Source organism: Triticum urartu, chromosome 7A (assembly GCF_056163025.1).
Source record: "Triticum urartu cultivar PI428250 chromosome 7A, HENAU_Tu73, whole genome shotgun sequence".
Lineage (NCBI taxonomy): Eukaryota > Viridiplantae > Streptophyta > Magnoliopsida > Poales > Poaceae > Triticum > Triticum urartu.
This window is the reverse complement of record NC_141879.1, coordinates 83,372,999-83,444,309: the sequence shown is the minus strand read 5'-3', so window position 1 is coordinate 83,444,309 and position 71,311 is coordinate 83,372,999. Positions and strand designations below refer to the sequence as shown.

Genomic DNA, 71,311 nt, shown 5'->3' with positions numbered 1-71,311 from the left:
GGGAAGGGAACCAGCCCTTGGTGGGCTGGTGTGCCCCCCTTGGGCCTCCCCCTGCGCCTAGGGTTGGAAACCCTAGGGGTGGGGGGCGCCCCACTTGGCTTGGGGGGCAAGCCACCCCCCTTGGCCGCCGCCCTCCTTGGAGATTGGATCTCCTAGGGCCGGCGCCCCCCTAGGGGTCCTATATATAGTGGGGGGGAGGGAGGGCATCCGCACCCTAGCCCCTGGCGCCTCCCTCTCCCTCCCGTCACACCTCTCCCTCTCGCTGAGCTTGGCGAAGCCCTGCCGAGATCGCCGTTACTTCCACCACCACGCCGTCGTGCTGCTGGATCTCCATCAACCTCTCCTTCCCCCTTGCTGGATAAAGAAGGAGGAGACGTCTTCCCAACCGTACGTGTGTTGAACGCGGAGGTACCGTCCGTTCGGCGCTCGGTCATCGGTGATTTGGATCACGACGAGTACGACTCCATCAACCCCATTCTCTTGAACGCTTCCGCTCGCGATCTACAAGGGTATGTAGATGCTCCCCTTTCCCTCGTTGCTAGATAACTCCATAGATTGATCTTGGTGATGCGTAGAAAATTTTAAATTCTGCTACGTTCCCCAACAGTGGTATCAGAGCTAGGTCTATGCGTAGTTTCTATGCATGAGTAGAAAACAAAGCAGTTGTGGGCGTCGATATTGTCAATTTACTTGCCGTTACTAGTCTTATCTTGATTCGGTGGCATCGTTGGATGAAGCGGCCCGGACCGTCCTTACACGTACGCTTACGTGAGACTAGTTCCACCGACTGACATGCACTAGTTGCATAAGGTGGCTAGCGGGTGTCTGTCTCTCCCACTTAAGTCGGATCAGATTCGATGAAAAGGGTCCTTATGAAGGGTAAATAGAAATTGGCATATCACGTTGTGGTTTTGGCGTAGGTAAGAAACGTTCTTGCTAGAAACCTATAGCAGCCATGTAAAAACTTGTAACAACAATTAGAGGACGTCTAACTTGTTTTTGCAGCATATGCCATGTGATGTGATATGGCCAAAAGGATGTGATGAATGATATATGTGATGTATGAGATTGGTCATGTTCTTGTAATAGGAATCACGACTTGCATGTCGATGAGTATGACAACCGGCAGGAGCCATAGGAGTTATCTTAATTTATTTATGACCTACGTGTCGACATAAACGTCATGTAATTACTTTACTTTATTGCTAAACCGTTAGCCATAGTAGTAGAAGTAATAGATGACGAGACAACTTCATGAAGACACGATGATGGAGATCATGATGATGGAGATCATGGTGTCATGCCGGTGACGAAGATGATCATGGCGCCCCGAAGATGGAGATCAAAAGGAGCAAATGATATTGGCCATATCATGTCACTATTTGATTGCATTTGATGTTTATCATGTTTTACATCTTATTTGCTTAGAATGACGGTAGCTTAAATAAGATGATCCCTCGTAATAATTTCAAGAAAGTGTTCCCCCTAACTGTGCACCGTTGCGAAGGTTCGTTGTTTCGAAGCACCACGTGATGATCGGGTGTGATAGATTCTAACATTCGAATACAACGGGTGTAAGCCAGATTTACACACGCAATACACTTAGGTTGACTTGACGAGCCTAGCATGTACAGACATGGCCTCGGAACACGAAAGACCGAAAGGTCGAGCATGAGTCGTATAGAAGATACGATCAACATGAAGATGTTCACCGATGTTGACTAGTCCGTCTCACGTGATGATCGGACATGGCCTAGTTGACTCGGATCATGTTTCACTTAGATGACTAGAGGGATGTCTATCTGAGTGGGAGTTCATTGAATAATTTTATTAGATGAACTTAATTATCATGAACTTAGTCTAAAATCTTTACAATATGTCTTGTAGATCAAATGGCCCACGCTAATGTTGCCCTCAACTTCAACGCGTTCCTAGAGAAAACCAAGCTGAAAGATGATGGCAGTAACTATACGGACTGGGTCCGGAACCTGAGGATCATCCTCATAGCTGCCAGGAAAGATTATGTCCTAGAAGCACCGCTAGGTGACGCACCCATCCCAGAGAACCAAGACGTTATGAACGCTTGGCAGTCACGTGCTGATGATTACTCCCTCGTTCAGTACGGCATGCTTTACAGCTTAGAACCGGGGCTCCAAAAGCGTTTTGAGCAACACGGAGCATATGAGATGTTCGAAGAGCTGAAAATGGTTTTGCAAGCTCATGCCCGGGTCGAGAGATATGAAGTCTCTGACAAGTTCTTCAGTTGTAAGATGGAGGAAAATAGTTCTGTCAGTGAGCACATACTCAAAATGTCTGGGTTGCACAACCGCTTGACTCAGCTGGGAGTTAATCTCTCGAATGACGCGGTCATTGACAGAATCCTTCAGTCGCTTCCACCGAGCTACAAGAGCTTTGTGATGAACTTCAATATGCAGGGGATGGAAAAGACCATTCCTAAGGTATATTCAATGCTGAAATCAGCGGAGGTGGAGATCAAAAAGGAACATCAAGTGTTGATGGTGAATAAAACCACTAAGTTTAAGAAAGGCAAGGGTAAGAAGAACTTCAAGAAGGACGGCAAGGGAGTTGCCGCGCCCGGTAAGCAAGCTGCGGGGAAGAAGCCAAAGAATGGACCCAAGCCCAAGACTGAGTGTTTTTATTGCAAGGGAAGTGGTCACTGGAAGCGGAACTGCCCCAAATACTTAGCAGGCAAGAAGGCCGGCAACACTAAAGGTATATGTTATATACATGTAATTGATGTGTACCTTACCAGTACTCGTAGTAGCTCCTGGGTATTTGATACCGGTGCGGTTGCTCACATTTGTAACTCAAAGCAGGAGCTGCGGAATAAGCGGAGACTGGCGAAGGACGAGGTGACGATGCGCGTCGGGAATGGTTCCAAGGTCGATGTGATCGCCATCGGCACGCTACCTCTACATTTACCTACGGGATTAGTTTTAAACCTCAATAATTGTTATTTAGTGCCAGCTTTGAGCATGAACATTGTATCAGGATCTCGTTTAATTTGAGGTGGCTACTCATTTAAATCTGAGAATAATGGTTGTTCTATTTATATGAGAGATATGTTTTATGGTCATGCTCCGCTGGTGAATGGTTTATTCTTAATGAATCTCGAGCGTAATGTTACACATATTCATAGTGTGAATACCAAAAGATGTAAGGTTGATAATGATAGTCCCACATACTTGTGGCACTGCCGCCTTGGTCACATAGGTGACAAACGCATGAAGAAGCTCCATGCAGATGGACTTTTCGAGTCTCTTGATTACGAATCATTTGACACGTGCAAACCATGCCTCATGGGTAAAATGACCAAGACTCAGTTCTCAGGAACAATGGAGCGAGCAACCAACTTATTGAAAATCATACATACTGATGTGTGCGGCCCAATGAGTGTTGAGGCTCGCGGTGGCTATCGTTATGTTCTCACTCTCACTGATGACTTGAGTAGATATGGGTATGTCTACTTAATGAAACACAAGTCTGAGACCTTTGAAAGGTTCAAGGAATTTCAGAGTGAGGTTGAAAATCAACGTGACAGAAAAATCAAGTTCTTGCGATCAGATCATGGGGGAGAATACTTGAGTCACGAATTTGGCACGCACTTAAGGAAATGTGGAATAGTTTCACAACTCATGCCGCCTGGAATACCTCAGCGTAATGGTGTGTCCGAACGTCGTAATCGCACTCTATTGGATATGGTGCGATCTATGATGTCTCTTACCGATCTACCCCTGTCATTTTGGGGCTATGCTTTAGAGACTGCCGCATTCACTTTAAATAGGGCTCCATCGAAATCCGTTGAGACGACACCGTATGAATTATGGTTTGGGAAGAAACCTAAGCTATCGTTTCTAAAAGTTTGGGGATGCAATGCTTATGTCAAGAAACTTCAACCTGAAAAGCTCGAGCCCAAATCGGAAAAATGCGTCTTCATAGGATACCCTAAAGAAATTATTGGGTATACCTTCTACCTCAGATCCGAAGGCAAGATCTTTGTTGCCAAGAATGGATCCTTTCTAGAGAAAGAGTTTCTCTCGAAAGAAGTAAGTGGGAGGAAAGTAGAACTTGATGAAGTATTACCTCTTGAACCAGAAAGTGGCGCAACTCAAGAAAATGTTCCTGAGGTGCCTGCACCGACTAGAGAGGAAGCTAATGATGATGATCATGAAACTTCAGATCAAGTTGCTACTGAACTTCGTAGGTCCACAAGGACACGCTCCGCACCAGAGTGGTATGGCAACCCTGTCTTGGAAATCATGTTGTTAGACAACGGTGAACCTTCGAACTATGAGGAAGCGATGGCGGGCCCAGATTCCGACAAATGGCTGGAAGCCATGAAATCCGAGATAGGATCCATGTATGAAAACGAAGTATGGACTTTGACTGACTTGCCCGTTGATCGGCGAGCCATAGAAAATAAATGGATCTTTAAGAAGAAGACAGACGTGGATGGTAATGTAACCATCTATAAAGCTCAGCTTGTCGCTGAGGGTTATCGACAAGTTCAAGGGGTTGACTATGATGAGACTTTCTCACCCGTAGCGAAGCTGAAGTCCGTCCGAATCATGTTAGCAATTGCCACATTCTATGATTATGAGATATGGAAAATGGATGTCAAAACGGCATTCCTTAATGGTTTCCTTAAGGAAGAATTGTATATGATGCAGCCGGAAGGTTTTGTCGATCCTAAGAATGCTGGCAAGGTGTGCAAGCTCCAACGCTCGATCTATGGGCTGGTGCAAGCATCTCGGAGTTGGAACATTCGTTTTGATGAGATGATCAAAGCGTTTGGGGTTTACGCAGACTTATGGAGAAGCCTGCATTTACAAGAAAGTGAGTGGGAGCTCTGTAGCATTTCTCATATTATATGTGGATGACATACTGTTGATGGGAAATGATATAGAATTCTTGGAAAGCATAAAGGCCTACTTGAACAAGTGTTTTTCAATGAAGGATCTTGGAGAAGCTGCTTACATATTAGGTATCAAGATCTATAGAGATAGATCGAGACGCCTCATTGGTCTTTCACAGAGTACGTACCTTGACAAGATATTGAAGAAGTTCAATATGGATCAGTCAAAGAAGGGGATCTTGCCTGTGTTGCAAGGTACGAGATTGAGCACGGCTCAATGCCCGACCACCACAGAAGATAGAGAAAAGATGAGTGTTGTCCCCTATGCCTTGGCCATAGGGTCTATCATGTATGCTATGCTGTGTACCAGACCTGATGTAAACCTTGCCGTAAGTTTGGTAGGAAGGTACCAAAGTAATCCCAGCATGGAACACTGGACAGCGGTCAAGAATATCCTGAAGTACCTGAAGAGGACTAAGGATATGTTTCTCGTTTATGGAGGTGACGAAGAGCTCGTCGTAAAGGGTTACGTTGATGCTAGCTTCGACACATATCTGGATGACTCTAAGTTACAAACCGGATATGTGTATATTTTGAATGGTGGGGCAGTAAGCTGGTGCAGTTGCAAGCAAAGCGTTGTGGCGGGATCTACATGTGAAGCGGAGTACATGGCAGCCTCGGAGGCAGCACAAGAAGCAATCCGGGTGAAGGAATTCATTACCGACCTAGGAGTCATTCCCAATGCGTCGGGCCCGATGACTTCTGTGACAACACTGGAGCTATTGCCCTTGCCAAGGAGCCCAGGTTTCACAGGAAGACCAGGCATATCAAGCGTCGCTTTAACTCCATTCATGAAAGTGTTCAAAATGGAGACATAGATATTTGTAAAGTACATACGGACTTGAATGTAGCAGATCCGTTGACTAAACCTCTCCCTAGAGCAAAACATGATCAACACCAGAACTCTATGGGTGTTCGATTCATCACAATGTAAATAGATTATTGACTCTAGTGCAAGTGGGAGACTGTTGGAAATATGCCCTGGAGGCAATAATAAAATGGTTATTATTATATTCCCTTGTTCATGATAATTTTCTATTGTTCATGCTATAATTGTGTTATCTGGAAATCGTTGACTAGCTCGTTGATCAATAGATGGTTACAGTTTCCTGACCATGGACATTGGATGTCGTTGATAACGGGATCACATCATTAGGAGAATGATGTGATGGACAAGACCAAATCCTAAGCCTAGCACAAGATCGTGTAGTTCGTTTGCTAAATCTTTTCTAATGTCAAGTATCATTTCCTTAGACCATGAGATTGTGCAACTCCCGGATACCGTAGGAGTTCTTTGGGTGTGCCAAACGTCACAACGTTACTGGGTGATTATAAATGTGCACTACGGGCATCTCCGAAAGTGTCTGTTGGGTTGGCACGAATCGAGACTGGGATTTGTCACTCCGTATGACGGAGAGGTATCTCTGAGCCCACTCGGTAATGCATCATCATAATGAGCTCAACGTGACCAAGTGGTTGATCACGGGATCATGCATTGCGGTACGAGTAAAGTGACTTGTCGGTAACGAGATTGAACGAGGTATTGGGATACCGACGATCGAGTCTCGGGCGAGTAACGTACCGATTGACAAAGGGAATTGTATACGGGATTGATTGAATCCTCGACATCATGGTTCATCCGATGAGATCATCGAGGAGCATGTGGGAGCCAACATGGGTATCCAGATCCCGCTGTTGGTTATTGACCGGAGAGTCGTCTCGGTCATGTCTGCGTGTCTCCCGAACCCGTAGGGTCTACACACCTAAGGTTCGGTGACGCTAGGGTTGTTGAGATATTAGTATGCGGTAACTCGAAAGTTGTTCGGAGTCCCGGATGAGATCCCGGACGTCATGAGGAGTTCCGGAATGGTCTGGAGGTGAAGAATTGTATATAGGAAGTCCAGTTTCGGTCACCGGGAAAGTTTTGGGGGTCACCGGTATTGTACCGGGACCACTGGAAGGGTCCCGGGGGTCCACCGGGTGGGGCCACCTATCCCGGAGGACCCCATGGGCTGAAATGGGGAAGGGAACCAGCCCCTGGTGGGCTGGTGTTCCCCCCTTGGGCCTCCCCCCTGCGCCTAGGATTGGAAACCCTAGGGGTGGGGGGCGCCCCACTTGGCTTGGGGGGCAAGCCACCCCCCTTGGCCGCCGCCCTCCTTGGAGATTGGATCTCCTAGGGCCGGCGCCCCCCTTGTAGATCCCATCTAGGGAGGGGGGCGGCAGCCCTAGGGGTGGCTTGGCCTCCAAGCCAAGTGGAGGCGCCCCCACCCCTTAGGGTTTCCAACCCTAGGCGCATGGGAGGCCCAAGGGGGGCACACCAGCCCACCAGGGGCTGGTTCCCATGCCCCTTCAGCCCATGGGGCCCTCCGGGATAGGTGGCCCCACCCGGTGGACCCCCAGGACCCTTCCGGTGGTCCCGGTACAATACCAATGACTTCCGTAACTCTCCCGGTGGCCGAAACTGGACTTCCTATATATAAATCTTTACCTCCGGACCATTCCGGAACTCCTCGTGACGTCCGAGATCTCATCCGGGACTCCGAACAACTTTCGGTTAAACGCATACTAATATCTCTACAACTCTAGCGTCACCGAACCTTAAGTGTGTAGACCCTACGGGTTCGGGAGACAAGTAGACATGACCGAGACAACTCTCCGGTCAATAACCAACAGCGGGATCTGGATACCCATGTTGGCTCCGACATGCTCCATGATGATCTCATTGGATGAACAACAATGTCGAGGATTCAATCAATCCCGTATTCAATTCCCTTTGTCTATCGGTACGATACTTGCCCGAGATTCGATCGTCGGTATCCCGATACCTCGTTCAATCTCGTTACCGGCAAGTCTCTTTACTCGTTTCGTAACACATCATCCCGTGATCAACTCCTTGGTCACATTGTGCACATTATGATGATGTCCTACCGAGTGGGCCCAGAGATACCTCTTCGTTTACACGGAGTGACAAATCCCAGTCTCGATTCGTGCCAACCCAACAGACACTTTCGGAGATACCCGTAGTGCACCTTTATAGCCACCCAGTTACGTTGTGACGTTTGGTACACCCAAAGCACTTCTATGGTATCCGGGAGTTGCACAATCTCATGGTCTAAGGAAATGATACTTGACATTAGAAAAGCTTTTAGCATACGAACTACACGATCTTGTGCTAGGCTTAGGATTGGGTCTTGTCCATCACATCATTCTCCTAATGATGTGATCCCGTTATCAACGACATCCAATGTCCGTGGTCAGGAAACCGTAACCATCTATTGATCAACGAGCTAGTCAACTAGAGGCTTACTAGGGACATGGTGTTGTCTATGTATCCACACATGTATCTGAGTTTCCTATCAATACAATTCTAGAATGGATAATAAACGATTATCATGAACAAGGAAATATAATAATAATAACTAATTTATCATTGCCTCTAGGGCATATTTCCAACAGTCTCCCACTTGCACTAGAGTCAATAATCCAGTTCACATCACTATGTGATTAACACTCAGGGTCACATCCCCATGTGACTAACACCCAAAGAGTTTACTAGAGTCAATAATCTAGTTCACATTACCATGTGATTAACACTCAATGAGTTCTGGGTTTGATCATGTTATGCTTGTGAGAGATGTTATAGTCAGCGGGTCTGAACCTTTCAGATCCGTGTGTGCTTTACAAATCTCTATGTAATTTTGTAGATGCAGCTATCACGCTATATTTGGAGCTATTCCAAATAACTGTTCTACTATACGAATCCGGTTTACTACTCAGTATCATCCAGATTAGTGTCAAAAATTGCATCGGTGTAACCCTTTACGATGAACTCTTTTACCACCTCCATAATCGAGAAAATTCCTTAGTCCACTAGTTACTAAGGATAACCTTGACCGTTGTCCTGTGATCCATTCCGAGATCACACTTGTACCCCTTGACTGACTCATGGCTTGGCACACTTCAGGTGCGGTACACAACACAACATACTGTCGAGCCCACGTCTAAAGCATAGGGGACGACCTTCGTCCTTTCTCTCTCTTCTGCCATGGGCAGGTCTTGAGTCTTACTCAATACTCACACCTTGTAACACAGCCAAGAACTCCTTCTTTGCTGATCTATTTTGAACTCCATCAAAATCTTGTCACGGTATGTATTTATTTGAAAGTACCATTAAGCGTTTTTGATCTATCCTTATAGATCTTGATGCTCAATGTTCAAGTAGCTTAATCCAGGTTTTCCACTGAAAAACACTTTTCAAATAACCCTACATGCTTTCCAGAAATTCTACATCATTTTTGATCAACAATATGTTAACAACATATACTCATCAAAAATTCTATAGTGCTCCCACTCACTCCTTTGGAAATACAAGTTTCTCATAAACTTTGTAGAAACCCAAAATCTTTGATAATCTCATCAAAGCGTACATTCCAATTCCGAGATGCTTACTCCAGTCCTTAGAAGGATTGCTGGAGCTTTGCATACTTGTTAGAATCTTTCAGGATTGACAAAACCTTCTGGTTGTATCACATACAACCTTTCCTCAAGAAAAACATCGAGGAAACAATGTTTTGACATCCTATCTGCAAGACTTCATAAATAATGCAGTAACTGCTAACATAATTCCAACAGACTCTTAGCATCGCTACGAGTGAGAAAGTCTCATTGTAGTCGACTCCTTGAACTTGTCGGAAAACATCTTAATGACAAGTCGAGCTTTCTTAATGGTGACACTTACCATCATTGTCCGTCTTCCTTTTAAAATCCATATGTACCCAACAGCCTTACGACCATCAAGTAGTTCTTCCAAAGTCTACACTTTGTTTTCATACATGGATCCTCTCTCGGATTTTATGGCCTCGAGCCATTTTTCGGAATCCGGGCCCACCATCGCTTCTCCATAGCTCGTAGGTTCATTGTTGTCTAGCAACATGACTTCCAAGACAGGATTACGTACCTCTCTGAAGTAGTACGCATCTTTGTCGACCTATGAGGTTTGGTAGTGACTTGATCCGAAGTTTCATGATCACTATCATAAGCTTCCACTTCAATTGGTGTAGGTGCCACAGGAACAACTTCCCGTGCCCTGCTACACACTAGTTGAAGTGACGGTTCAATAACCTCATCAAGTCTCCACCATACTCCCACTCAATTCTTTCGAGAGAAACTTTTTCTCGAGAAAGGACCCGTTTCTAGAAACAATCACTTTTGCTTCTGGATCTGAAATAGGAGGTATACCCAACTATTTTTGGGTATTCTATGAAGATGCATTTATACGCTTTGTGTTCGAGCTTATCAGCCTGAAACTTTTTCACATATGCATCGCAGCCCCAAACTTTTGAGAAATGACAGCTTAGGTTTCTCTAAACCATAGTTCATACGGTGTCGTCTCAACGGAATTGTGTGGTGCCCTATTTAAAGTGAGTGCGGTTGTCTCTAATGCCTAACCCATAAACGATAGTGGTAATTCGATAAGAGACATCATGGTATGCACCATATCCAATAGGGTGCAGTTGTGATGTTCGGACACACCATCACACTATGGTGGTCCAGGCGGTATTAGTCATGAAACAATTTCCATAATGTCTTAATTGTGTGCCAAACTCGTAACTCGGATATTCATCTCTATGATCATATCATAGACATTTTATCCTCTTGTCACGACGATCTTCAACTTCACTCTGAAATTACTTGAACCTTTCAATAATTCAGACTTGTGTTTCATCAAGTAAATATACTCAGCATCTACTCGAATCATCTGTGAAGTAAGAACATAACGATGTCCACTGCATGCCTCAGCACTCATTGGACTGCACACATCAAAATGTAATACTTCCAACAAGTTGCTTTCTTGTTCCATCTTACTGAAAACGAGGCCTTTCAGTCATCTTGCCCATGTGGTATGATTTGCATGTCTTAAGTGATTCAAAATCAAGTGAGTCCAAACGATCCATCTGCATGGAGTTTCTTCATGCATATCTACCAATAGACACGGTCCGCATGTCTCAATCTTTTCAAAACGAGTGAGACCAAAGATCCATCAACATGGAGCTTCTTCATGTGTTTTATACCAACATGACTCAAATGGCAATGCCACAAGTACATGGTACTATCATTACTATCTTATATCTTTTGGCATGAACATGTGTATCACTACGATCGAGATTCAATGAACCATTCATTTTAGGTGCAAGACCATTGAAGGTATTATTCAAATAAACAGAGTAACCATTATTCTCCTTAAATGAATAACCGTATTGCGATAAACATAATCCAATCATGTCTATGCTCAACGCAAACACCAAATAACAATTATTTAGGTTTAACACCAATCTCGATGGTAGAGGGAGCATGCGATGCTTGATCATATCAACCTTGGAAACACTTCCAACACATATTGTCATCTCACCTTCAGCTAGTCTCCGTTTTATTCCGTAGCCTTTTATTTCGAGTTACTAACACTTAGCAACTGAACCGGTATTTTAATACCCTGGTGCTACTTGGAGTACTAGTAAAGTACACATTAATATAACGTATATCCAAAATACTTCTGTCGACCTTGCCAGCCTTCTCATCTACCAAGTATCTAGGGTAGTTCTGCTTCAGTGACCGTTCCCCTTATTATAGAAGCACTTAGTCTCGGGTTTGGTTCAACCTTGGGTTTCTTCACTAGAGCAGCAACTGATTTGTCGTCTCATGAAGTATCCCTTCTTTCCCTTGCCCTTCTTGAAACTAGTGGTTTAACCATCAACAATTGATGCTCCTACTTGATTTCTACTTGCGCGGTGTCAAACATCGCGAGTTGCTCAAGGATCATCATGTCTATCCATGATATGTTATAGTTCATCACGAAGCTCCAATAGCTTGGTGGCAGTGACTATGGAGAATCATCACTATCTCATCTGGAAGATTAACTCCCACTCGATTCAAGCGATTGTAGTACTCAGACAATCTGAGCACATGCTCAATGATTGAGCTTTTCTCCCTTAGTTTGCAGGCTTAAGAAACTTGTCAGAGGTCTCATACCTCTTGACATGGGCACTAGTTTGAAATCCCAATTTCAGTATTTGGAACATCTCATATGTTCTCGACGTTTCAAAAACCGTCTTTGGTGCCACAATTCTAAACCGTTAGCATTACGCACTGAACTATCACGTAGTCATGAAAACGTGTATGTCAGATGTTTCCCAACATCTACAGACAATGCTCGAGGATCAGCACACTGAGCGGTGCATTAAGGACATAATCCTTCTGTGCAGCAATGAGGACAATCCTCAGTTTACGGACCCAGTCCGCATAGTTGCTACTGTCAACTCTCAACTAAATTTTCTCTAGGAACATATCTAAAATAGTAGAACTATAGCGCAAGCTACGACATAATTTGCAAAGACCTTTTGACTATGTTCATGATAATTAAGTTCATCTAATCAAATTATTTAATGAAATCCCACTTAGATAGACATCCCTCTAGTCATCTAATTGATACATGATCCGAGTCAACTAGGCTGTGTCCGATCATCACGTGAGACGGACTAGTCATCATCGGTGAACATCTTCATGTTGATCGTATCCACTATACGACTCATGTTCGACCTTTCGGTCTTCCGAGGCCATGTCTGTACATGCTAGGCTCGTCAAGTTAACCTAAGTGTATTGCGTGTGTAAATCTGGCTTACACCCGTTGTATGTGAACGTTAGAACCTATCACACCCGATCATCACGTGGTGCTTCGGAACAACAGACCTTAGCAATGGTGCACGGTTAGGGGGAACACTTTCTTGAAATTATTGCGAGGGATCATCTTATTTATGCTACCGTCATTCTAAGCAAATAAGATGTAAACATGACAAACATCACATGCAAATCATAAAGTGACATGATATGGCCAATATCATCTTGCGCCTTTGATCTCCATCTTCGAGGCGCGGCATGAACACCATCGTCACCGGCATGACACCATGATCTCCATTATCATGATCTCCTTCATCGTGTCTTCATGAAGTTGCCTCGCCAACTATTACTTCTACTACTATGGCTAACGGTTAGCAATAAAGTAAAGTAATTACATGGCGTTTTCATTGACACGCAGGTCATAAATAAATTAAGACAACTCCTATGGCTCCTGCCGGTTGTCATACTCATCGACATGCAAGTCGTGAATCCTATTACAAGAACATGATCAATCTCATACATCACATATATCATTCATCACATCCTTTTGTCCATATCACATCACATAGCATACCCTGCAAAAACAAGTTAGATGTCCTCTAATTGTTGTTGCATGTTTTACGTGGCTGCTATGGGTTTCTAGCAAGAACGTTTCTTACCTACGCAAAACCACAACGGTGATATGCCAATTGCTATTTACCCTTCATAAGGACCCTTTTCATAGAAATCGATCCAACTAAAGTGGGAGAGACAGGCACCCGCTAGCCACCTTATGCAACTAGTGCATGTCAGTCGGTGGAACCTGTCGCACGTAAGAGTACGTGTAAGGTCGGTCCGGGCCGCTTCATCCCACAATGCCTCCGAATCAAGATAAGACTAGTAACGGCAAGCAAATTGAACAAATCATCACCCACAACTACTTTGTGTTCTACTCGTGCATAGAATCTACGGATAAACCTGGCTCATGATGCCACTGTTGGAGAACGTAGCAATAATTCAAAATTTTCCTACGTGTCACCAAGATCAATCTATGGAATAATCTAGCAACGAGGGGAAGGGGAGTGCATCTACATACCCTTGTAGATCGCTAAGCGGAAGCGTTCAAGAGAACGGGTTGATGGAGTCGTACTCGTCGTGATCCAAATCACCGATGATCCTAGCGCCGAACGGACGGCACCTCCGTGTTCAACACAAGTACGGAGCGGAGACGTCTCCTCCTTCTTGATCCAGCAAGGGGGGAGGAGAAGTTGATGGAGATCCAACAGCACGATGGCGTGGTGGTGGAAGTAGCGGGATCCTGGCAGGGCTTGCCAAGCACAAGCGGGGAGGAAGAGGTGTCACGCGAGGAAGGGAGGCGCCAGGGCTTCAGGTGTGGCTGCTCTCCCTCCCCTCCACTATATATAGGGGCCTAGGGGGCTCCGGCCCCTTTTCGATCCCATCTAGGGAGGGGGCGGCAGCCCTAGGGGTGGCTTGGCCTCCAAGCCAAGTGGAGGCGCCCCCACCCCTTAGGGTTTCCAACCCTAGGCACATGGGAGGCCTAAGGAGGGCGCACCAGCCCACCAGGGGCTGGTTCCGACGCCCCTTCAGCCCATGGGGCCCTCCGGGATAGGTGGCCCCACCCGATGGACCCCCGGGACCCTTCCGGTGGTCCCGGTACAATACCGATGACTTCCGTAACTCTCCCGGTGGCCGAAACTGGACTTCCTATATATAAATCTTTACCTCCGTACCATTCCGGAACTCCTGGTGATGTCCGAGATCTCATCCGGGACTCCGAAAAACTTTTGGTTAACCACATACTAATATCTCTACAACTCTAGCGTCACCGAACCTTAAGTGTGTAGACCCTACGGGTTCGGGAGACAAGTAGACATGACCGAGACAACTCTCCGGTCAATAACCAACAGCGGGATCTGGATACCCATGTTGGCTCCCACATGCTCCACGATGATCTCATCGGATGAACCACAATGTCGAGGATTCAATCAATCCCGTATTCAATTCCCTTTGTCTCTCGGTACGATACTTGCCCGAGATTCGATCGTCGGTATCCCGATACCTCGTTCAATCTCGTTACCGGCAAGTCTCTTTACTCGTTCCGTAACACATCATCCCGTGATAAACTCCTTGGTCACATTGTGCACATTATGATGATGTCCTACCGAGTGGGCCCAGAGATACCTCTTCGTTTACACGGAGTGACAAATCCCAGTCTCGATTCGTGCCAACCCAACAGACACTTTCGGAGATACCCGTAGTGCACCTTTATAGCCACCCAGTTACGTTGTGACGTTTGGTACACCCAAAGCATTCCTACGGTATCCGGGAGTTGCACAATCTCATGGTCTAAGGAAATGATACTTGACATTAGAAAAGCTTTTAGCATACGAACTACACGATCTTGTGCTAGGCTTAGAATTGGGTCTTGTCCATCACATCATTCTCCTAATTATGTGATCCCGTTATCAACGACATCCAATGTCCATGGTCAGGAACCGTAACCATCTATTGATCAACGAGCTAGTCAACTAGAGGCTTACTAGGGACATGGTGTTGTCTATGTATCCACACATGTATCTGAGTTTCCTATCAATACAATTCTAGCATGGATAATAAACGATTATCATGAACAAGGAAATATAATAATAATAACTAATTTATTATTTCCTCTAGGGCATATTTCCAACAAAAACTACCATCATTAATCATCCTTCTCCGACGGATAGCATTAATGAACTTGAGGGAGCTAATGTGGAGGCAAATGAGTTTGAGGCCTTTATGGGCAAACTTAAGGGAAAATCCAAGAAGCACTTTGTTGCTCTCTTAGAACAACTTGGTGAAGCCAATGACATGATCGAGGCTCACGAAGACACCATCACTAAGATGGAAGGGCATAGTCGTGACTATGCCGATGAGATTTCGGATCTTTCCAATGCTCTTGAGGAAGAGTGTGGTCTTCATTTAGCTCTTGAGGAGTCACACAACGTTGATCATGCTAAGTTAAGGAAAGATTATGATCATGTCCTCATTGTTTCTCATGTGCTAAACTCCGAGAAGGCCGAACTTGAGGTTGATCTTGCTAGACTCAAAGAGGAGTTTGATCTACTTGACAAGGCTCACAAGGTCTTGAAGGGTGCTCATGCTAGCCTCAAAGAGTCTCATGATCAACTTCAAGTAAAGCTAACCAAGGAAAAAATCCACTTTTCCTCATATGATGTTAATTGATAATGCAAATGCTACTAACCCGTGTTGTGAGCATGTGCATCTCATTGAGGAGAACGCTAAGCTAAAGGGGCAACTTGAGAAAGGTCTTGCGACTTGCATACAAGGCAAGAAGAACCTCAACGACCTCTTGATCAACCAAAAGGGAGTTGTGGCCAAGGAAGGGGTTGGGTACGTGCCCGAGTCCAAGAACAAGAAGAAGAATGACAAGACCAAACGACCTCCTCCTCTCATGCAAACCTTTGTGAAGGAGGGAGAGAGTGCCTCCGAGGAGAAGAATAAGAACAACGCGAAGGGTGGCGTTGTCAAAAAGGGCAATGCCACTCCTCGCACCAAAGCCGGCGACTTTAATCCTTCTTATGTGTTATGTCGTGCTAGTGATGGGCATGTCTATGCCAAATTCGTTGGTTCTCCTCATGAATACATTGAATGGTCTATTTGGGTTCCAAAGACCCTTGTTACTAACATCAAAGGACCCATTACAAAATGGGTACCTAAAACCAAGAATTAATCTCTTGTAGGTGTTTGCTTCCGGTGGGGGGTCATGGTTGCTCGATAGCGGAGCTACAAATCATATGACCGGAAGCAAGGACTTGGTGGTGGACGTGCACAAGATTCCATCTATGCCCACCAATGTCGAGTGGGGTGACACCTCATCCTCTAAGGTATTGGGACTTGGCAAGGTGGTCATCTCTCATGATCTCACGATCGAGAAGGTCATGCTTGTTGAGTCCCTTGCATACAATTTACTTTCCGTTCATCAACTTGCAATCATGGGCTTTGCCACTTTCTTTGATATCGATACCGTGGCCCTCTTGTGGAGCAAGACTCTTAAAGTAGCCTTTGTTGGGCATGTCAAGAATGGTCTATATGTGATTAACTTTTCGGAGCGACCCACTAAAACCGCGACATGCCTAATGGCTAAAGTTGATGTGGGATGGCTTTGGCATCGCCGTCTAGCCCCATGTCAATATGAGATCTTTGCAAAGTCTTCTCAAGGGGGACCATGTCCGTGGACTAACGAATGTTAGTTTTGCTAAAGATCGTGCTTGCAGTGCTTGTATCGAAGGAAAGCTACATGAGAAGGCTCACCCTCCCACGACTATCATTTACTCAAAGAGGCCTTTGGAGCTCCTTCACATGGATCTCTTTGGGCCTCCATCCTTCGATAGTCTTGGGGGTAGGAAGTATTGCTTGGTGATTGTGGATGACTACTCAAGATACACTTGGGTGTATTTCTTCAAGAGGAAGAGCGAGACCCAACAAACCGTCATTGACTTTGCAAATGAAGCACAACGTCAACACAATGCAAAGATCTTGACAATAAGAAGTGACAACGGCACCGAGTTCAAGAACTACACCTTGGATGAGTTTCTCAGTGATGAGGGGATCAAGCATCAATATTCCGCACCTTACACCCCTCAACAAAACGGTGTTGCGGAGAGGAAGAACCAAACATTGATGGATGCGGCAAGGACCATGATGGCAGAGTTCAAGTCTCCGTACAACTTTTGGGCCGAAGCCATCAACATCGCGTGTCATGCATCCAATCAGCTCTACCTCCGCAAGGGCTTGAACAAGACTCCATATGAGATACTCACCGGTAACAAGCCCAACCTCAAGTACTTTCGGGTGTTCGGGTGTAAGTGTTTCATTCTCAAGAAAGGTGTTCGGTTGTCTAAATTTGAGGCTAGAGCTTATGAGGGAATATTTGTTGGTTATGCTACAAACTCTCATGCTTACCGTGTCCTCAATAAATCCATGGGACTTATTGAGGAGACATGTAACGTGGAGTTTGATGAGAATAATGGCTCCCAAGTGGAGCAAAGTGGCACTTGTGATGTAGGTGATGAAATTCCTCCTCAAGCCATAAGAAGAATGGGTGTTGGCTTTATCCTACCCATTGAGGAACCCCTTGTGGCCGAAGAAGAAGGACAATGCTCCACTCAAGTGGAGCCATCACCAACCCAAGGACCACACGCTTCCGAAGAACAACATGAAGGCCCTCATCCTCAAGAACATGACCAAGGGCAAGATCATTCTCAAGACGATGTTGACACATCAAGTGATGCCCAAGGTCAAGTTCTCTCCTCCAAGCAAGTTCAAGACCAAGAACAAGCTCAAGACGACGCTCAAGATGATCAAGTGACCACTCCTCGTCTCACCCCCGAGGAGGAATTGGAGCGTCGTGCCGCCAAGGTTGCTTCCAAGCTCTCCATCAAGGATCATCTCATGACGAATGTGCTTGGAAGCTTAAGAAAGGGGGTAAGCACTCGTAGACAATTAGCAAACTATTGTGAGCATCACGCGTTTGTCTCTTGTGTCGAACCCCACAAGGTCTATGAGGCGCTAGAAGATCCGGATTGGCTCAATGCCATGCATGAAGAATTCAACAACTTCGAGCGCAACAAAGTGTGGAGATTGGTGCCAAGACCGACGGGGAACCACAATGTAATTGGAACCAAGTGGATATTTAAGAACAAGCAAGATGCCCATGGGATTATCATTCGCAACAAGGCTCGTTTGGTAGCACAAGGCTACTCCCAAGTCGAGGGTATCGACTACGGTGAAACCTTTGATCCCATTGCTCTTCTTGAATCTATTCGCATGTTGATTGCTTATGCTTCTCATCATAACTTTAAGTTACAACAAATGGATGTGAAGAGTGCTTTTCTTAATGGTCCCATTAATGAATTGGTTTATGTCAAGCAACCCCCTGGGTTCGAGGATCCCTACTTTCCCGATCATGTGTATCAACTCGATAAGGCACTCTATGGCCTTAAACAAGCCCCACGTGCGTGGTATGACCACCTTACCGAGTTGTTACAAGATCGTGGTTTTGAAGTTGGGCTAATCGACCCCACTCTTTTTACTTAGAAGGTCAAAGGGGAGTTGGTTGTGTGCCAATTATATGTTGATGATATTATCTTTGGTTCCCCTAACAAAGCTTTTAATAAGGAATTTGCCGCTCTCATGACCTCAAAGTTCGAGATGTATTCCATGGGAGAGTTGAAGTTCTTTCTAGGGTTCGAAGTGAAGCAAAGAAGAGAATGGACCTTCATCAACCAAGCCAAATATACTCAAGACATGCTCAAGAGATTCAAGCTAAGTGATGTCAAGCCGGCTTCCACTCCAATGCCCACCAAGTGCCAACTTGACATAGATCCCAATGGTAAAGCGGTGGATCAAAAGGTATATCGCTTCATGATAGGCTCCTTGCTCTACCTTTGTGCATCTAGACCGGATATCATGTTGAGTGTGGGAATTTGTGCGCAGTTTCAAGCCGCACCTAAGGAAAGTCACTATGTGGCGGTCAAACGAATCTTTCGATATTTGGCTCATACCCCAAACTTTGGCTTATGGTATCCAAGAGGAGCAAACTTCAAGCTTGTAGGATATTCGAATTCCGATGGGGCGGGAGACAAAGTGGATAGGAAGTCCACTTCCGGAGGGTGCCAATTCCTTGGTTGCTCTTTGGTAAGTTGGTCTTCCAAAAAGCAAAGTTGTGTGTCTCTCTCGTCCACCGAAGCAGAGTATGTGGCGGCCGGTAGTTGTTGTGCACAACTCTTATGGATGAGGCAAACTTTAAAGGATTACGGTGTCATTAGTGACAAAGTGCCTCTTTGGTGTGACAATGAAAGTGCCATCAAGATCTCTCTCAACCCGGTGCAACACTTCAAGACGAAGCATATTGAGATCCGGTATCACTTCATCCGGGATCACATTAGGCGAGGAGAGATCGAGCTCAACTATGTCAACACTCATGATAACCTTGCAGATATTTTCACGAAGCCCTTGGATGAAGCAAGATTTCGCGAGTTAATGCATGAGCTAAATATCATTGATTCGAGCAATGTTGCTTGAACCCTTGCACACCTCACCATACTCATCGTGTTGTCTTGTTTAGATGTAGGCATGGACATAGGGGGGGTGTTGTTCTCTCAATGAACTCTCCTTCCCCCCATTATGCATAAATTGATCAAGTCTTTCACTTTAGCCATGTTTGATGGTACTTGTGCTTCAAAGACGAGTTTTGGTCATGGAACCAAGGATAATTCTTCGCGGTGCCATACCAATTGACTCAAACATAGGTGGCTACGGCCACCGCCCTCTCTTTGGAGAGGTGGTGTCTCGTGGTTGTTTCATTTTGTCGTTTGCCTTTTGCCTGTGTGTGTAGCGTGGTCTTGTGGTGTCGTGTTGCCTTGGAGTGTTCATGTAAAGACCTCGTTTTTCGTGTGCTTGAAACGTGCATCTTCTTGAGCCCACGGTACTACCGCGGCTTGCCGCGGTACTACCGCTTTGAGAGGCACAGTACTACCGCGCCATAGCGCGGTACTACTGCGATGTGGCACGGTACTACCGCGCCGTCGAGGGAGCGTGGGGGTTATGACTCGGGCAGGGGAGTTCCAACTCCCCATACTCATTCACTTGTCTCTCTCCCCATGTCTCTCTCTCTCTCTTGCTCAAGAACGGCACCGGAGGTCCTCGCCGGATCTCCATCTCCGGCCACTCTCCTCGGATTTCGACCGGTGGGATCGATCCCCACCACTTCCTCTTGCCATGGACCAAGGTTTTTCCCCAAATCCCTCTTTTTCTTGGCTGTTCTCTCCCTTCTAGGTTTTTGGGGAGATGCTTATTGTTCTTGAGATTTTAGGCCAAATCTATGCAAGAGTAGGATGTAGGAGAGTCGTGTTGCGTAGGAATCATACTTGATATGTTGTCTTGTGGTAGATTTGTCCAACCGTAGTACCGACGCGGTTTCGCGGGCTTTTCTTAGATTTGAACTTGTTCGGATCTGACGCGGTGCGGTACTACCGCCCATCAGGTGCGGTACTACCGCGTGAGCTCGTGCGGTACTACCGCTCATCAGACATAGTACTACCACGCTAGCTGAGGCACTAAGCTCGTACTACCGCTCCTAGACCCGGTACTACCGTGACCTTGCACGGTACTACCGCGTCTAAGAGCGGTACTACTATCTTAGTTCCGCAGCACTTGGCAGTACTACCGTAGGGGTCAAATCTCTCTCTAGGCAATTATCTTGTGTGCTTTCTGCATGTTTCTTTTGCTTTATTGTGGTCTTTGCATTGATCCCTCTTGTTTGTCGTGGGTGTTTTGCATTTTGTGTCTCGGGTGGTGGCTCTCGCCGTTCCAATCCCAGTCGTGACACTGGCTCCAAGCGTCTGCGCAACCCCCAAGATGAAGCCCCAGAGGGCTCCAATGCCCCCAAGTGCAATGTCAAGACCACTGCCAGCAAGCAAAAGGAACCTGCTAAGGGCATGGACGAGATTTCAGTCTCTGAGTATGTCGAACGCCGGAGGATCAATCCCTATGTGAATCCTCGGGCTATCCTCAGAGGCACCGAGTTGTTCTGGACCAAGCAACAGGCTCTCATCTATCTAGATGTGATCAAGAGCAAGCAGAATACCTTCGTGGATGTCAAGTGGATAGACATGCATCAAATGCGGAAGGACAAGTTTCGTGACTATTTTGGAGAGGCTCTGGACTTGGTGGAGCAGTTTGCTATTGAGCCGGTGATCTCCTTTCACCTTGACCACGACCCTGAGCTTATCTGCCAGTTCTTTGCCTCCGTTTACTTTCATCCCGGGGAAGAGCGGAGGATGACATGGATGACCAACGGCCGTCAGCTGTCTGCTACTTGGAAGGAGTTCATGTGGATCTGCTTCACATTCCTGATGACGGGCTTCACACCCCCGTTGGTGTTCGCCCCCACGCCAACTCTGAGTCTGCCAACAAGAACCTACTTCAGCCATTCCTTGTTGAGAAGGTGCTCCCCAATGGCAAGTCAACTTGGGTGCTGAACTCCTTTCTGGATATCATGCATCGCATCTTCCGGAACACTTTGTTCCCACGCATTGGCGACAAGGACAAGGTTCATTCTTTTCTAGTGGACATGTTGCTCCTGTGTGCAGAGGCACGTTCATCTCAGACTCAACCACTTGATGTCTCACACATCATGTGGTGTGAGCTTCGGTTTGCGGTGTTCACTCGCAAGGTACCCATCTATGGACCGTACCTGTTTCTGCTGCTCTCCACCACTTGGGAGAAGATGTACCCTGGTGATGAGTTCCTTGCTCCAGACTTGATTCGCCATGAGTCCATCAGCCTCCGCATCAAGCCCAACTGGGCCAACACCACTACCCGTGCTGAGGCCTCTTCTGCTAGGAGGGCTGTTGGTGAGGAGGAGGCTGCTGCTTAGAATATTGCTGAGGACCGTGCTGCTAAGTCCACCACACCTTCCTCTGAGCCGTCGTGGGCCAAGAAGTTAAAGGACAAGATGAAGACTCTCTTCTACATGCAGGCAAAGGGATAGTACAGGGCGCACGTGGCAGACAAGGAGAGTCGCCGTCGTGACAAGAAGTTTATGAGGCTCTATGGAGAGGATGTGTCTGGCGGGTCTGAGGACATCATCACGCCTGAGGCTGCCTGGATGTCGAAGCAGGGATACAAGTGGACCAGTTCAGAGGAAGACATCAAGGAGACCATCCCCGCCGCTGAGTCTGACGAGGAGCACGAGGTGCAGTGGGACGACTTCTCTGCCTGAGCCACCCCGTGTGTGTAGGTGTCCTCTCTGCCTCTTTGGCCTCTCGATGCCAAAGGGGGAGAGAGTGTAGGGATTTGCGTTGTGTCATGCTTGGTGTGTTTGTTTGCTTTGTCGTTTGGACCTCATTTGCCTCGTTTGCTTTTGTTTGGTTTGTGCCTTCGAGACCTTTCCTACATATGGTGTAAGACATATGCACTCTATCTATCTTAGTTAACTTATGTTTGTGCTATCTTGTCTAGTGATAGATATGCCTTGTCTCTATAATATAGGGGGAGCTTTGATCCTAGTATGTGTGTTGTGCAGTCCAAAGCACTCATCTAGGTGGCACACATCTAGGGGGAGCCCGTCTATATTCTAGAAAGGAGGGGTTTGCGGTTACTTAATATTATTTCCCTTGTGTAAATCCCGTATTGTCATCAATCCACCAAAAAGGGGGAGATTGTAAGGGCATATTTATCCCTAAGGTGCTTTGGTGATTGATGACAACGCGTTTGCGGACTAATCGTGTGCCTTGAGTATCCCAGACATTTCATCGCTAGGCACAAGACGGTTGGGTGCCCCTCGAAGACTGTTGAAGACGGCGTCTTTTCTACGTTTCTTTTTGGTGGATTTGAGTCGTAGGAAAGCCGTACTATTAAGAGAGGGTCCGTGTTGGAAAGGTTTGGGTGGAATCATCACGTACACGTCTCCTTCTTGTCCCCTCCTTTTTCCCTTGGAGCTTCCTCCGCTTTCTCGCCTCCCTGGTTCTGGCTGCTGAGTTGGGTCGCGGTAGTACTGCTCTCAGGAAAGCGGTAGTACCGTAGGCATCAGCGGTAGTACCGTGCGGTGGCGCGGTAGTACCGCAGGTGCCCACGGCAGTACCGCTCCCCTGGAGCTGCACTACTGCTGCCCACCAGGCTAGTACCGCTCCTTCGCGGTAGTAGGGGCGGATGTAATTTTTTACATCCGCACCTACCGCGGTAGTACCGCTTTCACTCCGCGGTAGTACCGTGCTATGCTGTCAGGCAGTAGTACCACCCCTTGGCAGTACTACTGTGTCGGGTTTTTGCTTCTTTCGTTTCTTTGCGGAAGTAGGCACAGATGTTTCCTCCCCCTGGTTAGGGGATTTCTGCCTTGCCCTAGTACCGCATGGAGGCGCGGTAGTACCGCGCTCGCAGAAGTACCGCCCTTAGATCCTGCCGTCAGATCTGACCTTGCTGTCGCTGGGGTTGCAGTAGTACCGCGAGCCTGTACGGTAGTACCACATGGCCGTGCGGTAGTATCGCTTGGTAGCAAGCGGTAGTACCGCGCAGCCCTGCGGTAGTACCGCTGGCTTGGCGCGGTAGTACCGCTGGCCGTGGGCTGGTTGGTGGGTAACGGTTGGATCTTTGTCCTGCCTATATAAGGAGTCCCCTTCTTCCCCGTTGACTCAACTCCTCCAACCCTAAGCTCCATTATTGCTCTAAGCTCCATTTTCGCCCGATCTCACTCCCTAGCCAATCAAACTTGTTGATTTGTTCGGGAGTGGTTGAGAAGGCCTCGATCCACACTTCCACCAAGAGAAATTTGATTCCCCCCACTAATCCCTTGCGGATCTTGTTGCTCTTGGGTGTTTGAGCATCCTAGACGGTTGAGGTCACCTCCGCTCGCCTCCGCAACACCCCTCACACCCGCCTGAGCAGTCGGTGCCATGTTCTTGGCAACAAGCGACATCAACAGGGCCAACTCCTCTTCGCCATCATCCTTGTCGTCGTCCGCAGAGGAGACACGCAAGACCGCAAGCGCGAGGGCAACCGTCGGTCGTGGGAAAGCGTGTCTCTCCCAATATGGACTTGGCAAAGCGGAGGGCCGGGGATGACCACATGGACATTTTTAGCGGGAGGGGATGCCGAAGCCAGAGTGGCATCTGCTGAAGCTGCCTTGGAGGTTTGCATCAATGCCGGGGAGACCGGGGAGACGGGATGACGCTGAGGATGATGGGGGAGAAGTCGTGGAGGGGAGCTCTGATCCTGCCTGGCTGACGACAACGAAGGATGGAGGGCGGAGAGTTGATCAGCCGTGCACCTTCGAGTTTGCGAGAGCCCCATGCTCACCCGCATGAGATCATCCTCCAACTGGTCGCTTGAGGAACTGTCAGGCACCTCACCGGTTGTGGGAGGCCGAGATGACCACACAGGAACTCGGCGTGGCGGCGGAGGAGCACGATGCAAGGGGCCCGCTTGGGAGCGAGGGAGAGAGGGTGGAGCGGGGCTTCCAGATCTAGGTCAGCCAGAGGCATGGGAAGCCATAGCAGGGAGATCAGGACGCAATAGTGCGTCGCCCTCACGCATGCGTGTGGGCTGTGGCGACCCATGTGGACTCTCCCTTCAAAATTCATGGATGGGATGAAAGTCCTCTTCTGCTCACAAGCTTAAGTTAGGTTGTGATGGATAGTACAATTTGAAAATTATTTAAAACAATTCAAAAAATGCGGATTGTTTTGTGGCAAACTATAGGCGAATGCTTCGAGTACTTGCAAAGTTTCATTATGGAATGTCATTCGTGGAAGTTGTGGCAAAACAAAATTAGCAATAAAAAATACTTTCAAAAATAGCATTTTTGAAGGACCGGTTTTGTTTTTCTATTCGACTTCCACAAATGTCATTCCGTGGTGAAAGTTTGCCAGCACTCAAAACATTTGTCAATATTTACCAAAACAACATAAAAATTAATTGGTTTTCAATTTCCTTTTTGGATTTCTCTATTCACCAAGCTCATTTGAACTCGAGCTAAGAGACATCACGTTCGTCATAGAATTTGTTTATGACTATGTATGTAGTCAGTCATGCTTACCTACATTACTATATATGTTGACTTCTGTTAGGGGTAGTATATGGGAGAGGACCGTTGGAATCAGACTACAACGGAACCCACCTTATAAAACTTAGAAATAAATGTACATATATTTATTTATTTTTGCAAAGGATTTTTTTGTCTATTCATAATCAATCATCACAGTACAATGAATATTAGAGATGCTAAAAATTACAACCAGGTCCATGGACCACCTAGCGATGACTACATGCGCTTGGCGTGCCGAAGGCGCACCATCGTCATCGCCTCTCCCTTACCGGAGCCGGGCAAACCTTGTGAAATGTTCTCAAAAATCATGCATTACAAACTTACACATGTAAGTTTTTGTAAAATAGTATAGGGCCATTTGTGAGCCGGATAAAAACGAGAAAATTATAGTGCCACAATTCAGGTCTTAAAATTTAAGTTGTACGTACCATTTTTACTTTCTCATTTTCAACAGGTAAGCAATTCAACCAATTCAAAAAAAATCATATTAAAGTTTGCGAAATTTCTCATGGGTACATATCGACTCAAACCTATGTGCGTTATTTGATTGGAAATATTCAAAACCCTAAAAATATGTTTTTTACAAAGTTTTAGAAAGTACAGTGGATAGACAAGAATCCTGCATCATCAATCAATCAATGTTTTAGATCGGATCGGATGGATCAATCAGCGTGACACCATCAACCAAAACATTTACTATGAACCAACGCTACGTAGGTAACGTACACTACCCATCGATTTCGCGCGACCAGGCAACATTAGCCAGATGAGCATGGCTCGCGTCCTCCGCACTTCCGTCGTGGCGCCCTCGCCGTCGCCCGGCGGCGCGGCGCTTCCCGAGCGCTCTCTCCCGCTCAACCACATGGACGCCATGTGGCTCCACACCTCCCCCGTAGAGCGGGTCTTCCTCTTCCACCGCGCGGATCAGCACGACGACGCCATGGACGTCGTCCTCTCCAATCTCCAGGACTCGTTGTCGGAGGCGCTCCGCTCCTTCTACCCGCTCGCCGGCCGCCTCCGCATCACCCCCGACACGCCCAACCGGCACGAGCTCCACTACCAGCCAGGCGACGGCGTCAGCTTCACCGTGGCGGAGTACGATCACGTTGGCGTGGACGAGCTCGCCACGGACGAGCCGACGGAGCTTGCCAGGATCGCCCCGCTGATGCCGCGGCTGCCGGAGGGCGGCGCGGTGCTGGCTCTGCAGGTCACCCTGCTGCGCCGTGGCGGCCTGGCCGTTGGCGTGACGGTCCACCACGCCGCCTGCGACGGCGCGTGCTCCACGCACTTCCTCCACACTTGGGCGTGGGCGGCAGCGTCCCGTGGCGCCACCATCGCGCCGGAGCTCCCCGTCATCGGCCGCACCTTCATCCGCGACCGCGACGACCTCTACGACGCCTTCGCCGCACCCAGGCCGTACAGGGACCGCGTCGGGAAGCTCCTCAGGTCGCCGGACGCCGTCGTGGACAAGCTCCTCGCCACGTTCGTGCTGTCCGAGGACCTCCTGCGCCGCATCAAGGACACGGTCGCCCGCGAGGCGGCGCGCCGCGGCGTGTCGCCGCTGCCGCCTCCTCCCACGTCCACCGTAGCAACGTACGGCTTCATCTGGCACTGCTACTACCGCTCAAAAGAAAGCAGCGCCGGCGGGGGTAACGACGACCGCGCCTACGCCGTGTTCGCGGCAGACCACCGCGCGCGGCTGGACCCGCCCGTCCCCGCCACGTACCTCGGCAACTGCCTGGGCCTCTGCTTCGCCACGGCAGGCAAGAAGGAGATCACCGCCGCCGGCGCGGGAGGCCTCTTAGCGGCATGCTCGGCGGTGGCCGCGGCCATCGACGAGGCGACGCGCCCGCGCGGCGGCGACGGCGGGCGGGGCAGCTGGGACGCGTGCCTGGAGCGCGTCGTGGAGGCGTACGGCGCCGGGGTCCCGCTGACGCTGGCGGGGTCGCCCAGGTTCCGGGTGTACGACGTGGACTTCGGGTTCGGGAGGCCCGCCAAGGTGGACATCGTGTCCGTGGCGAGGACCGGCGCGATGTCGGTGGCGGAAGGCCGCGGCGGCGCCGGCGGGACGGAGGTGGGCATCTCGCTCCCGCCGGACGGCATGCACAGGTTCCGGAGGTGCTTCGCCGACGCCGTCGCGTGCCTCTCGTCGACGTCGCCCGTGAAGCTGGCTGGCGCAGGTTTGTCGTCACTCGTCAGAACTCCAAAGTCTACTCCCTCTTTTTTTTCTCGACGATGGTCAAGTCTTCCGTCTTCTTACGGTCAAGTCTTCTTTACTTCTTTCTTTCTTTCTTTTGCAGATACTCCTACATAACGGAACGTTGTTAATGGAGTAGCTGTGTTCCATGTATATAAAATAAAAGACGACGTACGAGTACGTATACTCTTTTTGTTGCATCGGCAGGTCTTTGGAGGTGTCATCTTCAGCTGGCAAGAGTGACATTTTCAGGCTGGGGACTATGCTATGCACGTGTCGATCTGCCCTTGGCCTTTCAAGTTTCAACACTACGTACTATACTCCCTCCATTTCTAAATATAACTCTTTTAATGATTTCAAGTAAAACGAGTGAATCTATATGCTAAAATGCGTTTATATACATCCATATGTAGTTTATATTAAAATCTCTAAAATGTCTTACGCCACGTTTGGATGTCTATATCGGGCCTCCGAATTGGATTTCGTATTGCCTGGCTGCCAATTCAGCTGTTTGGATGCGCACTGAAATGCCAGACTGAAATGAATCTCAATACAGAAGCAAATTTGCTCTCACGCTCGGGGGCCTTCCGCAATACGGAGCTCCACCGCTCCGATTTCGGTTGAATCGACCTACACCCGCAAAAGAAAACAATTGGATCTACGCCCCCGCGGGAGACCTGCCTCTTCTCCCCCACGCGTGACCAAGATCTGGAGGAGCCGCACCCAGGGCAGCACATCGGCGGCGGTGCCGAGGCAAGCTCCTCTCGCTGGCCCTCCTCCTCCTCCTACGCCGGTACAGGCATCCCCACTGCCACAGCTCGTTCCCCTTACTCCCATGGCGTCCCATCTCCTCTGCCATCAAGTCTCATCTGCCGCTCCATATCCTCCCATGGCCGCCACGGCCGGGACCTAGCTGTCCACCGCCGCTCCTCATCTTCTACCTCTGCTCCTTCATCCTTCGGTCCTTCCATGCCACCGGACACCCTCCTCCTCTGCCGCCGGTTCCCCCATCTCTTCTGCTCATTCCACATGTGCTCTGCCGCCAAATCCCCTCTTCGCCCTCTCCTTCTTCAGTTAGCTACGTGTCATTTTTCTTCAGTTTGTGCAATCTGTGTACACAGTACAACGATCAGGTTTGACCAATGTAATCCTGGTGCACATCTTCAGTTAGCTAGGTGTTGGTTTTGTTCAATTTCGTCAGATAATAAGTATGCATGCATCGTGAGCCTATACGAGAACGTGATACATGTGGTAAGCAATCCAAACAATTCCAAAATAAAAAGGAGAGTGAGGCTATCTAGCTGCAATGACAGATCAGGCTGAAGCTGAGCATGCGTCCATTCTTGAGAAATCCCGTCAGGCAGCAAACAGCAAAATGTTATCTAGGTACTGCCATTGCTGAAAGTCCCGAGCCTGAAAGTATGGCTGTGAAGCATTTTTTCTGAAGGAAACTATGTGCTGTTGTTGAGAAATTCGGACTTACATATTTGAACTATTGCTATATAATCATTTAATTTATAGTCACACATTTTAGAAATCGTGATTTGATGCATATAGAACAAAGTACTATGCAATCCCATAGTTTACCATCCAAACATAATTTGGTATTGAAACCTCACTGAGATTCCATGAGCCAATACAATGAGCATCCAAAGTTCCAAACAAGCGAATTGGTATTCATGTCCATTACAGTTTCCTTGTTGATTTGGAATTGAAACCAATTCAATACAGAGGCCTCCAATACAGACATCCAAACACAGCGTTATACTCCGTATTTAGAAAGGGAGGCTGTGTTTATTTATATTTTCTGTAGAATAAATTTTTTTGGTGATTGTGCATAGATTCTATACGGTCTTAATGTTGAGTGTTGCTTCACCTACAACACAAGTTGTACTGGTCCAGTACGACATTGGATATAGACATCGCTGATTCACTAGTAGAAAACCGACCTTTCATCCGGGGCACTAGTCCTGGTCGGGTTTGGGCCCGGGACTAATATTGCAACTTGATGCAACATCGTCACGGGTCTAATGTAACATCGGATGGGTTTCAATTATATGTGAAGTAATTTCGTTTACTATTTCTTAGGTGACCGAACGTAAACATTTCCAAGTCACCATTGGCGTTCATTTATTCAGACTATAGGATATGTAATTGTGTAAAGATGACAAAATCTTGATTTACGATATGAGTTATCGATAGAAAAAAGCCACTTCAGAATACCACGGGTTGTATGCAGATGATAATGTGGAGCCCGCCAAATGAAGGTGAAATTGGTTAGAATAATTTTTGACTAAATCGAATATAAATTCCATAGTGCAGGATATTGGTAAGAAATTCTTGGTACCTGGACACAATTCGATTTGAGTCCGAATCGGGTTTTTGGATATGTTATGGTATTTGCTAATATGTCATGATATAGGATAAAATGATTTTCAAGCCGTATGATCAGACCTTTTAAAATTGCTTTTCCAATTTATTGATAAAAGAAACTTGCAATATTTGGTTGTTATCTTTTGGCTGTGAGCAAGTGCATGTGATTGCTAGGGACACAGCTTCAGTGACTTCATGAAGCTAAGTCTCACCGTAACTTAGCCCCCTCTATCAGCCATCCATTCAAGATCCGACGGACCAGATTGATCCATATTTTGAATATATTTTTAAAAGTGTTCAGAAAAATTTGAACAAATTCCAATAAATCATAAATGTTTCGTTTAGTATCATGTGGAAGTCTCAACCCATTTGGATGTATGGTTTGTGATTAAATAACTTTTTGAGCTCAAATAAATAAAAAATGTGTATTCACAAACTATACAACCAAATGGATTGAAAATTTCACAGAATACTAAATGAAATATTTATGATTTATTGGAATTTTTTCAAATTTTTCTGAACACTTTTAAAAATATATTCAGAATATGGATCAATTTGGTCCATCGGATGTTGAATGGATGGGTGGTAGAGGGGGCTAAGTTACGGTGAGACTTAGCTTCACGAAGTCACTGAAGCTGTGTCCGATTAGGTAGTGTGTATCCTACTACGTACCTTATAGTGGCAGAGCATCACACTCTAACAACTATCTTCCTTTTCGCAGAAAATACCGACTATCTTTCTAATACAAATGTACAGTTGCGCCCCAATGTTACCACAAGTATACCCTAATATTATACTCAATAATCACCATGTGATTTCAGAATTCCCATATTACGATTTATAACATGAACAAGATTTAATCTAAAGTAAAGAAACATACATGCAGAAGCACATCATACAATTCAACACCACTAATAAAGCCCAATATCACAATCGTGCCTGACAACTCATATGACCAGGGGACCACATAGTTAGTACTTACAAACCCATAACCTGAAGGGAGACTACTCACACATCACCATGGAAGTATATATTACAAAGATATTTTATGGTAAAGGTTATGGCGACTATGGAGGTGTCCTCGAAGATATCATGTAAGGTCAGATATCGACCAGAGAGGGATAAATGGGAGATACGACAATTGCTTTGAAAATGCAAGTTCTTCGAAGAAAAACATAGCAAGTTAATGAAATTGCATGACATGATAGGGAAAATCTACAAAGATAGCAAAAGTCTTAGAGGGAGTAAACTAGTACAACAGAGACAGAGGCATGAGCAAGCTAGATAAAAGAATACCTAAGTAGCAGTAAGATACTCGAGTCTAGCAAATAAGCATACAACCTTGAGAACAACAAGGGTGGACACAGATCAGAACATGGTATAGGTAGCGGAATAAGGTAGTTCGCAACAAGGTCTTCAAATCAATCACAAAGAAAGAAGACGAGGAAGTTCTTCAAACCACAAACATATTACAAAATGTAAAGTGAAGCGAAAAGATAGAAACCGTAGGCGTGATGAAGACAATGTAGTTGTCCACCCATTTCAAGTTGCTGGCAAAACTATAAGTCTAGCTGGAGGGACTGAGATTAAACTCAAAAGGCAAACTCGTCGCCATCCTATTCTTCTTGAGCTAAGTGTGATGGCTTGGCTTATTAGGGATGATAGACTACTCATACAAATAAGGAATTCCTTCTTTTCCGGGAGCCCATTTAGACAGAACTCCAAAGTTAAGTGTGCTCAGCTTGGAGTAGTGTCAGGATGGGTGACCGACCGGGAAGTTGCTCCCGGGTGCGCACGAGTGAGGACAAAGTGCGCAGAAAAGACTAGTATTGATCTGTGGGGCCAGTCTAGATCCCGCCAGGAGTAACGACCATCGGCGGGTGTGTCCGGGGCGTTACCAAGTTTGGTATCAGAGCCGACCCTCGCGGTTACACGGATGGTTGCGGATAGGTGCGTGGTCATGTTGTTCATGACGTTTGTGACCCGTCGTGGCACCCGACATGGCACATGTACCGGACTGGAAGCACAGACGTTTGTGCCAAGAGGGAACGTTCCTGTGGCCCGACGAGGACGTCGGTTCCTCTGAGTGGGGGTGTATGTGATGGCCTGGTTTATTAGGGATGATAGACTATTCATATAAATAAGGAATTCCTTCTTTTCCGGGAGCCCATTCAGATAGAACTCCAAAGTTAAGCGTGCTTAGCTTGGAGTAGTGTCAGGATGGGTGACCGACCGGGAAGTTACTCCCGGGTGCGCACGAGTGAGGACAAAGTGCGTAGAAAAGACTAGTATTGATCTATGGGGCCAGTCTAGATCCCGCCAGGAGTAACGACCACCGGCGGGTATGTCCGTGTCCACTTCCCCGACTCCGCCGAGAAGAGGCCATCACGGCAACACACTCAGTTGATTCATTTTAATTAAATTAAGGTTCAAGTTATCTACAACCGGACATTAACAAATTCCCATCTGCCCATAACCGCGGGCACGGCTTTCGAAAGTTCAAATCCCTGCAGGGGAGTCCCAACTTAGCCCATGACAAGCTCTCACGGTCAACGAAGGAATAGAGCTCCTCCCAAGACGTTCCGATCAGACTCAGTATCTCGGTAATTCAAGACACTTCGACAGGTTAAAACAAGACCAGCAACACCGCCCGAATGTGCCGAAAAATCCCGATAGGAGCTGCACATATCTCTTTCTCAGGGCACACTCAGATTGTCTAAACTTCCGGTAGGCCAGCCCAGAGTTGCCCCTGGTAGCCACCGGCGGCTGACAGTTTGGACCAACACTCAGAGGAGCACTGGCCCGGGGGGGTTAAAATAATGATGACCCTTGAGTCTGCAGAACCCAAGGGAAAGAAAAGGCTAGGTGGCAAATGGTAAAACCAAGGTTGGGCATTGCTGGAAAAGCTTTAATCAAGGCGAGCTATCAAGGGGTTCCCATTATAACCCAACCGCGTGAGGAACGCAAAATCCGGGAACATAACACCGATATGACGGAAACTAGGGCGGCAAGAGTGGAACAAAACACTAGGCGAGAGGCCGAGCCTTCCACCCTTTACCAAGTATATAGATGCTTTAAGATAACATAGCAATATAATGATATCCCAACAAGTAAATAAATGTTCCAACAAGGAACGGCCTTCGATCTTCACCTGCAACTAGCAACGCTATAAGAGGGGCTGAGCAAAGCGGTAACATAGCCAATCAACGGTTTGCTAGGACAAGGTGGGTTAGAGGTTTGACATGGCAATTTGGGAGGCTTGAAAGCAAGTGGTAGGCATCGTAGCATTGGCATAGCAAAAGAGCGAGCAATCTAGCATAGCAAAGATAGTAGTGATTTCGAGGGTATGATCATCTTGCCTGCACAGTTGTCAGAGTTGACTGGATCCTCGAACGCAAACTCAACGGGCTCCTCGGTCGGGGAAGGCTCTGATTACCAACTTGGTAACGCCCCGGACACACCCGCCGGTGGTCGTTACTCCTGGCAGGATCTAGACTGGCCCCACAGATCAATACTAGTCTTTTCTGTGCACTTTGTCCTCACTCGTGCGCACCCGGGAGCAACTTCTCGGTCGGTCACCCATCCTGACACTACTCCAAGCCGAGCACGCTTAACTTTGGAGTTCTGTCTGAATGGGCTCCCGGAAAAAAAGGAATTCCTTATTTATATGAGTAGTCTATCATCCCTAATAAGCCAGGCCATCACACTAAGATCCCTTAGGCCTCATTCAATCACTCATGGTAGATCTTCGAGGCGATCTTAGGACCTTCACAGACTTGTTCTTTGGCAGTTCACAATTACTCTTGGATGCTCTAGAACAAACACCTAACCGTCTAGAGGATGCATAGTCTTCATAAGTAAAATGTTAAATTCAACTTCATCAAGTTCATCAATGATGCTCAATCACTTAGCATATTTTAGGCTATGTTTTTTGTCCTCATTTAGGATTCTCTTAATGTCCTCGAAGGATGGGTTGCTCAGATAACACTTGTCAAATCACATGCAATAGCCAACCACCAATGGTTGGTGGTAGGCGGCTATTTATTGCCATGAGCAATCCCGAGGTGAAATTATCATTGGAGGTAGGGCCATGCAACCTACACCAACACATGGGGAAACACTGAAAGTTCAAACACAAGCACTATACTGATTTGCATAACAAGTCATCCAACTCCCTGGCGTGGACATTTTATTAGGGTATCCCAAAGAACAACTTACTCGACACCAAAACTAAATGAACTATTTTGAAGAATATTTCAAAGTATTCACTCAAAAAGTTAGGTTGGATTGAGCAAACACACGAAGACTTCAATCTCAGCTTTCACTTATAACCCACCCCCTCAATAGTACGGTTTGCACTATTGACTCTATAGAAGAAAATGTAAACTAGAAAACCAAAGTCTCCAATACATCTTCATATTACTCGCCGCGAACTTCATGTTCCTCAAACGGGCAAACCAAATTCTTCAAAAAAATCGCACAATTTTTAGGGGCCATACACGTCTGTTAAGCTAAATCTCGAGGGACTTTCACCTGTGTATACTCACAAACACATTAATCCTTTAATTTCCTTTTACATTAATCACCACATACCCTCTAGGGGCATTAGATGAACTTACACATTCTGACGCACCCATATGAGGCCCCTCTTAATTGGCCTTCGCCCATGAAAGAGGGGTGTTTCTCCTCTGGTTTTCAAGGCAATGGTGATGGAAGGGCAAGAGTCTCCCCTAGTTGGATCTCCGTTGCAAAGGAGTATTTTATGTATCTTAAAATCAGACACCTTTCATCATTTTATCGGTTGTCCGATCCGTAACTCCAAAAAATATGAAAACTATTACATTTTGATAACTTGGGTGAACAACTACCCTCCAAAGGGAAACCACAAGGGTGAATGTGGGCTCCACACGCCCTTCCATGCGGTTTGGCCCTGGGGCACACTAGGGCGCGTGTGGGCCCCCTATTACCCCCCCCCCCCTCTCAATTTTCTGCATGGCTCTATGATCCCTTCAATGTTATCCAAAGTATTTTAGTTTATTAAACCTCAACCAGGATGCAGTTTCTCAATACATATATCCAGTTGGTATATATTTGCTTTGAATAGTTATTTATTGAATGAAGATTTCAGAGGATTTTTTCTTTTGAGGATAGATTTCGGAGGATTTTGATATCACATATTTCTTCTTCTTTCAAGATTTTTCTTATTTGTATTCCTTCAAGATTTTGGTTGTGTGCATTCATTTCATTTTACTATAAAATATGTCGCACCGTTTTCTTTGAAGAAAGAAAGTTGGCCAGCAGGCTGAAGCGGAATCTGACTCTCTAACGGTGATCAACTGTTGCTTCGGTCAGAGTACTTGGTTAGACACAGCGGCAGCGATATTCGCGGAATGTGTGATTGTGTGAACATCTCTACCTTACTTGAGAAGCTCAAGTTTAAGCCTTGTTTTCGATCTGCAAATCAAGCGGATCTCTATTGATTAATCAATAAAAAAAAAAGTTGCCAGCGGTCTTGGAAAACCAGCCGCGGCAAGAAGCGCTGAAAAACCGGGGTTAAACCAGGCAGAGCCCCAACGAGACGTCCAAACGGTCCGCGGTAATCTTCCACATCGCCTCCAGCAGAAAAACCGCACGCAGCGGCGCCGATTCTCCCCTCCGCCGCGCCGCGCGACCGCCGAGATGAGCCTCTCCCACCGCCGCCCCCACCTGCCGCCCGCCGCGCCGCCGGCGGGGGACCCCTACTACCACCTGTACGCGCCGCAGCCGCTCCAGCACCCGGACCCGCGGCAGGGCGTCGTCACGCTCTTCGTCGCCGGCCTCCCCGACGACGTCAAGCCCCGCGAGATCCACAACCTCTTCTCCCGCCGCCCCGGCTTCGACCACTGCCTCCTCGAGTACACCGGCCGCGGCAACCAGGTCCCCACCCCCCTCCCCTACCCCGTGCTCTGCCCTTCACTCAGACTAAACCCTCGCGTAGGTATTTGGGGGAAGAGCCCTTCGATTCGGCCGTCTCGTCTTTGCCATTTAGACTTGACTCTGTATGTGACTAGTGTAGACTAATCCAATTTTCTCTAGTAGAGCGGCAAGATAGAATTTCCATCTCCCCTGTTTGGGTGTATATGTTACATTACCTAGATTTGAGCATACCCCTGTTCTTCTGATGCTGTATCTTAATTCTTGTGCTGCAGGCTGTTGCCTTTGTGTCATTCTTCACCCATCACGCGGCCCTGGCAGCAATGGCTTCGTTAAATGTGAGTTACACCGCGAGTCAAGTTCCTTCTGCGTTTTTCCTGCTTGTCCTGTGTAGAATTTCTCGGTGCTAATGTGGATATGAATTTAGGCAGAGTGTTATACTTAATTCCCTGCTAAGTATCGTGCCATTGCCGGCATCCTCACTTCAATCGTTGTATTAAAAATTCAGCAGCAGGTCTTAATCATTGTTTATAAGGCTGTAAGGAGACCTAAGGCGAGCACCAACCGCCTTGACGCCTAAGGCGTACGCCTGAAGTGGGCATAATTGTAAGGCGCTGCCAGGGCGCTTTGCCGACTAAGCGTCCAAGCCTTATAAAGAATGGTCTTAATGCAGCGAATTTCCAGGGTAGTAGCTTTAGTCACTATTTAAATCCATATGCTGATTAGCAAACTGACAGTGTCTGTTGTGTAAAAGGTGCTTGATTTGCATCGATAGGCTGATATTGAATGATGAAATCATGTGCCACTTCACAGTAGTACATCATGCCAATGAGAATTGTTAAGAGGAAACTTGACTTGCTCTAGTTACATGGAATCAAAACTCAAAGACTGGATTTCCGTAAATATGATCTAGAAAAACTCTTATGCTTTTACTTGTCAAACCTTGACCATATGAGTAGGCCAAAAGCTCTACACATGCCTCTGATGTATAAAGTGCATTTTTGATGTATGCGGTAGTAGAAAGAAATTACCTACTCCTGCGTCAGAAATCTTACGTTCTGGCCTCATAGCTGTATCAATAGTGTTGATCACTTGATTGTCATTAGCACCGGTCTGACATTGTGTTCCATTTTAGGGATCTGTTTTTGATCCTGATAACGGTGATTGCTTGCACATTGAGCTAGCTAAGTCGAATTCACGCAAACGCCATGGAGGTACTTTTGTGCACTACTGCTAATTTTCTTAATCATACCAGTTTCCCCAATTAAAATGCCATTGAAAACTTGCACGCCATTCAATGGATTACAATTTTTCATGTTAGGTGGTGGTGAGGTCTACAGAGTAATTGACAAGCGAGTTCGAACAGAGGAAAATTCTGACAATGATAACAACCGTGATGAAGGTGATGATGATGTATCAGGCAATGATGATGGTAATGGTCATACTTATTTGATAATGTCTCACATCTGTAAGGGAGTTGGTCCTCGACTCCACATAGCTAGCAAGCCACTGTAGTGCCATCTAAAAAATCGTATTCAGACTGAACTTGTATAAGAGAAATTAGGAAGGGCTAGAAAGTTGCTGTTCAACATGGCTTCCATTCACTTCCTTCTCCTCTTATTTATTTGGTATGTTCCATACCTTGAGGAGCACAATTTGAGTGTTAACACTTAATTTTGATAGTTGATTACTTCGAGGGGTACCTATTCATTTTATTTTCTCTAGAAATATTTGAGTTGATTTCATGAAATAACTAGCAAGTGTATTGGCATGTTAGCAGCAGTAAGAGTTTGCACTTTATTTGCCCCCATTAGGAAACAATTTTGCGGTCTGATGACTTTGCACACACATGTAAATAAAAGTAATGCCGGTTGCAGTATGGGTTGTCAACGCACTGTCACTAGAACATAGTGTATCTCACCTGCACATTCTTGTTGTTGTTGGCAACCAAACATTCAGGACAGGGTGGATCTGATGGACAATCGGATGAAGAAAATGATAATTCCAGCGACAAGAACGAGTTACCCACGGACCAAAGGTTGACATGCAGTTTGCATTACTCATAGTTTGAGTTAGTTTTATTTCTTAATTTGGCATTCAACACTAGTGCTAGTGAGCCACTTCTCTTATGTCTGCCAATTGTGCATGGATTTGTTGATGATATTTGATTGATGTTTCCTTTGATGGACAGTGGTGAACCAGGGATCAAGCAGCAGAAGGGGCGTTCTTCTTCAAATGTGAGTTTGTGTTATGGCTTCACTTCATCACACTTTGATCTTATATCGTCTTTGTATAACTAATATACACTGCGGCAGTGTTGTGAAACAATGCAACTGATTCTGCATGTTTTTGTAGCATGCTTTGTCACATTCTATATTGTGGCATGATGTTACTTGTGTTCATGCTCATATTTCTGTTTAGCGATTATTAGAAGAGGCTGACCAAATTACACTTGCAATGTAAATTTTGCATGCCTTGAAGAATCATGTAGTAGCTCGAATTATCTACCAATCTGAAAAGGGGTGTATCTGTACGAACTGGGTTACTTTGAACATGTTTTCCTATAAATGTTTTAAATACGAATATGGCTTGTAAGTGGGACAGTGCACATGCTTTTATCATGTTTCTTCATGTCTTCTTTAACTGCACATATTGTGACACGTTCTGTATATATGTTTTTGGAATTTTGAAGTGTGCAGTTGCAATATTTTAATGATGGATGCATATCAATTTGTAACCCTAAAAGTATATTTGATTTTCCCATGCAGTGTTTCACATTCTTATAATGCGACATTGATTGTACAGGATCAGCCAGACAAAATTCCACCTTGCTCTACTTTATTTCTTTCAAATTTGGGACAAGCATGTACAGAGAAGGAGCTAGAGGAACTTTTGTCTAAGTATGTCGACTAAACTCTACTAATATATTCACTAAAGTGAAGTTGTAGAAGAAAGTGATGATTATTGCTTATTGTTGGCAGGCAACCTGGATTTCATGTGCTTAAAATGCGTCGCCGCGGTGGACTGCCTGCAGCATTTGCTGATTTTACGGTATGTCTACCTTTGTTGTTTACGTTTTAGTGATGTTATTCTACCTGTTGTTCAGAGATGCTACAGATGGTTGATTGTCTTCACTGTAAAAATTAAAATATACGACCAATAGGGCCTTTTGAGTAAATATATGACCAATAGGCACATCACAGGTTGTCGTTGAGTTGCACATGGGTTCTTAACTTACTAACAAGTTTAGGTTTCCGGACATTTGCATTTGTTAGTGATGTAGAATTGGCATAATCAGAGAGATGCCGTACTTTCTTGTACTTATAATTATTAAAAGTACAATCAGATGCAAGTTCAATGTAGGAACAATGTTTGATATGACAAATCACTATATTTCGGTGTATATTAGCGCTTCATGTTCAGAAGGGGTTGTTTACGTGCATTCGGAAAATACATCTAGAATCGAAGAGGGGGTAATATCGCTTCTTCATCCCTGTTTCCATAGCTTTACTTTTCTGAGACATGGCCTTATTTTGCAGGATATCGAATCATCCACAGCTGCTATGGAGAACCTCAAAGGTACCATCCTGTCTTCTTCCGACAGCGATGGCTTGCAAATTGAGTATCCTTTATCTTTTGCTGTTCAAGACATTGCTGGCTCTACTTTAAATGCAATTTTTCTTATAATTTCTCGTGCTTGTCGTTTGTTGACTGGTGTTCATAATGTTTTTATATTATTTTTTACATGAACCCAGCAATTGGTTTTCCCTGGAACTGTTCCTTGGCATTGTTTCCTTAACTCCAGCTGCAGGTACGCCAGGTCAAAGATGAGGAAGAGCTAGCGAGCAGTACCTGCCGTCTTCGACTGGAGTGACTCCCAAGCTATGAATGAGCATCACCTGCACATGTAATTGCCTATAGGCTGTAGCATCTGGAGTTTTAGTTTGTACTCTTTATCGAAGTACATGTGAACCAGGAGCTGTGCATATGTCCTGTGCCAGAGGATTTGGACTATTTATTTACCCATCGCTTAGGAAACTTTCTGTTTTCGGATTTCTGCAGGAATAGTATCTCAGATGATGGTATAGTTTTGAGCTTTTTTTTGAACATATAGTTTTGAGCTTATTCCCTACTGCGATCCTGACTGTTTCGGTGAAAACGTTTATTCCCTCTCGCCCGCAATCTTAATCTATGGTCGAAGCTGGCCATCTGGAAGCTATCCTTCGGCCTATCTACTTCCTTCAGGATAGGACCATAAGCCGCCATTCTGTTGCCTGAGTTAATGTTCTTGATTACACTTAAGCAGTCTGATATAATAAGCAGTCTTCAAACCTGTAGGTCATTACAATAAGCCAACACATGCTAACGGGCCGGGCCAACAATTTTGACGTCCATTTACAATAGCAAGATATAGACATGACCCAACTGCCATGAAGCATTGCTCAGAAAACAAAAACAGAAAACACTGCGATGAAGCATGGTGGTGCCCCCCAGTATATAAGTCGTCCATTGCTAGCTTCCCATACACATGTCATTAATTTATGCCTGAAAAAAAATCATGATTAAGCACAAAGGAGGACATCATTGGGTGATACCAGCTATTCTAACATATAATGAATATATAACCATAGAAAAAGCAGAACAACGTTACAAAATAGAGGAAAAGAATATACACTGAATGTTGATCAGTGGATTGCATCCCTGATTTGATTTGAGCTGGCTTTCCTCTATTATTGCTCATGTTAGAAAAAACTGGAGTGGGCTAGACGTAGGATCCTTTTATTTAAATAACTGTATTTTATTAATTAATTGAATCAGATGAACTTTCAAACTGCTTCCATATGAATATGTTTTGACCAACTATTTCTCCGAACAATCGTAAAGCATACTAAACTACTAATACTTGCCCTAACGGCGAGTTGAAGACAACTAGTGGGTGCTCTCTGCTGCAAACCATCCGACAAATCTATTCTCTAGGCTCCTGCCGTGGGTCTCACAGCTCTACCTGTGGCTGCACATTGCTCCCCTGACCAATGCCGCTGCTCATCGCTCCCCTGACCAACGCCAACTTGTTGGCTCCCGCGGCGCATGACTGCTGCAGCTGGTAAGTATATGTACTGTTGCTGGCGGCCAAATTGCTAGTTCCATGGGCCTTGTTGGTTCCGGCGGCGTATGAATGCTGCTGCTGGTAAGTACAGTTGCTGCTGGCCAACTTGTTGGTTCCAGCGGCGTGTGCATGCTGCTGCTGGTAAGTATATGTACTGCTGCTGGGGGCCAAGTTGTTGGTTCCGACGGCGTGTGAATGCTGCTGCAGGTAAGTGTATGTACTGCTGCCAGCGGCGTAGGAGTGCTGCTGCGGGTAAGTATATGTGCTGTTGCTGGTGCCCAAAAGGCTACCGGGATGACCGCCGGCGTACCCACCATTGTTCAGTTGACCCGCCGGTTGATGTGTAGCGCCGCCATAACCGTAACTGAATGCTCCAAGAGGCGCCGCCGCAGCATCTAGGTAGCTGGTGGCCGGCTGATACGGCGTCGTGCTGTAGTCGTTGTATCCTAGTCCTAGAGGTAGAGGCTCCATCGTCTCATATTCCAGCAGCGACAGCAGCATGGACTCATCAAAGCCGTAGCATGAAGCACCAGGGCAAGATGCTACCATCTCTGAATCTGAGAGCTGCGGCGGCGGTTCCTGCAACGGCGGCGTGGTGCCTGGACCGTAGTCACAATCTTGTGCTGGCATCAATGTCTCTGAGCATGGCGGTGGCGGTTCATCATGCTTCTGCTGCATCATTTGTGGTCTCTTGTTGGGGCGGCTGGCTTGCTCCAACTCAAACATGTCCGTCTCATCAACTTTCTCTGCCACCTCCTGGGTTCCCTGAACCTGGAGGACTTGATCATCAGCTCCCTTCTGGGCCTTGCCCTTCCTCTTCCTGCCGCCCGCCTTGCTTTCCCCCTTCGCCTTGCCCTTGATCGTGTCGTCGGCGCTGCGCTGGCTCTTCTGCCTCTGGATCGTGCACAGCACCCACTCGCCAAGCTGCATGCGATAACAGATTATAGTACAAGTACAGATTAGTATTTTCATCAGTCTGCGATAAATAGATCGCCGAGAAGGAAACAGATTAAGGCGTAGGGCGAAGGGCAATCGAGATGATCATCACCTTGTCGGCGTTCTTGTCGTTGGCCTCTTCCTCGGACGTGAGGTTCTCGTACTCGTACATGGTCCAGGCGGTCTTGGCCGCCTCGTCGGGCCCGGTGTAGAACACGAGCGTCCTCCTCCGCCCGACCAGCGGATAAGCCTCCGAGGGCCCGGTGCGGATCAGCCGCTGAGGGCCGGTGGCCTTCCAGTACCCCCTGCCCGGCGTCGTCCGGTCCGGCCGGTTGCCCGTCGCGTACTTGCGGGTCCGCTTGGTGAAGAAGTACCATCGCTCCTCCCCGCAGCCCATGAACACCTCTGCAGCACCATCAAAATCAAGTCAGATCAGATCGATCTCTCCGCCGTCTTGATCAACTCGCGCGCATTCGATATCGACCTAGCTAGCGCAAGGAACAAGGACTCGTCGTCGTGTTCGTACCTGTGATCTGCTCCGGGCGGTAGTCGGTGATGGGCACGTCCTTGAAGATGGGCAGGTGCGGCGGGTGGCCGTCCATCTTCCGGCGGAGGTAGTGGACGATGAGCTCCATGTCCGTCGGCGCGAAGTGGTAGCCGGGAGGCAGGCTCAGCACCAGCCGTTGCTTCCCTTCTTCCATGGTTTCCACGCACGCACGGCCGCCCGACTGCAGGCCCACCCCCTCTCGATCGACGGCGTGCGGCGGTTAGGGCAAGATCCCGAGTCGTCCGCGTAGTTGACACGGCGCCGTACCCAAGTAGTAATCCGCTTTTCCTATTTATAGTGGTGTCGCCCGGGACGGACCGCCTGGTCTCGTGGTGGCCGAGGACTCCTGCGTTGCGGAAAGCTCTCCAAGAAAACTCCCAACCCTAAGATGCGAGAGCAATTAGTTTTTTTTTCTCAACACAGTATGAAACACTCATATATACGCGCATACATTTATCCCCATACACACTCAACCCTTATGAATATTTACAATAGACTGAGCCGTATATCATCTTGAGATTTTACAAAGTCACCGTAGGCGACTCGTAGTTGACGGGAACATCTCCTCCCACTGAACCCACATTGCTAGAAATTTCGAAATAAATTCAAGATATATGCGAGCACCAGCCACCAGGATTTGAACCCTGATGGGCTGGGATATCACTGTCCTCCTACCCATCCAACCACACGTTGGTTCGCCAAGAACTACCAACTAGCTGATGAGTACTCGTTGCGGGGCTCCTATAAAGGTCACTTTTGGTGGACTGAGAGCTCGTCACTTGACACGTTTTCAGCCACCGTCATGTGTCGCTTGCTGGGCACTCACTTAGGATTCTTTTTTATTTTTCTTTACGCGTTTTCGGGTTTTAGATCATTTCTTTCGATTTTTTGGCTTTTCAGTTTTTGCCCGGTTTTCCCTATGTTTCGTGTAAGAAAATAAATGCGCGAAATACGTGTTTTTCTTTCTTTCGCAAGAGGCGCAAATTTACTTCTCATGAAGACGCAGATTTGCTCCCGCGAGAGTCACCTCTCAGAAAAAGAAAACCTGTGTTTTTTCCTCCCATGAGAGGCACCTCCCAGAAAAAGGAAAATAAACATGTTTTTTTGCTTCTGCTAGAGGCACAGTTTTACTTAACGTACAGGCACAGATTTGCTTCCTTAAGGGGTATAGGTTTTGCCTCTCGAAAAACAAAAAAGAAACATGTTTTCAATTTTTTTTCGCGAGAGGTGCAGATTTACTTCTCGTTGAGGCACCGATTTGCTTCCGCAAAAGGCACAATTATGCCTCTCGAAAAATGAAAAAGAAACGTGTGTTTTCTTCTTTCATGAGAAACACATATTTTAAGCTCCCAGATTGCTTTTCTTTCCCTCTCGCAAGGCGACTAGGGAAAGTCTTCCTCCCCTCGATCTTCACAAGCGAGCCCGTGGATTCGGCTCCCCTCTGCCTGCCGCTCTGGCGGCCGGTGGCGGGGAGGGAATTCCTAGTGCCTTTTTTCCGGCTAGTAGATAGGTAGGGTTTTAGTTCTCGCAGGGACGGCATTTGGACGGATGGCGGCGGCTCTTCTTCGAGTCAATCTTCGGGGCTCCGGTCCTCCTCAAGTTCGTTCGCTGGGACGGATTAGACGAAGCTCTGACGTAGATTCCTGCCAGCTCCTCGGGGCGAGGAGGTTAGGGTTTCTTGCCCTGTGTATGCAACGGCGATATTTGGTGTCAAGTTCTTCAGATCGATTTAAGGATTGAACGGCGACAATTGTAGCTCCAGGACGTTGGTTCGTAGGGGCACGTGCACGAAGACTTCCTAGGTGTTATTGACAAGGTCAAGCCGGCTCCTGTATTGAAGCGGCAACAGCGACGCGTCGGCGGCTCGTTCTGGCTGCGGCGATGGTCGTTCGGTGGTCCATGGACCTTGATGTAATCTTTATTATGTTTGAGGCATTTTGTACTTCCGGTGAATCTTTATAATAGGTCTGGTCTGTTCAAAAAATAAAAGAGATACATATTTGCTTCTCGTGAAGATACAGATTTGCTTTTGCGAGAGGCACAATTATGCCTCTTCGAAAAAGAAAAAGAAAGTAGAGAAAACCATATAAAAGAGGTTCATCGAAACCTATAAACATGAGATCTAGTTTCAAAAATCTTGATGCAAGAAATTCAACGGTGGAGAGGATAAAATGTTTTAAACTTTAAGGTTGCGACAACTGATGCACAGTGCACCACTTGTCGCAATATGAGAAAGTATGAGTGACGTTTACAAAAAGTACTCCTAATTAGTGATTTTGCCAAGATGTTGTAATTAATGAACCGGCATCATTACCTACGGTCATTAGCGAATAGATTTGAGGTGATTAACCAGCCATCATTATCAACTGTCATTAGCGAATAGGCGAGATCAATAGACCAAAAAATTTCTATGGGACTGGTCCTAACGCTTGCCGTCCTAGGGCCCGATTCATTTACTCCAATGAGGAACAAAAAGAAAGAAAAGCTTGAAATTGGCCACAGTTTTCAGCCAACACCTATTTGGCACCTTTTTTTTAACTCTCCAAGCCTCTTTATTTATTCAGTGGTAAATAACAAGGTATCTTTTACAATGAAAGGGGCTAAGGTATCTTTATTTATTCGGCACCTTAAGCGAATAACTGCTGCTTAAATGTGTTTTTCATGCGGGACGCCGGTTCGAAGGTAACGCTCCTGGGCCGGCCAACATAACTACGATCGATCACATGGGAATCGAACGAGACGCGAAGTTCACTCGCTCGCTTATAACTAGTTGGCTAGTTGACCAGTTGACTGTTGATTTTTCCAAAGAGTTCAGAAATGTAAAGAAAGGTCTTAAATTTGTAAAAAGTTGTCCATTTTTTGAAAATATTAGCAAAATTTTAAAAGGTTCATTAAAAAACTTCATGAATTTGAAATAGTTAAAAAATAATTAAGAAACTTCATGAATTTGAAAAAGTTCACAAATTTAAAAACAACTTCATAAAATTTGAAAAAAGTTGGTAAAAGTTGAAATTAGTTCACGAATTTTAAAAAAAGTTCAGAGCTAAAAGTTCATGAAATTTTAAAAAGGAAATCACGAATTTTAAAAAGTTCACGAATTTTTTAAAAATTAACACGCCAAAAGAGTAACGGAGTTAAAATGTTTTTTATGAATTTGAAATTTTTTCATTAAAATTTTAAAAGGAGAAAGATAAATTAAAAAAGAACAAAAAGAAACAGAAAAAAAATAAAACACAAAGAAAAAAGCAATATGGAAACTGAAAAACTCCAGGTTGAAAATATAGAAAAAATCAAACCCGAATGAATATGGGTCGGTCTGCTACTACACCTAGTGTACAGGGATGTGTTCACCCCGTACAAAATTATACCTTTAACCGACGCTTGTGGCACCGAATAGACGTTGGCGCACCCCACTCCACCCCGCTATATTCAGTGTCAAATATCATGAAATATTTCACGTGAACTTTTCTCAAATTCACGAACTTTTTTCATTTTTTATGAAGTTTTTTCAATTTGCAATTGTTTCCAAAATGAACTCTTTTCAAATATATGATTTTCTAAACCTTTATGAGGCTTTTTCAAAAGTCAATGGTCAGCTGTGAGACGGTTAACCGATCAACCAGTCAACTGGTCAACAAGCTAATGAGCTAGAAGCAAGTGAGTGAATGACTGTCTCGCTTCGCGTCTCGTTCGAGCTTCCCATTCGATCGATCAAAGATTGTTGGGCTGGCCCGCTAGCGTCGCCTTCAAGCGCCAGTAAGCTAAATCGGTGTTGAGAGCGCCGTTTAGGAGCTCTTCAATTTTCTGTCATCTCTCGGCAGAGGAAAAACGAACACAAGAAGGAACCTGCATTGACATCCATGATTAATGGATCAGAAGTCAATACCAAGAACCTCGACGCGACCCACACATCCGCGCCTCCACGCGCAACGGTGGCTGCGCATGCTCCGGTGCGAGATGGCGGTGTCAGATCCCTTGTGTTCTTAACCTCAACGGCCAATTTCTTCAGTTAACACTTGCGTACTGGTTCGGCGCAAGGTACAAAGAATGGAAGGCTCAGATGCACCCTGATCATTCAACGGTACATATCTCGCCGACAACACACATTTCCAGCCAATTCACCTGATGTTGTTATTACCATTTCACTGCCTATAACTGGATTTACTAATTCCCTCTGCTCCTCGATGTATCGCACTACTTAAGTGATGGTTGTGTATGAGAGGGCATCAATCAAGAACTAAAACCCTAGCTTTTATCTTCTTTACTTTCTTTCCAGCTCATAGCTAGAGGGAAATCTTAATCTATCGAGGGTGGTCCAGATCGAGAGTTTTCTGTTTCTCTCTCATGATTACCACCGGGATCTTACAATTGGTATTTATAGCAATAGATCCTCGGAGGCGTTCTCGCGATGGCGACCGAGGTCGATGATGGTGAGAAAAAGTCTATGGCCTTGGCAGCGGTAGACAGTTCGGGTGCAACTCGGTAGCTGAGGCGGCGGTAGACACACAGTTCCAGTCCTAAAATCTGGTGACCCAAGTTGGTTCGTGCACCATTGGCAACGAGATCTCAAGGTTACAAGAGCTCACCATGACTTGGGAGGGTTGCAGACAAGTTCATGTGTAAAGTTCCGGACCACTTGCTAAATTATGCAATGATGTGGATGAGCACTGTACCCAGGGAAATTTAAACCCAATTTTGAATGCTCAAACTCATTATATGCGCATAAAGCAGAAGAATTGTTTGCGATGCACGTGTTTGTTCAAAGTGAATGGTGTCCGGTGACACTACGCGCCAAGTTTCCTTCTACCTTTCAATTTTTTTTCCTACTGCTGAAATATCTAACTCTTCCCCTCCCCACCCCCTTTTCTCCCCGATCATGAGCTACATTTCCCCTGTTTCCTCCTTCCTTCCTTCTAAGCTATACCGCTTCCTCGCTTGCTTCCTCATTCTCGCCGTCTCGCATCAGACCGCCATGGACGCCATGGTCTTCTTCAATGACCTCTCCAGCGGTTTCTCCGACGACGACGACTCTGTCACCAATCGAGCATGCCTCTCTCCTCTCTCTCGTCCCCTAGGCTTAGGGTTATGATTTGGAATAAAGGATTTTAACTCGGCGGACGATTTAAGCCATTTCTTCCTTTTGTAGCTCCCTAGGACCATCACTTGCAAGAAATGGAGCGGGCTAGCTGAAGATCTTCCTGCTCGTTGTCACCTTCAATCTCCATGCGCAAAGTTATGGGCTTTTTAATCCGTGGACAGTGAGAGGAAGTTCTGGCATGTGTAAAGAAGATTAGCCTCACTGGATGTGATTAAGACACTGTCACAGTTTCTACCTAGTATCTAAAAATGTTGCCATCTAGGAAAGTGTCTCCTTTGCAAAACCTGGCAGAGGTGGATAAGACGAATTTGGCTGATCATGCATGCATCTACCAACATACATCAGTCGATTAGGGAAATGAATATATCGTTCTAAAATTATGGTCAACATACTTTGTGCTTATGAAGGTGAACTAGTTATATGTTGTAATAAGATGTTGTCACGTAGCTATCATATTGTGGTGTTAAAATATATTTGTGTGCCTGATATGAAAGTGTTGAACAGTTGTTCGATATGAAATGTGAATTTACTTAATACTGAGAGTATTAATAGTAAACTAATAAATCTGCTAAATGGGTCATGACACTTCACAAATGTTTCTAGCAGTAAAAGCATGTGTGGTGGATAGCCCAATGTCATACAGTTCTCTTCATCGGATCATATGTGATATACTTGAATAACACAAACAGTTAACTGAGGCAGAGCGTTTGTGATCACTACACCTACCACAGACGATGCTATACAGAAAACTATGTGTGATGTGGTATGCCACGCAAACGTTCGTTCCATAATCTGTGTGGGATGTTAAGATGATCGCCCACGGCTTGGCCTTCGAAAGCGTCTGTGTTAGCTCCCCCGATCGCACACGAGCATATGCGTTAAGCGTGTGGGACCGGAGGAGCTATCGTCGATGATTTGAGGGTCGCGTGGGATGGACCCCCCACCCCCCCCCCCCCCCCCCATCGCGCACACAGGCAAGGCAGCGGTTTAAAACTCTGTCCCGGAAAGGGGTTAAAAATCGTTTGTATAGGACATCGCTGCACCAGTGTAGCGTCATCGGAGGGCGTTTGGAGGTGTGTCTCCAGCGGATCTTGCAGGATTCAATCGGTGTTTGTTTTTGGTGGATCTTTTTGAGGTTGAATCCTTCCTATTTATGCTCCTTTTCATCGACGACTGTTGATGTTCTGGTGCGCCGGTACTTTCGGGCCTTATTACAATGACTTCCCGACTGTTTACTATAACAAGGATTGTGTCTCTCTGATGATGAGGGAGGGGCGATGACGATGGCACGTCTTATCTCCATGCTACTTAGGCCGTTTTGCTTCCTGTCTGTAGACAGACCATTTGCACTCTTTATTATGGATGACGTAATGTTGGACATAAGTGGTCTCTGGTGTAATATAGTTAGATCTAGCTCATGTGAGCTTTTACCTTATATCTTATCCTTGTTGCATGATGTAAAGATACTAACGATGTAGATCCCAAAACATCTGCTACCGCATGTAGGATATGAAAGAACATGTTGAGGGTAATGCTGCGGATGTCCATCTATTATGAATTCGGCTAAAAAGCTAATACAGAATAGTTCTACATCAGGCTCTATTATGAATACCGCATGTAGGATCATGAGCTCGCGGTGAGACTGAGAGATAATGCCGCCGAAATCAGCGCGATTGATCGCTCAAATTCAACTACATCCTCAACAACCCTCTGCCTGCTTCCACTATGGTATACAACCATCTCGTCTCACTACCATGGCTGAATACGCTGTTGCACTGGAATTTACTACGACATACAGTACAACCATCTCGTCTTTACCACCATGGCTGAATACGTTGTTGCACCGGAGTTTCCAGAGAACTAGTAGGTTCTGAACCCCTATCTGGTACATGTTACTAGTTTACCGTATGCGATTTTCCTTGTCAGCAATTTGTGATCACGCTAATCTGGATTAGCCTAAACAAAAACTGTCTAATGTCCTACTTAGATTTGTAACTAAAAGTGCTCTCATTCGATGTATTTTGTGAGCTAATTAAGAGCTGCTCCCTCCATCTATAATACTTGTGGTGGTTTTAGTTCAAATTATGGAGCTGAGAGAGTACATCGATGTTAAGATACGGCAAAAGTCTTCCTTCGTCCTCCATTCGCTACGATAAGATGTTCCAACTTTTTCTGAATTGGATGTACACAAACGTGTTTTAATGTCTTTGTTCGTTTATTTCAGTCCATATGTAGTCCATGTTCCCTGAAAAAAAATATGTAGTCCATATTTGAAATATCCGAAATGTCTTATAATAGTGAACGGAAAGAGTAAATGTGATGTCACGTTAGATTTTTGCTTCAATGGAATGCTTAATTTTAGATCCAAATACGAAGAGATGCCCACAAAAGTCAAGATCCAATGGCCCGGGCCCTGCAATAAGCTCTTTTTAGCACTCGAATCGTATTAATATTAATAATGGCAAGCAACCAGAGACTGACAAAGCATGTATAGACAGCATAGTGCTTGTAGCAAATTGTACTTAACTCGGGCATGTTCACACGCACTCTTGCGCTAGGTTATTCCCGGCCATGCATGCACCGTAAGTACCGACTGAACAAATATATAGCCAACAGAACAGATTGCAACCACACCGTGAAGAGAAGTAGAGAACTGGGCCATCACCCATGCGTCAAGTCTCACCGCGGAAGCGTCGTGGCAGTAGGAGGTGAATGGTGTCCTGGTTCTTAATGCCATAGTCCGCCAGGGTGCGACCGCCCTCCGGTTTCGCCCCGACGCCGACGAAGCCAGAGCTCTGGTCGGCCACGGGTACGCCCTCCTCGCCCTGGCGCAGGTCCAAGTGGAGAGTTGATCTATCTCGGACGTCGTAGTGAGCCAGAGTACGCCCGTCCTCCAGCTCCTCCCCGGCAAAGATGAGGCGCTGCTGGTCCTGGATCTTCGCCTTTGACGACGTAGGTGGTGTCCGAAGGATCGGCCTTGATTGTGATGGTCTGGCCCGTGAGGGTCTTGATGGAGATCTCCATCTGTTGGAACGGAGCAGAAAGCATTATCAATCCCAACAGAATATACTACAACGTCAGAGATAACAGTCTTTGTTGCAGGAATAAGAAATGTTGTTCAGATGACAAGGATCAGCAGTGCATATTAACAAGGTATCAGATCGAAGTGTGTACCTTGACGATCAGCAGTGCTCTCTGGGGATCAAGCAAGGAGGGATGGATCGTTGGGTTGTAATGGGAGGAGGCCAAGGAGACTCCCTGTCAATTTTATAGGGGAGCGGGGTTCTCTTCCTTGTGAAGTTGTAGTGCCGGAATTGATTGTGTGCAACTCTTCACTTTTGGCAGTTCAGAAGACTCTTCGGGATACTGCTCACCAGTTCACATTTATTGTTAGGTAAATTTGATCAAGGTGCACTTAGAAAGATAAGCATGCATAAGTTTTGGGTGATATGATACGAACAAATCAGGCGACATAACTACCGAACCAGTTTGCCAATAGCTCAAAAAACAAGGGACTGCATATTCTCTCTAAATAAAGGGACTACTATATATAAGTCAGAAGTTGTTATTTTTTTCTTTCTAAACTTATAGCCAAACATATGAATCACCGGATCCCATTTTATCTATTCTTCCTTGGTCATCCTTTTTCACCTCCCCTTGCCAGCACCACTGCCACAATAAAATCTTGCCTCCATTCGTGCCAATGTCTCCGGCTAGTCTTATCCAATGGTCGACATTGCATGATCAAGCCTTTGCTCTGAACTCACCTATCTTAGTGACCCTAACCACCTCTAACTCTATGGATCCGTGTTCCACAACTTGGAACAATAAATGTGAAATAATAATTATTACTTTCAAACGAATTTATATGGCCTCGTTGAAACTTTGGATTGATCTTTGCTAAAAGTGTCTTTAACTTTGCTCTCCACTCTAGTAAACATCTACCTCCATAGTCTTGGCCACTTTGCCGCTACATGTATCTATCCTGTGCGTGCAACAATGTGATGCAACTGGTGCGAAAATCTCGCTGTAACTTCTAAAAACCGGGTAAGTTGTAAATGTGCTCCATGGCACGTACACCCTCTATCTAGGTCATCTGTGTTTGTGTTGAGATCCATACATGTAAATTTCTCTTTTGTGTTTCTCCCAAAAGGAAAAAAGATTTGAACCTGAAATTTGGAAGTAAATGCCACATGAGTACTGCATTAATGTGTCAATGTGCATAAATGTTTCCTGGTTTTGTTGGTGCATTAGAAATGTCTAAAATGGTTAGTACTACAATAAATTATATCAATTTAGATATTTTTTGTGAAAAATAGAAGCAAATCCTGTACAGTGTTGTATTTTTGTGTAGTTGACTTGAAAGTTTCAACTTCAACTATTGTTTGGGTTGATAGAAACACGGAGAAATCCTATCCTATGTACCTAAATAGTTCATCCTCACTACCTGTATTAGGGCCAGTTCTTTTGGGCGGCTTAAAAAATAGGCTGCCTCTTCCCAGCTTAAAAATAAGCCGTTTCTAAAATTTGTTGAGACTTCCGAATTACCTATCCCATAACTAGTTTAGAAGCCCCAATGAATAAGAGAAGCGGCTTATGGGATAAGTTGGGGAGGAGGCGGCTTATTTTTTAAGCTGCCAAAAGAACTATATTAACATGCACACATGTCACCTCATCAAAGGCCCAACACAACATGCATGAGAATTATTTTTCGTTATTAGTTGATCTCCACTAAATCTATTTATTTCAACATGCGCACATAAGCCATGTACACATGCCACCTCATCAAAGGCTCATCATGCACCGGAAAAAATCAATTATATTATACTACCTATATTCTATAATTATTTTTCAACTATACAATAATCCAATACAATATATAATTAATATGTATGTGTAGTTTCAAATGTACTATTAGTCCAAATGTTTCATGCAACTAAATCTTATTGAAATATGTTGCAACATATTCTCACTGCAGTGCGCGCGTTATCATCTACTCCCTCTGTCCCAAAATATAAGAACATTTTTCACACTACACTAGTGTCAAAAACGTTCTTATATTATGGGACGGAGGGAGTAGTAGTTTCTACGGTGATACAACACGAATCTTAATGCAAAACTAGATTGGCTAGATAGAAGGTGTAGCTACATGGGAGCATCGAGAATCCACACACCAAATTTTTTTAGAAAATAATTGTGCACAAAGATACCATCAAGTGTTAAAATTTGAAACCCACGTTCAAACAAAGCGCAAGAAATAAACACAAAAAACTAAAAAAAAGACACAAAATATCAGTGGTGATGTTAATGGGCCAAATGAAATTTATGATTTGTTGATGTGGTCGAATATAAAAAAAAATGTTCATGATTTTCTCTTTAAAAATTCACAAAGTTCAAAAAACGTCCATGAATTTGAGAAATTATTCCCAAAGTTCCGAAAAGGTCATCGATATAGGAAATGCCAAATAATTCAAAAAATGTTCAAGATTTAAAAAAAGTTGATGCATTTTAAAAAATATTCGTCAAAACAAAAAAAGTGTTCATAAATTTAAAAACTGTTCCCAAGTATAACAAAACACATGAATGAAAAAATGTTGGCTATTGAAAAAAATGTTCACAAGTTTAAGAAAATGTTCATGATTTCAAAATATGTTAGAGAATTTGTAGAAAATGTGCGCAAATTTGAAACATATTCACAGTATCAAAAAAACGTTCATGATTTTAAAAAAACTCCGGGGATTCAAAAATCTATGTTTTTTTTAGTTTTGAATAAATATTCATCCATTTCAAAGGGGTCAGCAAATTGAAAAAAGGAAAATAAAAAAGGAAGAAGAAAGAAAAAGAAAAAGAAAAAGGAAAAGGAAAACAAAATAAAAGAAAAACTGAAAAAGGGGGAAATGCTTAAGATGAAAGAAAGAAAATGTCAAAGGAAAAAAAATGGTGGGAAAAAATCTAAATGGACGGACCCATATATACACTGGACAGGCGTGTGGAGGAGCAGGTGGTGTGGGTACAAAGCACGAGGAGTGGGTAACCTAGAGATCCCCATTATACACCCTATGCCAAATATTTGCCATGTTTGTTTTTTCTTAAAACATCCCGAAGGGCATTGTATTATGTGTAGTATACCCAAGCATCTATTCCAGGCAAAGTTGCCGTGAGGTTTAGCCACTTGGGTGAAAATGATGTATGATGAATTCCGCATGTGACACGTGCTATTAGTTTGGTACCTGGTTGGGTACGAATGCGCTGTGACTTTGGTTTGCCGTTTCAAATTTTTTGAACTGCCATACGACTTATTTAGGTAGATTTAGCGTATGTTTAGCGTTTCTTCCTATGCTTGCGTTCAGTCCACGGTGGCGCCGTCTCGATCGCTTATCTGGTTCTGTATTGGTTCCTGTCACTATCGTTTCCTGCAATTTGATTCATGGTCAAACTTTTCAGTCTGCCGGGCGGTGGCCTGCTCCCTCTCGAGCCGCCCGCCGCTTATCCCGTCTGCTGCCGCTCGCCGCCTGCCGCCCGCCGCCTGCCGCCCGCCGCTTATCCCATCTCCTGCCGCTCTACCGCCGCCCCAGCGCCTCTATAAGATGGCCCCCAGCCTCGCTTATCCACAAGCGGCCGCGGAGGGGCTCGGCTGCCGAGCCGCCACCAGGGGGCGTACCGGCGAGGGGCTGCGTCCACCTTGCCGTCGAGTGCCTCCTCCCCTCCGGCCGCCCCGATTCCCTCTTCATCCTCCAGCTCCAGCCCAACCCCGACACCCCGGACGTCAGGCGGGTCTTCCGTCGCCTAGCCAACCTCCTGGCCCCTCGGCGCGATCCCCATCCCCGGCTGACACCGCCCTTCGCGCCGTTGAAGAGGCCTTTGCCCACCTCTTGGAGAGCACCTCCACCAGCGCCGGTTTCGCTCCTGCTGCTCCCGGCGGCGTTTCCGTCTCAGAGATGTGCTCTGGACGGTCTGCCCCCACTGCTGCCATGTGCATGAGTACGAGCGCATGCTGGTGGGGTGTTTGCTTGGGTGCTCGAACCCCTGGTTCATGTGCGTGTTCGTGGCTACCTAGCCCGCGCGGCTGCCCTCTCCCTGCTCGCCGGTCGCCGCCGCTCGGGTTGTTCGTGCAGGCTAAGCCACGGATTGTGTACGAAATATTCACAACAAAGCAACGGTAAGCTTGCTCTATCCTTGAATAAATCTTTGCATACTTTATTTGGGTTGCCATCGTATGTTTATCCTTATGTATCCTATTGAAATTGAATAGATCAAACAGAGATCCAGTTACAGCAAAGATGCGAAAATTGAGTAGTCAATATAGCAGGTGCAGTGTGAACTCCTGTTTTCCTGTAGTAACTTCAGGTGGGTTTGGTGCATTCACCAATCAAATTAGTTCATTTTTATCTCTAATGTTGTTTTATGCATCTTTCGGTTGTTGCAGAAAAAAGTCTCTCTACCTGGGTTAAGAAATTCAGAACTTTACAGTGAGCAGGTGTGTAAAATTATATCTCGAATCAAATAAAGTTTTCTATGCACATTGTCATGCCACCATACTTGAACTGTTATATTTTTTTCCAAGCAGAATGTGGACCTTATAAGGTCTACGCATGCAAGATTCAGGAATTGGAAACGGAAGTAACACGGCAGAAGTTCTCCACTGGGCTCAAGGGGATGAATTGGTTAACTACAGAGAGCTTCAACATGGTGGCAACCTGGGTGAGCTACCTTTTGTTGATCCTTGCTGCTTGCTGATATTGTGGTATCTCTAGCCTGATTTTAGTGCGCTAGCGACAATTAGCACTGCTAAACTTGAAACCAAAATGAAGCTATGAGTTACCATAAGTTGTGTAGAAAACGATGATTCATCTTCAAATCATCTCATGTTTATTCTTATTGTTCCAAGGAACATCCTGCTGTTGTTTTTACCTCCTGAATTGTCAAGTATTAAAATATACAAATATAAAAATTCACTGAATTAAGAACTTCCATATCGTTTTCTATTTTACCAGTTTGGAATCCATTGATCACCGATTGTGTATATGTTCTGATCCAAGAAGCAATTTTTTCTGTTCAATCCTTTTGTTGAGGCTTGCAGAAAAACAGGTTAATCTATCTTTTGTTCACATGCCTTGCTATATAATTTTACATGAGCTTTCTTCACGGATGTACATATTTTTCTTTACCCTGTAATGTTGACGGGCTCATTTTTCTGGTAGTGAAGAAATGAGAGGAAGTGGAAGGATAGAAGGTACGCTTCTGCAGAATCCAAGTAAGACTTAGTTCCTTACCTATGCTTGAACAAAGAGCAGCACACAACATGTATGTTAGTGTTTCAATTTCAAATGATGGAATTTTATATCATTAATAGTGGTAACTAATGATAAGTAACTTTTAGTTCTGCTAAAATTATTTTTCTTTTTTGAATTTCCTCAAAATGGAATAGTAATGATTTTAAGCTAAATAATGAGTTCTCTTTGTGTGTCGCTGGGTAATAGAAGGAATAAGAAGCAAGTTTTATATATTATATGGAATACTTCTTTTAAATAGCTATTGAGTTATGCCGTGTAGTTTCTTCTTCGTGTGTATGTTGTTCTTATGCTATTTAAGATGGTGACTATTTAGTTTACTGTCATGCGGTTAATTCTTCGAAATTCTTGGTCACTTGCTTAGATAGAGACAAATAGTGTATTCTTTATTTATTTTTGTGCTGAGATCTTCATTTATATGCAGAACCAAACATGTAGGTAGCCTAAAAGTACATTTAAAACGCAAATCGCCCTAAGATATCCCAGTGTGTGGTTTAACCTGAACATATCTTAACTTGCAAATAAGCATGATTTTCTTACAACTTGCATCTCTGATGCCCCCCTTATTTGCCTTCTTAATGGGTATACTTGGAGTCCACATCCAAGATAAAAGCATCTTGCTCTGTTCACTCAGGTTCTCAGGAGTATCTCACAAATGAGTCATCATAGGTGAGAGATGTCTCATCCAGCCGGACGATATTATTGACTATTTAATAGCAGCTGACCAACAGTTTTGGTAATTAGAGAAGAAGACAATTCCACAGAAGCAAAGCCAGTTCATTGGTAGGGAGCTAAATTAGCAGGCATGCTACCTGTACTAAATACATGTTGTGCTTCCTGTCCCTTCTGTCCTTCTATATATTGAACTCATTGGCGTATGATGTAACATGTTAATATTCTTAATGAAATCACCCGTAATGGGCATTTTTCTTAAAGAAAAGATTACAGTATACCATGACTAAGGTTTCATACAGGATTGTGTCTCCCTTGGTGTTATTTGCAACAGCTGAGTAGCTCCGGAGAGTGTCAACGTATGTGCCCAAACTCAATAGAACAAGCACTAACGATAGCAGAACTTGAAAAATCCAGGAGATGGCTGCTCTCACCATATAGTTCAAAGGTTCACTATCCAATGATGCTATTTATGTTTAGGGTACTTATTGTATAACTGGTTATAACAGATATGTTGTTTTATGATGACATATCTTTAGGCAAGAACATTCAAATAGAGAAATTTTGCTGTGTTAGATTTTTATTATTACCAAGTATACGAGTTTGCTCTATCTGGTTGTCTCAAAGTATTACAGTTATACATGTATATGATAATCAATTGCATGTTTGTGAAGAACAGAGGCCTGTAAGTGTGGCGGTATGGCCTCTTTCTAGAGACATACTTGACTGCTTATTAAGTTGTGGGTTGTTTTTTGACAGATATATTTTCTCACTTTCTTACAACAACTTAGTCTCCAGTTATTGTACAAGTCTGGTGCGCAAGTGTTGTTTCGTTCCATCTTCAGTTTGATTATTGTTTTTTTTGGCGAGAAAAGTTCCCATCTATTCATCAACTGTCAAGGCAGTACAATTCTTATTTTTATTTTTAAAACAGGATTCCTAGATCAAATTTTCTGGGCTGGGACAAGAAAATGAACATGCTTCAGTCTCCAGAATGTAATAGATTCAATAAGGACTGTAAGCTGATCACATACTGTTTTGAAGAATACTACATCAATTGTTTTTGTACTTCAAAGTAACTAATATCGAATATGCTCTGTAGGATTGCATGGTTTGGGAGAAACTTGGTGCGTTCAGTTCAATGTAAGGAAAAGCATAAGAAGGTTGCCTTCACGTATCGACGAGGCGCGGCTAGTAAAAGTTAAGGAGCACAATACAAGTAGCTGAAGCAAAAACAACTCTCCTAAAAATTACAAAAAGGTCCCTCATAGAAACAAAAACTCAAACAAGGCTAACAAGTCCGGTAGCAGTTTTGGCCTGCAGTATCTTCCCGTCGAGGACCAGGCGCTGCCGGGGCGGGGGCACGCCCAGCTCGCGCCTCGCGGTGGATGTTTTTCTTGACGTGGCCGATGGTGTCCGTGGTCCGGACGTCAAGCGCCAGGACCTTGCCGGCCGTCGTCATGACGGAGATCTGTACACTCCGGCTCACGGCGACAGCGTTACCCATGGGGAGATGGACGTGAGTCGAGCTCACGGGGCGGCTGGTGGCTCGCTCGATCGGAGGGAAGCGCGCCGGCCGACGACGAGTCGATGTGGACCGGAGGAGCTGGCTATCGTCGGGAGGTGTCCGTGCGTCTGAAGAAACCGCCGTGCGTACGTGCTACTACCTATCACGATTTACTATCCGTCTCGGAGGCAGATCAAGGCGAACCGCTAGCGATCGCAGCTGAATCCTGATACAAACTGACCGCTGCCCGGTATATCTGTGTGGGTCTGGCCGTGCCGTCCGTCACCGTGCGACGAAATATACGGGCCCGTGGGAGAGCTGTACATTATAGGATTCCTATATACAATGACTCGGTAGATCCGCCTAGATAGTTGGCTATTCCTGCTGTGCTGTGGTACTGTACTCTACCCTACCACATGCAGTGCAGCCACGGGAGGATGCAGGTCTTGATTGGGCAGACGTGTTGTATGACCCATGCGTCAGCGACGGCGGTCATTCTTTTTTAAGCCGGGCATGCAGCGGGGCTGTCTTCATCCAGTGCCACTCGCCCCTGTCCCCATCTGGCCACCTTTGCCCCCACACCGGCGACAACTCTAGCCATCGTCATCAGCATTGGCTTCTTCTCCGGCATCGGCAGCAGCGACAAGGGTAAGGCCCTCGCCCGCCATTCCCCCTCCCTTCCCGCCCTCCCCGTGCCGCCGCGCGCTCCCCGGCAGAGGCAACGCATCAATGTGCCGGTGCACCAGGCCGAGTACCACTGGCACCGCGTTCAGCTGGCCGAGGAGCGCCTGCAGATGCTCGAGCGCGAGGCCGAAGAGGAGGCGCGCCAGGCTCAGGCAGCGACGGCGCAGCCCGGCATCGCCGCCCTCTAGAACACGACGTTCCCTTGGGCCGGCCCTGCGTCGACGCTGATCGACCTCACCGGCCCCGACGCAGACGCCGCCGCCGACGAGGACGCCTAGGGCAGCGCGTCGTCTAGTTTTTACCTTTTTATGTTAATTAATGTAATGTGGACTTTCGCCGGCCTTCGTGGCCGGCTTTTATGTTTAATTAAATGCATGTGTTTATTTTTAAAATGCTTCTAAATTTTTTTGGCGCGCCGATAAAATGGGTCGGACAAGCGTTGGGCGCTCGCGCCGACGCAAACACAGCTCCGGACATTTATGTCCGCCGGGCCGACCCAAACAGACAAAAGAATGGACAAAAGCGCCGTTCGTTTGGGTCGGCCCGTTGGGGTTGCTTTTACGGACACCCGCGGCGCCTCACTTTATCCTCCCTTGACTCGTCTGTAGGTGCCAACAGGCCATTCCTCCCATCCCGTCGAGTTCGACCTTCATAACCTCTTCGTCCTCGCTGTCGCCACCTAGTTTCTGGCCTCTTGGCCACCCTCGGTACACAAAATCATTTCGCATGGTCCATAAGCTCCACAAAGAGATATCATTCGAACCAACATTGTTCAAAACAACATTTCGTTTACATGATTCCATTGTTTCGATAGGTCATCCAAGGAACGTGGAACAATAATACCAAAAATTCGTCAATTATCTTTCAAAAATTAGAAGAGACAGAACATTCAAAAAACACATGTTGGATGCATTCATCCCCAACACAGAAGTCACAAATAGTTGCACGGTAGCGCCCGCCGGCCGCGGGTGGTGGAGGCCGGCGGTTGGGATGGGTAAGTTGGAGGCGTGAGGAAGAAGAGAGGTGTAGGTTGAAGATGAATAGTGTGATCTGTTTTGGGCCGTTTGATCAAGATCAGACGGTCCATGAGGAAAGTGAAACCGTTTTCACGCATCTGACAAATAGAGAGTTCCAATATTTTATTTAAAAATGAGAAGGTTAAAAATAGGAGCAATGCCACACGTACAGGTAATTACGGGCAAAGTTTAATTACAGGCTGAGTTGGCTTAACAGAATTGATAGAAGGAGAATGAGGCGGGACCACCCCGGGTAGAAATCAGGGAGGGCAAAGAGATTTAAGGAAAGGCCCTGTAAAAGGCTGTAAGAACCCGTACGTCTAGGATTATTGTAAAAATAGATACTCTAGTAGTGAGAGATAGAGGCTCTGACGATATTTGTAGGCAGCAGTACATCTATTTTAACTGTAGTCGTCCACGCAACTCACATGCGGCTCACGGCGTGCTGCGCCGTCTCGGTGGCCGCCAGCTCGCCGCGGCGGCGCGTGACGAAACTGAGCCGCTCGGCGGTGGCCGGTTTGAACACGGCCTCCGGGTCGGCGTCCACGGCGTCGGCAAGCCGCGGCCACATCCTGGCGGTGACCAGCCACGACCCGTCTCCCGCCGGGCTCCGGATCACTGTCATGGCCGCCGACCCGAGCCTCCCCGGCCGCACCCACGGCATCACCAGCCGCGGCGGGCCGAACCCAAAGTCGCCCTCCACCCTGAACGGCACGAACGCCGACACCACCAGCGCCGGGCTGCCCGTGCCCAGCCCCACCGCCTCCGTCCACTTGCCGCCCTCCGCGAACACCCCCTTGTGCGCTTCCATCCAGTCCACCAGCTCCTCGTACCGCTCCTGCCGGAACACCTCCGCGATGGCCGCGGCGGCCATCGTCGCCACGTCGGCGAGCGGGGAGGAGCGCACCGTCTCCACGACCGCCTCCCGGGACGCGTAGGTGACGACGTTGCCAAGGTAGTTGTTGACGTGGGTCTTGTTGTATTTGGCTGGGTCGAGGCCCCGGCGGCCGTCGACGAGCCACGCCATGCGGCAGTGCGTGTCGGAGCCGCCCACGGCCGCGGCGAGCAGCTTCCATACGTGCGCGGAGAGGGCCTCAAGCCGCGTGGCGCGGCGGACGGGGCCGCTTGCCGCCGCGCGGAGGCGGTCGACGTCTGCGGCATCCACGACGTAGTTGCGGCGCACGAGGGCCGCGGCAAGGAGGGCGTTGGGGAGGCTGGCCGGGTCGTAGCGCACGAACTCGGCGTCCAGCGACGGGCCGTACCGCGGCGGCGAGCGGGGCCGGAAGAGGGAGGCGCGGTCGTGGTGGGGCTCCCACGAGAGGCCGCCCGCGACGAGCATCTCGGCCCAGGCGTTGGGCAGCGTGGTGAGCCCGTGGCCGTCGACGAGCAGGTGGTCGGTGCCCCAGGAGAGCGAGAACCCACCGCACGCGAACCGGACGAGCTGCAGCGACAGCGCGAGCCCCCGCTCGAACGGCAGCTGGATGCGCCCCAGCGAGGCGCCGGCGTCGGCGAAGTCCACGTCCGCGAGCGCCGCGTCGGCGTACGCGACCACGAGCTCGGCCCCTTCGTTGCCGCAGACGACGTCCGGCACGCCGGTGGAGGCGCTGGGCACGACGCGGCCGGCGAAGGGGTAGAAGCGGGAGAGGAAGGCCGGGAGCGCGGCGCGCGCGGCCGCGGCCACGGCCGGGAAGCCCGCGGCGGGCGCCGGGTAGACGGCGATGAAGAAGACGTGGAAGGAGCCGAGGACGAGGTCCAGGTTGGAGACCGGGAGCACCGCCGGGAATCCCCGCGGCGGGTCGGAGGCCTGGACGAGCGACCGCGAGAGGACCTCGACGGCGAAACTCTCGGCCGGCGGCATCCCGGGTGCGCACGGCCGGACGCGGCGCAGGGAGGAGCAACACGTAGGTAGGAGCTCGCGAGCGGTGGAGAGAGCACGAGGCGTTATGACAGTGATCAAACCGCAGTCGGACTCGTCTCGTTTTGGCACGCGGCACGTTGCGTGGCGTTGCGATCGAGCAACATCAACACGGCGGTTTGCTTCAACTTTGGAATGGCAAGCAGCACTTTTCCTTCTTGCTTTGGCGATTTTTCAATGCGAAGCAGACTCACGGATGTGACAAGCCATCCAATACAATGCATTTGGCCATCTTCCCCAATGCGGAATTACAGGTGAAGGGAGTGCCCATTGTTTAGCTCGGAGGCACGCCGGCTGAGGTCAGTCGAGCATATCTGGTGATACGGCCCGTTTGGTGATACGATGCACCGGTGTATTCTGGACCAGTAGATCACATTCAGTGGGACAGGATGCATGCACTGATGCACATGAGTTGGCCAGCGCCCTCACCCTGAAATATGCAAAATACACCCTGTGTTATGTTCTTAATTGAACGTAAGGTCTTTTCCTATACTAGTCTACCAGCTGCACTTTCGTTAACCGTTCAGAAAACGCCTCAGTTTCAATGTGCAAACACACACACACACACACGCGCGCGCACGCACACACACACGCACGCACGCACTCGAATCCAGAATTCCTCTCAAGTCTTGTTATTGTGCCATCTCCATAGTTTATTGCTATATTGATAAAGTTCAACAAAATAAATTATCTTATATTGATAAACACACACACAATAAATTATCTTATATTGTGACATCTCCATATTTTGTTGTTATATTGTCCGACAAAGTAACCAAAAAATTCAGTGTGTGGTTATCAATATAAGAGAATTTATTTTGTTGAACTTCATCGATAATTGAAAATTAGTACTTTAATAGATTATCATAATTGAAAGTAATATAAAAAATCAAAAAATACAAGAGAATTAGCATGAAAGTTGACAAACTTAACATACCAAACTAGTCAGTTATTGTTCATGGAGATTTTTTTTATCTTTTGTATTACATTCAATTATCAAAATCTATAAAAGTACTATCTTTAATTTTTGGGGTTGGTCTTCACGAATTGCATGTCTATTGTAGTCCGTACAATATAAAAATACTAATGCAACTAGACAAATGATCTAAATATGTTATCTTTGCTTTCACTAAAGCTAATTGAGAGAACATGCGAACAACCATTTGCATTAGCTTCTCTTTTTTTGCAGGTAACATTTGCATTTATCTTGAAGAGGAGCGGAATCTATTTGAGTGAATATTTTGTTTGGATAAAATGCACCATCTCACATAGAGGGGCGATTTGGCATCCGGGAGCATATGCTCCTGGTTTTAAAATGCGTTTTAAATGTATTTTGAAATGTCACAAAATTCGGATAAAATGTTTCGCATGCACATCTCGACATCCACGTTCTCGCAAAGTCATTTCGCGAAGAACCGACAACTTTTGTGTCCCGTGTGAAAACAGCAAAATTCAGTGTGTTTAAAAAGGGCTTTTTATGAGACATCTTTTTTTACACAAGCCACAAAAATTGTCGGTTTTCCGCGAAACTTGGCACACACACGTAGAATATTGAGATGATGCTTCAAAAAAATTTCTTCGGAATTCTGTGACATCTTGAAAAGCTTTTTCCCGTGGCAGGATTATGCGGCCATGTGCCAACGTGGATTTCTTCATCTCACATATGTTGTTAAATAAATAGTGGACAAGTCTGAGGAAATCTAGACATTTTTATCTTCTGATTGCTTCAAGCCTCACACCCAGTTAAGAGTATATCAAGGGTGTTTTTTGAATATTTCCCAATGGAGGAGCTGCGCATCACATGCACATTCATCGTGTCCCTCCCAGCATGATCTAACGGTGCATGATAGAATGGAGCACCGTATCACTTAAATGACCGTATCACCAGATACTTTGCCAGTCCAGTCCAAGAAGAGCGGCGGCCATTGCGAGCTAGCTTCTCCTCGTTTTTAACCTGACGTACCAGCAGCTGGAGTCCAAAACCAGGTGCTATGTAAATGTAGGTGTCAAAACAAAGAATATGGCAAAAACAGGTAAACAGAGATTTTTTTTCTTTTCCACTTGACAATAATAGGCATAACAGCCCTATCCCCATAATAAGCAGAACAAAATGCAGCAGACCGTCCCCTCCAAAAACAAATGTTAATATTGACACACGAACACGTCGAGGATGATGCACTGTAGCTCACGTCGAAGGAGACCCGACCGACAGCGCGATACGCAAGACAGTCGACTGGCGCTTTTGCAGACCCGAAAATCCCACACCCTCGGGAGAGACCCCGTCAGGGAGTCCGGCAGCTATGGGCTGCCCTAGGTCGATTCGCTCGCCCCTAGAGCTTCGGAATTCGCAGCTCTCAAACACGAAGAACAGCGAAGAACGAGAGAGAAAAACGGTGGAGAGATAAAACGTAGTATATTGATTTGTTCGATTGTGTGTTGTTCAATCGGCCGTCACCCCTTAGGTATATAAGAGGCGGCTGGACTTCCCGTGCAATAAAAAGGCTTGGATTCACGTCCAAAACCCTAGTCAAATTCAGATTGGTTTTATCCGAACTTTTCAAAACTGTTCGGTTTAAACTGGCTGCACTTTGCGTGTCCTTTTTGTGGTTGTAAATGACTTTGGATGGAAACGAGTCCAAAAGCAATCTTGACCGTTTCGACGAGACGAATAACTTTCATGTTGAACGTTTTTTCATCAGAGGTTATCTTGAAGGTCAAATCGCTCGCGTAAAACAGCTAATTATTCACGCAGCTCATCAGAAACATACCCACGTATGTGTCTGGTTCCGGGCGTCATATTTTGCTCACTGGAGGGTCGCGCTGTGCGGGCTCTAACTTTTGCATACGACCTCGGATTGGGACGATATTTATATCAAAATCGATCGTTTCGACGAGACGCATAATTTCCGTGTAGAACATTTTTCCATCCGAGATCATCTGAATAACCTTTTGAGCCCATCTTCAACTTCTCGTCCGATTGACTATCACAGCCTCCAACCCGGCAAGTTTTCCATCCAAGTAAGCTTTCCACACCGGCAATGTTTCTACTCGGCAAGCTTTCACACCGGCAAGGTTTCACTCCGGCAAGGTTTGTACTCCGGCAAGGGTTCCTCCCTGACAAGGTTTCTCCCCCGGCAAGATTTCACACCGGCAAGCTTCCACACCGGCGATTTTTCTGTGCCGGCAAGCTTTCACACCGGCAAGATTTTATCCCGGCAAGGTTTTCGCCCCGGCATGCTGCTTTATGATCGTGCCACTTTTGAGCGTCAACACATGCCCCCCCCCCCCCCCGTTTTTCGGTAAAGCTAGCGTGCCGAAAAATACTTGTACCAAGTTTGTTCTAAAGACGATGTCAACACTCCATCGGCCATTTATATGTTCTTAGGACGATAAGTATATATCGGCCATGTCTTGTGTGAACTTTCTGATGCAAACTTGGGTGAAACCTTCTCAGCTTCATTAACAATCCGGTGATAAAGTTCCATAGATATGTATCTCAATGTCATCCTCTGTTGGGGATATCACTACTGGGCGTAAACCGGCCTATCTGGGCCGGGTTAACTTCGTCAGTAGTTAAGTATGTTAAAGCCCAAGAAGGCAGATGAGGGCTCAAGGCCCATAGTCGGTTCAAGGCCTGTAGCCATAAACCGCTGTTGGTATTTAACTTGTACTGTAAGTTAGGAATAATTAGAGACCAAACCGGACACATCTATGAGCCGGTATTGGGACTCTGTGAACCGACGGGCGTCACCCGTGTATATAAGGAGACGACCCGGCGACGGTTCAAGGACAACAGACAACAACTCGAGACCTAGGCGAAGCTTGTTTGCTCCCTAGTCATCGAAACCCCATCAATTCCATCACAACTAGACGTAGGCTTTTACCTTCATCGAAGGGGCCGAACTAGTATAAACTCTCTTGCGTCCCTGTGTCCGCTTTAGCCCCTTCAAGCTAACCCGACGTGATGGCTCCACGACTAAGTCCTTTCATGAGGACATCTGCCGTGACAAAACCACGACAGTTGGCGCCCACCGTGGGGCTATTGCACGATGGTTTCAAGTTCTTGGAGGGCCACTTTGAAGGACTCAAGGGCTACGCTATGGGCCGGATGACTAAGAGTCGTCGCGGCAAGCTCTACATCGATGATGCAGACTGGGGCCTCGAGGCCGGCTCAGTTGAGTACGGGTACCAGATCCCCTTTGGTGGCATACACGTTTTCATCGGCAGGATCGGTGAACCGGGCCCTGAGCCGGACATCTGCACCGACCTCGTCGAAACGGCTCAGCGTGCACGATCCGCCCGGGTTAAACCGGCCGTGAAGCGTGCCTTCATGGGAGTCATCCATGGAGGAAGTTATGAGGATGGATAGGAATCTCGCGGCGAGACCGTCGTTTATTCCGGCGACGAGTCATCAACCGGAGAAACTGAATCTCTATATCAGCTACAAGATGGCCGGATTGGGGGCTGTTCCGATGGCGACAGTATTCCGGACCTCTCTGATCAACCCAACCGAGTTGGAATATTCATGGCCGGCATACAAGCAGCGCTTCATTCTTCGACCGCTACGCCAATAACCTCCGGTTCAGTAGCGGCGATAGCTGCCGGGGCAGGAAGCTCTGCATGCCCGCCGGCTCAAGTTCTATCAGATCTATTTGATGCATTGGCTGCGCTTATGGCAGAAGCTAATCCGGCGGATCAAGAAGTCCACAACGCGGAGATTGCAAAGGTGAAGGAACAGATCACCCAGGCCAAGGCGGACCTGGCAGCTGAGAATGCCAGGATGACCATAGAGCGGGCCGCTTTGAACGCACAAGCCTACAGGCTCATGTTGGACCAGAACGTGTCGCATGAAGTCATGAAGAGGAAGTACCGATCCCGTTTGCCTTCGGTTTTCGAGGCCAGAGACCTTTTCAACACCCCAGGAGCAGGAACCAGTAATCCGCGGGAGGGAAACCAGCCGGAAGCTCCGGGGACCAGTGCGCCGGTTCAGCCCCGTCTGATGAATCCGCCTCGTCAAAACACTGTCATACCTCAGGCTGTTTCAACACCTTCGGGTCACTACTCCAACCCAATGAACAATCTCGTTGCCGCTGCTGCACGGCTGGAGGCCATTCCAATTGAAGGCGACTCACCGCAGGCGATAGAGACGCGACGGGTCAAGGAGCTTCTTAGGACAGCTTTGGACCAACAGGAAGCATACTCGTACAGCCGCGACCGGATCCACTCGACCCCTCGCCCAAGCCGGAGCTATAGCAGGCGAATGGATGAACCGGCAGTGTCAAGCAATGAACGGCGTGGAGCACCCCGCGGAAACAACCCGGCGGGCGGTGCTGATAACGCTCAGGAAGTGGTGGACCGGGCCCGAGCGCGCAGGGAGGCTGAGTTAGCCGCATAGTATCAGGCTCGGCAGCTTACGCCAGTTTGTCCAACTATTTCGGTCGAACCCGGTGTTACTTCTAGCTCTTTGGGGGTGCCTTGCCTTGTCCCCGCTTTACTCAATGTGCGCCTGCCCAAGGATTTCAAGGGCCCGCGCAAGGTACCAAATTACACAGCGGATCAACCCCCAGAGACATGGGTGGAGAGCTATGAGATGGCCATGGAGATGCTGGATGTGGATGATGCGGCATGTGCGAAGTACTTCACCATGATGCTTGAAGGAACGGCCCGCACTTGGTTAAAAAGCTTACCGGCCAATTCTATCAGTTCATGGGCCCAATTACGAGCCCGGTTTATCAGTAATTTCAAGGATACATGTAAGCAGCCCATGTCGATAGTAGACTTAGCTGCCTGTGTCCAGGAGGAAGGAGAATCGACGACTCATTGGGTGCGCCGGGTCTCACAAGTGTTGCATTCATCAGACCGCATCAATGCTGACACCGCAGTCTTAACCCTAGAAGGCAACTGCCGGTTTGGGCCCCTAAAGCTGAAGTTGGGACGGATGAAGCGCCATTGCACTGACATGGGGACCCTCACGGCTGCTTTGGTAAAGTATGCTGATTCTGATAGTACCAAGGATCCCGAATCTGATGATGACAAGGCAGGGAAGGGAAAGAGGAACAGCAACTCCAAATGTCAGCAGCATCACTTGGCAGGCAATGGTGGTGGAGGCAAGCGTAAAGCGGATGGTAACATGGACTTTGTGGCTAATACCAACGCGCAGGACAAGGGCCGGCGACGCAAGGGTAAACCGCCAAATCGCAGTGGGGGACCCAACCCTAACCCGGACCACCTAAATTATCTACTGAGCCAGCCCTGTCCAAGACATGGGACGAAGGAGGTGCCAGCAAACCACCTTTGGAAGGATTGCTTCATTATGCAGGAGTTCAAGAATTCTAATGCTTTCCGGTATGATCACGGCTCCGGCGGTGGCTCAGGATCCGGGCCGGGTTACAGTGGAGGAAATTCCGGTTCAGGATTTAATGGTAATCCGGGCGGACATAACAATCAAAATAATCAGAACAACCAGGGTGGTTACAACCAGCAGCAGCAACAGTCAGGTTACCAGAGCAACCCAAAAAAGTTGAATAGTGGGCAGTACCATGTCTTCACCACTAGCTTGGACAAGCGAGACCGGAAGGTTCAGAGGCGGGCAGTCAACTCTGTTGAACCGGCCGTGCCCCGTTATCTACGCTGGTCTGAACAGCCAATCATATGGAGTAGAGAGGATCACCCTCCCCAGGTTGATAATCCGGGTCAGTTGGCTCTGGTGGTGGCGCCTCACGTGGGAGGTTACAAGTTCACCAAAGTGCTCATGGATGGAGGGAGCAACATTAATATCTTATACTATGAGACCTTCCGTCGCATGGGACTAACAGATAAAAATCTCAAACCGTCTAATACGGTGTTCCACGGTGTGGTACCTGGCAAGTCAGCATATCCTGTTGGTAAGATAGCTCTGGAAGTGGCCTTTGGAGATGATCATGATTCCAGGTCGGGAACATTGACGTTTGAAGTAGTGAAAATCCAAAGTCCATATCACGCCCTGTTTGGGCGACCGGCCTACGCCAAGTTTATGGCACGACCCTGTTATGTGTATTTGCAGCTCAAGATGCCGGGTCACAAGGGGACAATAACGGTTAACGGAAGCCGTAAAATCACTTTGGAATGCGAGGAAGGAGATGCGGCCTACGCAGAGTCGGTTTGTGCCACCGAGGAGCTGAAGTATTATAAGGACAATGTTGATCCGGCGGACATGACTCCATTAAAGAAGCCAACTACGGAGCATGATCCGGCCCTGAAGTTCAAATCAGCAGCAGAAACTAAGCTTGTTGACTTCGTACCTGGTGATTCGTCCAAGCAGTTTAGCATCAGTGCCAACTTAGATCCGAAATAGGAAAGCGCGCTCATCGAGTTCATCCGTGAGAATCGGGACATTTTTGCATGGAAGCCCTCTGACATGCCAGGTGTACCGAGGCAACTCGCTGAGCACACCCTTAATGTGGATCCTAAATACAAACCGGTGAAACAGTTCCTCTGCCGGTTTAACGAAGAAAGACGCAAGGCGATTGGAGAAGAGGTAGCCAGGCTCTTACAGCTGGCTTTATTGTTGAAGTTTTTCACCCTAAGTGGCTTGCCAATCCGGTGTTGGTCCTTAAGAAAAATGGCACCTGGAGCATGTGTGTGGATTATACAGATCTTAATAAGGCTTGTCTAGCAGATCCTTTTGCCCTCCCGCGTATTGATCAAATTATTGATGCTACGGCGGGTTGCGAGCGTTTAAGTTTTTTGGATGCATATTCTGGCTATCATCAGATCAAAATGGCAGTTAAGGACCAGGAGAAGATGGCATTCATAACTCCCTTTGGATCCTTCTGCTATGTGTCTATGCCCTTTAGGCTCAAGAGTGCCCAGGCAACTTATCAACGGTGTGTACAAAATTGTCTTCACAAGCAAATTGGCCGTAATGTACATGCTTACGTGGATGATATCGTGGTTAAGTCCAGGGAGAAGGAGACTTTGGTTGACGACTTGAAGGAAACCTTTGATAACCTGAGGACGTACAAGATGATGCTTAATCCGGCCAAGTGTGTCTTTGGTGTACCGGTAGGCAAGTTATTGGGTTTTCTGGTGTCCAACGGGGGTATTGAGGCTAATCCGGAGAAGATCACAGCCATCACCTCCGTGGCTAAACCGAAGTGTATTAATGATGTTCAACGCCTGGCAGGCCGGATTGCCGCGTTAAGCCGGTTTATCAGCCGCCTTGGTGAGAAGGCAATCCCTTTGTATCAGATGTTGAAGAAGACGGATCAATTCGTCTGGAGTTCCGCTGCTGATGAAGCATTTGAGGACTTAAAGCGGCAATTGGTCAATCCGCCTGTGCTCGCCGCTCCCATTGACAAGGAGCCGTTACTGCTATATGTTGCTGCTAATGCTTGTGCGGTCAGCGTGGCTATTGTGGTGGAGCGAAAGGAGGCAGGTAAGGAGCATCCGGTTCAACGTCCGGTCTATTATATCAGCAAGGTACTCATTGAGTCCAAGCAAAGGAATCCGCATTGGCAGAAACTGGTGTACGGAGTTTTTATGGCAAGCCGGAAGCTTAAGCAATACTTCCAAGGGCACCCAATTACGGTGGTTAGTTCTGCTCCTTTGGGGGATATCATCCAGAACCGGGAAGCGACTGGCCGGATTGCCAAGTGGGCTATAGAGCTTGGGCCGCACGGATTGAAGTATGTGCCTCGGATGGCGGTTAAGTCTCAAGCACTTGTTGATTTCAATGATTGGACGAAACTGCAAGCACTTGAAGAAAAGCCGGATCACACATATTGGACCATCCATTTTGACGGATCTAGGCAATTGGAAGGCTCGGGGGCTGGAGTCGTATTAACTTCCCCACGAGGTGATAAGTTTTATTACGTTCTCCTCTTAATGTTCCCTCGTACTAACAATGCAGCTGAGTATGAAGACTTGCTCCATGGTCTCCGGATGGCTAAGGAGATGCATCTAAGTCGAGTTAAGTGCTTCGGTGACTCGGACCTCGTGGCTCAACAAGTATTTGGCACTTGGGATTCCAAGGACCCACTCATAGCAGCGTATCGTCGTGAGGTGGATATTGTTGCAGGTCACTTTAAAGGCTATCAGGTGGACCACATGGACCGACGGAAGAATGAAGCAGCGGACGCTTTAAGCCGGCTGGGCTCTCAGCGCAAACCGGTCCTGCCCAATGTTTTCCTGGATGTGCTGCACAACCCGTCGGTCAAGCTCCCTGCTGAAGCGGATTTGGCTATTCCTGATCCGGAGGCTCAATTGGTGGCAGCTCTTCATGTCATTCTGGATTGGACGCTTCCTTACCTGGCGTACATGAACCGGGGCGAGTTACCAGAGGATGAGATTCTGGACCGACAGATAATCCGGCGGTCCAAGTCCATGACTATTGTCAATGGCGAGTTACATCATTGCAGTGTATCAGGGGCGTTTCAACGCTGTGTATCTCCTGAAGAAGGCTGTGAAATTTTGTGTGAGATCCACGAAGGAGATTGTGGTCACCACGCCGGTTCAAAATCTTTGGTAGCTAAAGCATTTCGCCATGGCTTCTATTGGTTAACTGCTCATGCTAATGCGGAGGATCTAGTCAGACGATGTGACGGTTGCCAAAAGTTTTCAAGACGTGCTCATGTGCCGGCTCAAGAATTGAGAATGATTCCAATTACTTGGCCGTTTGCGACTTGGGGGCTGGATATGGTTGGGCCTTTCAAAAGGTCCAAAGATAAGAAGACCCACCTCCTGGTGGCGGTTGACAAGTTTACAAAGTGGGTGGAAGCAGGACCTGTTAGCAAGTGTGATGCGGCCACGGCGGTTCAGTTCATCAAAAAAGTGATTTTCTGGTTTGGCTTTCCACATAGTA

The 71,311-nt window shown here is 46.7% G+C and overlaps 4 protein-coding genes across 4 annotated transcripts; 2 read left to right on the top strand and 2 right to left on the bottom strand.

Annotated features, from left to right (window-relative positions):
• The first annotated feature begins 25,986 nt into the window (after positions 1-25,986).
• On the top strand, positions 25,987-27,550 carry LOC147958043 (phenolic glucoside malonyltransferase 1-like). The gene is made up of 2 exons (XM_087531930.1): positions 25,987-27,408; positions 27,515-27,550. The coding sequence occupies exons 1-2, from the start codon at positions 25,987-25,989 to the stop codon at positions 27,548-27,550; spliced, it is 1,458 nt and encodes a 485-aa protein (XP_087388056.1).
• A 7,798-nt stretch (positions 27,551-35,348) lies between these two features.
• Positions 35,349-39,822, top strand: LOC125523186 (RNA-binding (RRM/RBD/RNP motifs) family protein). Its single transcript, XM_048688237.2, has 10 exons — positions 35,349-35,700; positions 35,973-36,035; positions 36,833-36,911; positions 37,019-37,129; positions 37,657-37,735; positions 37,889-37,934; positions 38,503-38,597; positions 38,679-38,748; positions 39,237-39,319; positions 39,509-39,822. Exons 1-10 carry the CDS (start codon positions 35,464-35,466, stop codon positions 39,537-39,539), a joined length of 894 nt encoding a protein of 297 aa, XP_048544194.1. The 5' UTR covers positions 35,349-35,463; the 3' UTR covers positions 39,540-39,822.
• Positions 39,823-40,560: 738 nt separating this feature from the next.
• On the bottom strand, positions 40,561-42,526 carry LOC147958042 (uncharacterized). Its single transcript, XM_087537155.1, has 3 exons — positions 42,267-42,526; positions 41,853-42,145; positions 40,561-41,728 (listed from the first exon to the last, which is right to left on the bottom strand). The coding sequence occupies exons 1-3, from the start codon at positions 42,439-42,441 to the stop codon at positions 40,691-40,693; spliced, it is 1,506 nt and encodes a 501-aa protein (XP_087393281.1). The 5' UTR covers positions 42,442-42,526; the 3' UTR covers positions 40,561-40,690.
• A 17,133-nt stretch (positions 42,527-59,659) lies between these two features.
• Positions 59,660-61,609, bottom strand: LOC125522982 (coniferyl alcohol acyltransferase-like). Its single transcript, XM_087535046.1, has one exon. The coding sequence runs from the start codon at positions 61,411-61,413 to the stop codon at positions 59,980-59,982; it is 1,434 nt and encodes a 477-aa protein (XP_087391172.1). The 5' UTR covers positions 61,414-61,609; the 3' UTR covers positions 59,660-59,979.
• Positions 61,610-71,311: the final 9,702 nt, after the last annotated feature.

What these genes read in the sequence shown, in the direction of transcription:
- LOC147958043 (XM_087531930.1), top strand. Translation starts at nt 25,987, where the DNA reads ATGGCTCGCGTCCTCCGCACTTCCGTCGTGGCGCCCTCGCCGTCGCCC. An exon ending in GCGCAGGTTTGTCGTCACTC is followed by an intron (nt 27,409 to 27,514) that starts GTCAGAACTCCA and finishes TTTCTTTTGCAG; the next exon opens with ATACTCCTACATAACGGAAC.
- LOC125523186 (XM_048688237.2), top strand. Translation starts at nt 35,464, where the DNA reads ATGAGCCTCTCCCACCGCCGCCCCCACCTGCCGCCCGCCGCGCCGCCG. An exon ending in AGGGGCGTTCTTCTTCAAAT is followed by an intron (nt 37,935 to 38,502) that starts GTGAGTTTGTGT and finishes TTGATTGTACAG; the next exon opens with GATCAGCCAGACAAAATTCC. An exon ending in CAGCATTTGCTGATTTTACG is followed by an intron (nt 38,749 to 39,236) that starts GTATGTCTACCT and finishes CTTATTTTGCAG; the next exon opens with GATATCGAATCATCCACAGC.
- LOC147958042 (XM_087537155.1), bottom strand. Translation starts at nt 42,441, where the DNA reads ATGGAAGAAGGGAAGCAACGGCTGGTGCTGAGCCTGCCTCCCGGCTAC. An exon ending in CCGCCCGGAGCAGATCACAG is followed by an intron (nt 42,146 to 42,266) that starts GTACGAACACGA and finishes ATGGTGCTGCAG; the next exon opens with AGGTGTTCATGGGCTGCGGG. An exon ending in ACGACAAGAACGCCGACAAG is followed by an intron (nt 41,729 to 41,852) that starts GTGATGATCATC and finishes TATCGCATGCAG; the next exon opens with CTTGGCGAGTGGGTGCTGTG.
- LOC125522982 (XM_087535046.1), bottom strand. Translation starts at nt 61,413, where the DNA reads ATGCCGCCGGCCGAGAGTTTCGCCGTCGAGGTCCTCTCGCGGTCGCTC.